This window comes from Onychomys torridus, chromosome 1 (assembly GCF_903995425.1).
Source record: "Onychomys torridus chromosome 1, mOncTor1.1, whole genome shotgun sequence".
Taxonomy (NCBI): Eukaryota; Metazoa; Chordata; class Mammalia; order Rodentia; family Cricetidae; genus Onychomys; species Onychomys torridus.
Window position 1 is genome coordinate 157464094 of NC_050443.1, and position 63232 is coordinate 157527325.

The 63232-nt window shown below is 40.0% G+C and overlaps 2 protein-coding genes across 5 annotated transcripts in view; both read left to right on the plus strand.

Annotated features, from left to right (window-relative positions):
- The first annotated feature begins 8463 nt into the window (after positions 1-8463).
- On the plus strand, positions 8464-29682 carry LOC118586859 (cytochrome P450 2C11). Of its 4 annotated transcripts, none has more exons than XM_036192237.1 (9): positions 8464-8697; positions 9644-9806; positions 9954-10103; positions 13540-13700; positions 16784-16960; positions 21928-22069; positions 23843-24030; positions 27316-27457; positions 29229-29682. In XM_036192237.1, exons 1-9 carry the CDS (start codon positions 8530-8532, stop codon positions 29408-29410), a joined length of 1473 nt encoding a protein of 490 aa, XP_036048130.1. In that variant the 5' UTR covers positions 8464-8529; the 3' UTR covers positions 29411-29682. The 4 variants fall into 4 exon arrangements, with proteins under 4 accessions (XP_036048130.1, XP_036048138.1, XP_036048148.1 ...); XM_036192245.1 differs by having other exon boundaries at positions 21934-22069; XM_036192255.1 differs by having other exon boundaries at positions 9644-9800.
- A 17473-nt stretch (positions 29683-47155) lies between these two features.
- The window catches only part of LOC118587248 (cytochrome P450 2C55), an 18972-nt gene continuing 2895 nt past the window's right edge, over positions 47156-63232 (plus strand). Inside the window, exons 1-7 of the mRNA XM_036193059.1 lie at positions 47156-47323; positions 48408-48570; positions 48746-48895; positions 52819-52979; positions 56206-56382; positions 59205-59346; positions 61058-61245. Coding sequence (XP_036048952.1) covers positions 47156-47323; positions 48408-48570; positions 48746-48895; positions 52819-52979; positions 56206-56382; positions 59205-59346; positions 61058-61245 — 1149 coding nt within the window. The remainder of the gene's footprint in view (positions 47324-48407; positions 48571-48745; positions 48896-52818; positions 52980-56205; positions 56383-59204; positions 59347-61057; positions 61246-63232) is intronic.

Genomic DNA, 63232 nt, shown 5'->3' on the forward strand with positions numbered 1-63232 from the left:
AAAATTTCAGGGAACACAATACCACCACACACTACCCTTGAAGGGACATATTTAAATTACCATTTGATAGGATGCAATGAGAAACTAGAGTGCCTTCTCTAATATTCCTGCCAAAACTGCAATATTCTGCCATAACCAGAATTTAACCACAAGGAAATACTGGGTAATCTCAAATTCAGAGACATGTCATAAACTCCTAGCCTCTGCAATGCCAAAGTGACAAGGTCAAGGAAAGACAGGAAACTATAGTAGGCTTCAGTCGGCTAAGGAGAAATGATACTTAGCTGAAAAATGTGACCCACATTGTAAACTGCATATTAAGATTTATCAATGGGCACAGTGGTGGTGCATGCCTTTAATTCCAGCACTTGGGAGGCAGAGGCAGGCACATCTCTTTGAGTTTGAGGTCAGCTGTTAACACAGAGAAACCATGTCTTGAAAACAAACAAACAGAAAACAACCCCCCACACACACACAAAAGATCTACCACTGACATAATAATGGGAATGAGGATTAGATGGCCCCAATACATTAATTTTAATTTCTTGATTCTGAGGGTTATGGTTATGTATGAAAATTGCCTTTCTAGAAAAGGAAATTTATGTTAAAATATTTCTGGTTGGTAAATGCAGACCGTTAACTTATTCTCAAATCTTTAAAAAATTGTATGTACTTCCAACTTTTCTCTATGTCAATGGTTAAAAATTATAGAAGTAAGCAAATAATAAATAGTATTACCTGTGCACTTGCATATGTACGTATAATCAAGAAAGGGCTTATATAAAACTATATAAATACTTCACAAAAAAAGTTCCAGTTTGTGTATAAATGTACATATATAGTTTGAATGAAAATTTCCCATCTGGGCTGCCAGTGATCCCCTCAAGGACCATATACTGTCTAACAGAAACCCCACACCAGGTATGACAGTTGATTGTCAGGGTTGTCCAAGAGACCCAGAAAGCATTGCTATTGCCCTTAGTTGCTTTCCCAGAGGTGAAGATAAGTTTTTACTGGAGAACACTTGAACTTTGGACACAGGATCTGAGAATCTGAGCTGGATATGACCTGAAAACCTCTTCTCTGAGGATTAGCTTTCATGGTACCAGAAGATATTATGGAAGCTATCAAGTAAGAGACACAACCAATAGTCCTATGAACTAAAACGATGATCAGAATGACACACTATCCCTAAAGATGCAATAGTAGTATGCATACCTTGGTAGTAATAGTTCTCTGATTGTACTTAAGGCCCACAATATGCCTGGTCATGGAAGCCTAGCAAACTTCTCTGGAGCTAATGAAGTCATGGATCTTGGAGGTGAACCTATAACCACCACTTTACTAATCCAGCACAGTTTAAAAAAAAAAAAATTTGAGGGGGCTGGAGAGATAGCTCAACAGTTAAGAGCACTGGCTGCTCTCCCAGAGGTCCCAGATTTGATTCCTGGCACCCACATGACAAGTTACAGCTCTCTGTAACTTCATTTCCAGGGGATCTGACACCCTCACACAGACATACATGCAGGCAAAAGTACCAGTGCATGTGAAATAAAATTAAATAAATTATTTGAGTTTTTGAGACAGGGTTTCTCTGTTTAACAGTCCTGGCTGTCCTGGAACTCGCTTTGTAGACCAGATTGGTCTCCAACTCACAGAGATTCACCTGCCTCTGCTTCCCAAGTGCTGGGATTAAAGGCATGTGCCACCATCACCCTGCTAGTCCAGCATAATTTTTTATTACATCCTAAATATTTATTGTTATACCTACAGGTAAGTGCAGGACTCACCTCAATCAAAGAAATGTCTCCTTTCAACAAATGGACATCATTCCAGAAAACCACAACTGATCAAAATGCAAAGAACAAGAGGTCATGTGGTGCCGAACCCCAACTGATAAGTCTACCACAAAATTCCTGCATCTAAGGCTTAGGGGTCTTAGTGGAAGTGGGGGAGGAAAGATTGTAAGAGCCGGAAAAATTAAGAAATTTGCAGTGAGGTTTTGTTTCTTAGAAATGGTGGAGAAGCTACACCCACAAAGTCTCACCAACATTGCTGGCTAACCAAGACCCAAACAAGGATGACACTGATAGACAGGCTAACATGGCAGGGGAAATCTCATGGGGCCTCAACCCTAGAACGACAGGCAGCTAAGGACTGCTGAGAGCGGGAGAGATCGTCTTCCCCAGGGAGGACGCACCATTTAATCATCCAATACTGAGTGGTCAGCCCTGAAAATACAGACAAGTAACATTAGATGAACTGAGCAGGTTGTGTTTATATATTTAGGAATTACGTATTTGTGTGTGTGTGTGTGTGTGTAAAGAAATCGAGGCCATAAATTTGAGAGTTAAGGGAGATAAATGGGAAGGGTCAGAGGGTCAGAGGGAGGAAAAGAAAGAGGGAATGATGTAATTATATTTTAATTTAAAGAATATGTTAAAATGGCAATATTTCAGAAAGTGCTCAGCATTCTCAAGATTCAAAGAAATGTAAATTAAAACTGGTGAGGTGTTGCATACTCATCAGAGTGGTTAAAATGAGAAAAAGCAATGTGCAGTGGTACATACTCATGAAAACAAATACCAGGAAGCCCATTATAGCTTATGTTAACTAAAAGAATTAATAAGGGTTGGGGATTTAGCTCAGTGGTAGAGCGCTTGCCTAGCAAGCACAAGGCCCTAGGTTCGATCCTCAGCTCAAAAAAATAAAAAATAAAATATTATATAAAATAGACCAGTCACAATGGCACACACCTTTAATCCAAGCACTCTCCAGGCAGAGGCAGGTAGATTTCTGTGAGTTCAAGGTTAGCCTGATCTGCATGAGTTCCAGACCAGCCAGGGCTACATAGTGAGACCTGTCTCAACAAAATAAAACACCAAAAACAAACAAAATAGTAATTAAAAGTAAACAAAGAAAAAGGCTGAATATACAGTGTTTTAGGATGAAACTGAAACAGCTAACACCATGATAATAAAAGTATGAGAAAATTAAATCATTTGGAAAAGAAGAACAAGACTGACTTTACCCAGCCCCTGGCTTCCTATCTAGAGACGAGCTTTGTTGTTCTTGACACCAAAGCTGTGTGACCTGCTGTTGGGACTCCTCTAACTTTTAAAACTATGAACTAAACAAACCTGTTTTTCTTTTCTTTTCTTTCTTTCTTTCTTTCTTTCTTTCTTTCTTTCTTTCTTTCTTTCTTTCTTTTTTCTTTCCTTCCTTCCTTCTTTTCCTTCCTTTTCTTCCTTCCTTCTTTCTTTCCTTCCTTCCTTCCTTCCTCTCTCTCTCTCTCTCTCTCTCTCTCTCTCTCTCTCTCTCTCTCTCTCTCTCTCTCCCTGTTTTTTGAGACAGGGTTTCTCTGTATAACACCTCTGGCTGTCCTGGAACTAGGTCTGTAGACTAGGCTGGCCTCAAATTCAGAGATCTACCTGCTTCTGCCTCCCAACTACTGTACCACCACCACTGAGCCTATTTTTTCTTAGTAAGTAACCTTTCTCACCAGTTTTGTTATGGCCATGACTGTTGGACAAATGCACTGATCTAAAGCATCAAAGCAGATGATTTAAGTAAGCCAGAAAGGTAGTGAGCAGGAGGTGGCATAAGGAACTTATGTGGCCTGGAAAAATGATCTTTCTTGATCTGTGTGTTGGTTTCACAGACATGTTCACTTTGTGAGAACTCACTAATGGATGTTTGCAACCATCCTTCTGTATGTATTTTAGATCTCAGTAAAAAGCTCTTCCTAAAAGACAATTGTAACTGTGTCCCACCTGGTCCGCAGCTGCTCAGACCTAAGTAAATACACAGAGGCTTATATTAATTATAACTGCTCAGCCATTAGCTCAGGCTTACTACTGACTGGCTCTTACACTTAAACTCAGCCCATTTCTGTTAATCTATATGTTGCCACATGTTCCATGGCTTTACCTGTGTGCCATTACATGTTGCTCCTTGGGTGGCTCACTGGCGGCTCTTTCTGCATTTTACCTATCTCTCTCTTTGAATTTCCCACCTGCCACTAAGGTGCCTTGTCATAGGCCAATTTATCAACCAACCAGAGCAACACATATTTGCAGCATACAGAAAGACATTCCCCCATCAGACAATTTTAGGTTAAGCTTGGTGGCACATGACTGTAGTCTCATTCCTACTTGATGAGAAGCTGAGGTAGCAGTATTGCTTGAGCACCCAAGTTCTTGATGAGCCTGGATGATAGAGCCTCAATAAAGGACAGTTATAGTTCACTTAATTCATGATTCTATCCAAGTTGCAGTTCATATTTCTTGCCACTATGTAGGGCTTCATTGAAATGACTTGGACACTAGAGTCACACACTTGGGAATTGAAACATGGGTTCTAAAACAAAGTCTGATATTGATGGATTCACCAAGTCACCCATTTCTTCCTTGTTCCTAAAAACTAAAGCAGGCTTGTACTATACCCTGACATCCCTTCTGCCTCTACTCAACCATAGCACTTGGAATCCTACAGAGAGACAGGATTTATCAGAAGCCTCAGCAGGATAGAGGTGCAGATTAGAGATGTTAATCTCTCAATAAATTAATAATATTGAAAAGAATAAGTTGTTGTTTTTACTCTTTGGCTCTTTTGGGGAGCTCACCACCCAGCTCCCAAATAAATCACATGGAGGCTTTTTCTTACTTATGAATGCTCAGTCTCGGCTTGGCTTGTTTCTAGCCAGTTTTTCTTTTTTTTTAATTTAATTTTATTTAATTAATATTTTTTCATTTATTTTACATACTGGTCACATTTTCCTCCCCCTCCTCTCCTCCCATTCCCTCCCCCAACTACCATCTACCTGCCTCCTCATCCATTCCTCCTCTGTCTCCATTCAGAAAGGGGCAGACCTCCCATGGGCTTGAACAAAGCATGCTAGTCAGCTTTTCTTAAATTATCCCAACAACCTTTTGTTTTGGGGATTTTATCTTTCTCTATTTCTGTATATCTTTTCTTTCTTTCTTATTCCATGTCTGGCTGTGTGGCTGGGTAGCTGGACCCTTCTTTTCTTGTTCCTCGATCTTCCCAGATTTCTCCTCCTATTTATTCTCTCTGCCTCCCAGCCCCACCTATCTTCCTGCCTGGCTAGTGGCCATTCAGCTCTTTATTAGACCAATCAGGTATTTTAGACAGGCAAAGTAACACAACTTCACAGAGTTAAAGAAATGCATCATGCAATACATCTTTGCATCATTAAACAAATGTTCCACAGCATAAACAAATGCAACATATCTTTAATATTCTATAACAATAACTAAATTAATGTAGTCCAATATAATATGTGAGTCAAGCAATAACTCACTTTGTTTGTCCTGGTTAAAGCACTAAGATTTGTGATTGGGGCTGGCAAGAGGGTTCGACTGGTCACCAAGCTTAATGAATTAAATGAAATTCCAGGGATCTGTATGGTGGAGGGAGAGAAATGGACTCCTATATGTTGTTTTCTGATCTCTACTTTAGTGTTATGGCACATGTAGACCCCCAAGCAGATGCACACAAACACACCCATTAAATAAATAAAATGTAATAAAAATAAAAAGATGAGATCACTCAAATTCCAAGATTATAAAACCAAACTTTCCTGACCTCCATTTAAATTAACTGGGTGTGTTAATTATTTACTCAGGTAATGTGTACTTTGAAAGTCATTGATTAGGTTGGATCAACATTGAATCGTGTCAGACAATGAGTAAATGTCGGTGTACATCTTTCCTGATGAAAAGGATGTGAAGCAGAAGGGACATGGGTTATAGCCCTGGCTCTACCACCTGCTTGTGTGTCTTTCTTTGGCCAAAGCTTCCAAGGTTCAGCTTCCTCCAACCTTAAAATGGGTAAGAGAGCTTGAAAGAATCCCAAGAGTTTTGATGGGTGTGAAATTTCCCTATAAATTGTTAGGTATTCCAGTAAAAGGGGTAATAAAACATTGTATGTTTGGGTTCTTTGCAAAACTTAATTTTCCTGTACTGTAACTCAAAATTATGACGCCAATTCATTATTACTCACAACAGCCAAGATATAGAAATGGGATGGAGAGAGGTCTCGGTGATTGAGTGCATACTGTTCTTGCATAGGCCTGGAATTTGGTTCCCACTACCCATGTCAGGTGGCTCAGCACCCCCTGGAAATTCTAGTGCCAAGGAATCTGACACCTCCTTCTAGGCTGCACAGGCATCTGCATTTGTGTGCATGTACCAACACACACACACACACACACACAGAGGCAGAAAAATAAATCCTAAAAAAATAAATTAACTTAAATGTCCATCAACAGATAAATGGATAAAGATATTGTATGCATAGAATGTGGCATTCAGTCTTATTTGGCACAATATGGATGCGCCTGAAAGACCTATTGAGTGAAAGGAGCCAATCAAAAGAACAAAAGTACTGTATGACCTCATATGGCTAAGAAAAAGCTAGTCAAGCAAACAAAAGTGGAGTAGAACCAATTGTCCCCAGGAGAGAAGGGGAAGAGGAAATAGGAGGAGCTAGATTGTATGTTTCTATTGGCAGTTAGATAAAATGTACAGTGATTTCATGTAACACATAAGGAAAGCAGCCAATAATTACTAATACGGTAATATATAAATTGAAAACTTTCTACCAAGTAGACTTTAGGGGTGTGTGTGTGTGTGTGTGTGTGTGTGTGTGTGTGTGTGTTTGTGTTGTGAGTAGAATGAACCCAAGGCCTTGCACATACTGGACAAACAATCACTGAGCTGTATGCCTGTTCCGTAGACTTTAGCATCTGGGTATGGCATAATAATAAAACTCATTGCAAAGGGGGAGAATGGACAGATTTAGGTTCTCCCTTCCAGAACCCCAAGAAGCACAACCTTGCCTGAAAGAAAAAGTAACTGGTGTAAGGTGGTGGGTTATATCCCTTTGTTTGACTAAAGTAATCCCTTAAATATGTATACTAGAGTATCATATTGCATACTTTAAATATCGTCAATAAAAATAAAAATTCAAGGGGGCTGGAGAGATGGCTCAGCAGTTAAGAGCACTGGCTGCTCTTCCAGAGGACTTGGGCTCAATTCCCAGTACCCACATGGCAGCTTACCCATGGCTTCTGACACCCTCACATAGACATATATGCAAGCAAAACACCCATAAACATAAAATAAAAATAAATTTAAAAGATTTAAAAACAACTCCCCATAGTGGTTGATTTAGGACAGATAGAGCGATAACTTTGCGTGCCATGCCTGTGTGAAAGCTCTGCTCTAGCCGTGGTGGTCCGCATCCTTCCGGTCCAGCTCACTGTGTGGTCCTCAGGGCAGTAGGTCTGTATGCTGAAGTCCCTGTTCCATCCCTCCCAGCAGCACATGCCTGAACTCTGGCTAGCTAACTCTGAAAATCCCCTGTCTGCTCTGGGTTATTGTATTTCTTCATCCCAAATGGTAACAAGCCAAATCTCGATGGAAGCAGCTGTTGTTTCTGGACTGCCAGCTGCTGAGGAATGAGGACGATTACTCAGAGACGTGGCTCTTCTGCAGAGACTGAGCAAGATGGTGGAATAGTCAGCCATCACCACTCTTTCCCCGAGAGAATCATCAATCTCAACAAGTACCCACACAAGATAACACGGCCACAGGAGCTTAAGAAATCAGGTGAGAGACCATAGCGCCTGGGCATAGCGTAATAGTCAGAAAAGTCACACAGAAAGCGGGGAGAGAGCACAGATTGGTGTTATCCTTCCGTAAACCCCAGATGGCACAGCATGGGAGGAAATGAGGATAATGTGCATGGGGCTTTGCCTCGGACCCTCAGTTAGCTGAGAGAGTTTCCCCCCCTGAGGGGATGAAAAGGAGAAAATTGTATTATTGATTTACTCTCTAGAGAACACGGGCCTCATTTTGTCAATGTCAGTGTGGTGTACATCCTGAGTGATGTCCACGAGCTGTGCCAATACCAGTCTGTTATCTGGCACTCTCTGAGGGGTGAAAAGAGTATCCTCTGCCGGAAGGGGCTTTGTAGGCTATCAAATGGAAAAAAAAAATTGTTTACTGAGTTAATTATGGGGCTTAACTGGTGATGAATCAACTCTAGTGTTACTACAGCACACTTAAAGGGTGTTTAAAAAGAGCTTCATTTTCAAGGCATGTATTGCAATCACTGGAAAACTTTACTGAACAAACATTATATATAAGTATAGGATTTGCCTTCAGTGTTTGAACAATCTTTTGACCAAATGATTACTTCATTACCCTCCAGTTTAGATTGCATGTTGGAATCACCTGTAGTGAAGAAAAAAAAAAAAAGAACGGTAAATGGGTTCCACCCTGGGCCAGTTATGACAGGCTTCCAGGTGGAACAGTAGTAAGAGTGAGGAACAGCTTCCGTTTGTATTTTTCAACCGGCCAGAGTACACTAAGAAGAGAGATAAAAGTGCACCTCGCTGATTGGTCACTTATGCCTCAGAGGTACATGTTGAGTTAGCAGCTAGCATTATAAAAGCTCTGGACTGCAAGCTCACAGGTGTCTCCCCAAGAAGAGAAGGCTGCCATGGAGCCAGTCCTGGTGCTGGTGTTCACTGTCTCCTGTCTGCTTCTCCTCTCACTCTGGAGACAGAGCTCTGGGAGAGGGAAGCTCCCTCCTGGCCCCACCCCTCTCCCGGTTATTGGAAACATCCTGCAGATGGATGTGAAGGACATCAGCAAATCTTTAAACAAAGTAAGTGCTTTTCAAGATCCTCTACTAGGTTACAAAAACAAATTTAATCTCAGCTATCATTTAACTATTTTATTGTAAAGCAAATATTTCCATAGGTTCTTTAAATTAGAGTGCCATTGTCAGGAATAGTGGAATGCTATAATGCATATAAATTCTCTCTGAGCTTGTGTGTGTGTAAGTTTTTTTTGTGTGTGTGTGGGTGAAGAGGCCAGAGGTTGAAGTTGAATGTCTTCAATTGCTTCTCCATCTTATTTTTCGAGGCAAAGTAGGTCACTGAACCTAGATCTCAGTGATTGGCTCGTCTGACTGACCATCAAGTCTCAAGCCCCCAGATCCTCCTGTCTCTGCCTTCCCAGGGCTGGGATTATTGCCCTGAGAAGAGCAAGGTTTTTATGTGTGTGCTGAGTTCTGGGCCAGTTCTCATGTCTGCAGAGCAAGCATTTACGGGACCATCTCCTCAGTCCCAAGGGACGGGAAAAATTGTAGATTTCTAATTATTAGTCACAGAATGCCTGGAAAAGTGCTCAGTAGTTGATCCTGAAGCAAGTTCAATACCAGTGTGGACTTTGGCACTGCACAGGAAACAGATTCACTAAACAGGGCTCAAATTTGGATCTTTTATTTATGTAAGACTGAGATGAATTTGAAATTCTTTGAGCCTCAGTCTCTTTAGCTGTAAAATTAATAAATGTAGCTCAAGGTATTGGTTAGCTGGGATGATCTAAATAGGATTTCCCTCATAAATTCTTGGCAAATGGGGGACAGTCTGCCTGTGACATCTGTAACAAGCAGCATTGTTTTTATGTCTAAAATCCAGCAACATTTGAACCTGTTTCATAGGAACAACAACAACAAAAATCATCAACAGTATGATGACATCAGCAGATCATGTACAATATGTAGGCTATATCCTGATTTTATTTTTGCTGTTATATGAATTTTCCAGTTCTCAAAAATCTATGGCCCTGTGTTCACTGTGTACTTGGGCAGGAAGCCCACTGTGGTGTTGCATGGGTATGAAGCAGTGAAGGAAGCTCTGATTGATCATGGGGAGGAGTTTGCTGGAAGAGGAAGCTTCCCAGTAGCTGAAAAAGTAAACAAAGGCCTTGGTAAGTGTGAGTACAAATGTATGCATGTGTGAGATGGGCCTTGGTCACACAGATGAGGCAGGATGAGCTCTTCTGGGCCATCCAGATAGTTTCATGTGCCAGTTCCTTGTCTGCTTCCTGACTGATTCTTGTTACCCATTCTTGTAGGAATCATTTTCAGCAATGGGTTGAAATGGAAGGAGATCCGGAGATTCTCCATCATGACCCTGCGGAATTTTGGGATGGGGAAAAGGAGCATTGAGGACCGTGTTCAAGAGGAAGCACGGTGCCTTGTGGAGGAGCTGAGGAAAACCAAAGGTAGGTGTGTGTCACTTTGTGTCACTGACCAGATTGCTCCCTTCTTTAATTGTCTCCATCACAACACTGCTGGGGCAGCCAAGTCTTGCATTGAGGAAAATGCTTGGCAACTCTATGCAAATGAGATGGTTTGGTACAGAGCCAAGGAAGATTTTGTAGCTTGCTCAGTGCCTTCCGTGTTTGTAAACAATTTTTGTACATATGGGGTGGGGATAAAATCTCATTAAATTCTATTTTGCACCAAGCTTTACTTTCAAATAATACCATACAGATAGAAGGATTGAATATCACTTTTCAAATTTGGCAGTGTTTCCCCATAGCATAATTGTGGGCTAACTATTCTAGAACATTTCACTAGGAAATGTTTGTGAGAGGACATTACTGAAGTGACCTGCTGCTCCATGGAAAGTGAAACCATGTATGCTTTTGCTTAATTGGTCTGGTTGGTAGCATAAGCCTCCCTGACAGACATGTCTGGGGTTCTTCAAAGGCCCATGTCTGCATTGTTCAACAACAATGGTGTCTATGCCTGGTTTCTAGTTCCTAGGAATCATTAATGCTCCCTTCGCACTTGTGACTTGCTTCTCCATTTTTCACTATTTAAAGATGTCAATGGAAGTTACTTAATGTTACTCACTGTGGACTTTATTATTTACATATTTTAAGAGTCATCTACATTACTAAAGATAATTTTAAATTGATTTATTGGACTAAATCTGAATTACTATTAATGCTTAATCTCAACTTCCCTAAGTATAATTTGCCTCTATTTCAGTTCTCCTTGTTATCCTCTATTTTGATTTTTGTACTAATTGTGAATTTTATTTTCTATATTTTATGAGGCTCTGACATCTTGGGCTGTTCCTCCCAAGGCTAGATAATTGATAACAAAAGCAAATACTTTACCCAAAGCATGCTTTTGGCATACAAATCAGCCTTTCTATGGCCATCGACCACCTCTTTTAGTAAATTCCCACATACCAAGTCCATGTTCTTGCTGTAGATCCACCTAGGGCCAGGTGTGTGAACAGTTAGTGACCCAGAGATCTCTGCAGTTTGTCAAACTTTCCCATCCTAAGCTCACAAAATCTGCCTTTCCTGTCCTAGTTAACCCTTTGCATAAAACTCCAGCAAAGGCCTGGCTCTCTGCTTTTCCTTTTCCATCAGTGTCCTGGACTGTGGTGGCACTGTGAGCTGCCATCCTGTCATGTTATGGATGGCCTCTCCTGTGTCCTTTTTTGGAGTTTGTTGAATGACAACCTGATCTGTGAAATTCACTGTATCTAAATGAAAAAAAAATTATGGCTGAATTTGAAACAATTGGATTTTGAGTTAGAATATTGATGGTAACTTCTACCTACCCTGCAATCTTGGTTTCACTCATCTGTGATGTAGTTGTCGTAGTAGATATGATTCTCAGCTTGGTTTCCACGTGCCCTTGATATTTACATGTCTCTTCAAAATGAAGCGGAAGGCAAAACTGATAGTCAGACTTTCACTGTGACCCTCTCTTGCCCCAAATCTCAAACTAATAATTCCCAATGATTATCTCTTTCTCTCCTAGGCTAAAACAAAATTCTAAACATTCAGTGTAATGGTGTGTTACAACAGAAAAGGGGTGTGACTTAGCCAAAGTTAACTACCAAATAGGCTCCCTCTGTTGAATTCCTCACCACTTGTGCACAGATATCTTTTAAAACTAACAAACAATAATTGTATGCACTTCTGGAGTCCAGTAAGGAATGTGCCACGTGCCTGTGATTTGTAATGATTATGTTTAGCTACTAGCATCTCATCTCACACATCAGTTCTTTTTCTTGGGAGAATTAGAACCGCTGTCTTCTAGTTCTTTAGAAACATGTCATGGATGGATGTCAACTGCTACTGTGCTGTGGATAACTAGAGTTGATTTCTCCTTTGTAGCTGTATTTGTCTCTTTTTATCTGGCCTCTCTATTCTTCCTACACACCCCTTTTCATCTCTAGTAAACACCATTCCACTTTGTTTTTTGTAACATCAACTTGTTTTTTAAGTTTCCACTATGAAAGAGAACATGAAGTATTGGTTTTCTGTGTCTGGCTTATTTCGCTTAATATGAAGTCCCCCAAATATGTCTGCTGCAGTACAAAGTATAGTATTTCATTCTTTTTAAAGACAGTAATATTTGATTGTGGGTATAGATCTCAGAAACTTTACTTGTGGACACTTCCGTTGCTTCTATTTCCTCACTATTGTGAGTAGTATGCATGTTTTTGGTTTATCATCCTTAACTGTAGCTGATGTGCCCTTGTAGACTTTTCACATTAAAATTTGTTAATAATTTTATTAGAACAATTTTGATGAAAATTGCCCACAAAATATTCCCTCTGAATTAATTTGCTTTTCTGTCAAGTAACTGAATCGAATAAAGTGATGTTCAAATAAAAAAATGTATAGAGGCTGGAGAGAAGGCCCTGTAGTTAAGAGCATTGTCTATTCTTGCAGGGGACCCACCCAAGTTTGGTTCCCAGCACACACACATGGTGGTTTACAACCCTCTGTAACTACAGTTCTAGGGTCTGATGCCCCTTTTTTACCTCTAAGGGCACCAGACATGCACATGGTGCACACACATACATGCAGGCAAAACACTTATACACACAAAATAAATAAGTTAAAAAAAAAAAAGAATTGCAGTATTCTGTTATTCTATGTCACACGATAGCAAGACGTGCACCAGAGGGCGAGCTTTGCCAAGCAAATGTGGTATGATAGTAAACATTTCCAGAACAGGAAATTTTTGTTACTTTTCAACACTGAAATAAGAAGTAAAGGATATTATTTATCAATTTAATCTTTATGTTTGTCCTGTATTTGATTTAAATTAGAAGTGGAATTTTTAAAAAATTTAACTTATTTTAGGCAAACAGATCTATCTTCTAATAATGTGTGTTCCTTTTTACTTTTTAAAAAACGGTATTGAGGATAGAACTTAGGGTCTTGCATCTGCCTAGAAAGTCCCAACCACTGAGTAATATCAAAATCTTTGATTTCACGTTTTATTTTGAGATAGGGCCTCTCTAACACACCCAGGATCACCTCAAATTCACTGTAGCCCAGGCAGGCTGAAAACTTACAATAGATAGTCCTGCTTCAACTTCCTGAGTAGGTAGGATTACTGGCTTGCATCACCAGGCCAGGGAGTGTTTATTTTTATTAATTAAAATATGTTATTTTTATTATTATTATTATTATTATTATTATTTTATTGTATGTGAGTGTTTTGTCTGCAGTATGTCTGCACACCAGATAGGGAATTGAGAGTACTCAAGTTCTGCCTGATAGAGAATTTCTAGGAACTCATTCATTTAGGGTTTCTAAAATTACTTTAATATGATATCAAAGGGTCTTTTATGTACACATATTAACAGTTATTTTTATGTCTCCTCTTCTCCAGGCTCACCCTGTGATCCCACCTTCATCCTGGGCTGTGCTCCCTGCAATGTGATCTGCTCCATTATTTTCCAGAATCGTTTTGATTATAAAGATCAGGAATTTCTTAACTTGATGGAAAAATTTAATGAAAACCTCAGACTCTTGAGCACTCCATGGATACAGGTGAGGTCAAAAGGCTTCCTTCCTTCCTAAGGAGCCATTTGGGCACTTTCCTTTGAGAAGCCTTATAGGGACTGAGCTGTGGCATGAATGTTTCCAGACTGCATATTTATAGAGATGTGGTGTGCAGTTGTTGTTGTTGTTGTTGTTTTTAAACGTATTCTTCAGCTCTGTGTGTACATGAGGGTGAGTGGGGGTGGGGTGGGTGCGGGTGCTTGCAGAGCCCCGAACAGGGAGTTGGATCTTGGAGCTGGAGTTATGGGTGGTCATAAGCTGCTGGATGTAAGTTCTGGGAACCAAACTCCAGTCCTCCAGCATGAGCATGTTCTCTTAACTACTGAGCCATATCTCCAGTTGTTGGCTATAAGTTTTTAATTTTTCCTTTGTACTTTTTGTGTTCTGTAGGCAAAAAGCATTTGCTTAGTGACATTTCTAAGCTGTTCCTGTGAAGCTTGTGTTCTTTGTCATGCTTGGACTCCAAAGTCTCTGCTTTCTTTAGTTTCTGATAAAAATTGCTTTACTGTGAGAGTTATAGATGACAAAGAATATGGAGATAGAGATGGAGAAAAGATGGAAGGAAGGAGGCTGTAGGGTAGAGATACAAAATGAAGAAAGGAGAGAAAGACAACATGCAAAGTAGGAACAAAAAGTACAAGAGACAAGGGAGGAGGAGAAATCCCACCAGCCTGGCTCGGTGCCGGGCACTCAGGCCCAGGGCCCAGGAGCCAGCAGAAGGAAAAGCTTGTTTTAGTTTTTTTCCCCCCGCTGGGTGGGGGGGTTGGGTATTTTTTCCCCAGGACTTTTCCTAACTTGTGTTTGTCATGGGCATTCTCTGGCATTTTAAATACATCAGTATACGTGGATGCTTTTTTTGTTTATTTGTTTGTTTTTTGAGACAGGGTTTCTCTGTGTAGCTTTTGGAGTCTGTCCTGGATCTCACTCTGTAGACCAGGCTGGCCTTGAACTCACAGAGATCCGCCTGGCTTTGCTGGGATTAAAGGCGTGAGCCACCACCACCCAGCATGTGGATGCTTTTGAGTGGCCTGATTTTCCAAAGATTCTCTCTCTCCAGCTCTTCTTCGCATGGTCTCAGAGTTCTGCCAGGGGCTTTAATTAAATTCTTTTGCCCCAGGTGGCCCTGTGTTGCCTAGTGGCATTACAACTTTTCCATCCTGAGGAGTTCTGACTTAGGTGAAACAAAGACAAAGTCCTTCAGCTCCCCCTACCCTGTTAGGTAAAAACAGAGAAACAGTTCACTCCCCCCACATCCCCGCCGACTCCCCTGGAATCAAGAGCCATAGTTCTGCACACTGGGAACAGGACTCTCATTAAGGATGCCACTAAGACAGGGCAGAGGTGACATCAGGGAAAAACAATGGTATAATGCTTTTCTATCCCTGCCATTAAAAACCTCAACTTATCATTGGTTTATGTAAACATGACTATTTTCCACAATTATAACAAAGTTGTTTCAGACAGTTTTGATTGTGTATGTATGTGTGTGTGTGTGTGTGTGTGTGTGTGTGTGTGTGTGTGTGTGTGTGTTTGTGTAGAGGGATGGGGCCTGCCTACCCGCAAAGAGAATGTTTTCATATCACCTTCATCTTGGGATACCATGAGTGTCTCAGAAAGACAGCAGAGCACTTTATTCTTCAGAGCAGAAGACAGATGGCTGGACACAAGTTTTTTGCAAGCCAAAACCACAACCCACCAAACCACAGAGTCCAGGTAGCACTTTGGTACTGCCAGAGGCATGCTCAGGCTATCAGTGGCTATCTAGGGACTTGTTGAAAACCTTCCACCACTCACAGGCTTGTCTGCCAATCAAAAATTAGAGTCATTTTCATCCCATTACTTAACAGTTATTTCCTAATTGGGGATATCAAAGACAGAGAATGGGAGCACAGATTGATGCCAGGAACCTCTGAGTACTGGGGGTTTCAGACCAAAGACTCAGAGGCCATCTAAAGCTGGGTGTCTACCTAAGAAAGTAATGAGAGTCAGGATATTAAGATGATTGGCATTTGGAGTGTATAAAACACAACTCTCTGTTGGACTGTCATGGTCAATTACATCACCATCTATCAAGCTGGTATCACTCTGTATAGGAGATAGTTATGTGATTTTATAGGAGTCATTTGACCACTGCTGTGTGTAAGTATTTGTCCATAAAATTTGGAGTTGAGTTTCATATCTTTGAGCCCTTCCCAGTTATAAAACATGATTTTATTACTGAGGCCAACTGTTAATGGTAGAAATATCAGGGAGTAACTCTGCTCTGTTTCAGGTTGACTGAACTTCCTTGACCTCTTAGTTTACCTCATGCAGGTGAGACATGGTCTTCCTGTATTTCACAGTTGTAGGTAAAAAAGAGAGAGTGGGCATAACAATGCTTTAGGAATGTAAAAATTACTGACTTGGATGTTAGAGATCTTGTCATATTTGGTCATGTGATCAGTTTAATGGAGACTCTATTAGCACTTCCATTTATACAATCGTGTACACTGAAATGTTTCTCCTCAAGTTCACCCTAGTTCTTTCTTTATTATTCTCTTATACATTACATCCTGACCTCAGTTATCCTTCCCTCCACTCCTTCCAGTCCCTCTCCACTATTTGATCTCTCCCCCAGATCTACTCATCCTTTGTTTTCCTTCAGAAAACTGAATATGGCTTAACCAATTACAATAAGACTAGGCACAAACTCTTATATCAAGGCTGGATGAGGCAATCCAGTAGGAGGAAAGGGTCCCAAGGGCAGGCAAGAGAGTCAGAGTCACCTGTGCTCCCACTGTTGAGAGTCCCACAAGAATACCAAGCGACACAACCATAACATGTATGTAGAAGGTCTAGCTCAGATCTGTGTAGGCTCTGTGATTGTTACTTCAGTCTCTGTGAGCCCCTATGAGCTCTGCTGAGTTGATACTGTGGCCACATTCTCCTGGTGTCCTAGGCCTCAATCCTTCCTCCCCCACTTATGTGGGTTTTCCCTAGCTTCACCTGATGTTTGGTTGTATCACCCTAGTTTTTAACTGGGGATATGATATTCATGTCTTTAATTTTAATTAATATTTTTAATCTTCAAGGTCTGCAATACTTTCCCTGCTATAATTGATTATTTACCTGGAAGTCATAACCAAGTACTTAGAAATTTTTTCTATATAAAAAATTATGTTTTGGAGAAAGTAAAGGAACACCAAAAAACACTGGACAAGGACAATCCTCGGGACTTCATTGATTGTTTCTTGATCAAAATGGAACAGGTAAAATATTATTTGTTGGCTTGAATTTTATGATTTGTTGATCATTTCTGTAATTATTGGGAATGCATAGTTGCTCAGGCAAGATGCACTTGGTAAAAACTTTAGGTACCTGCTGTGTGCATGAAACTGAACTGACAACCATAGAAGATTTAAAACTAAATGGTTAAATAACTAGAACATGTGGGCACTGATTTTAGGGACTAACAATCTAGCTGAGGAAAGAGAGCATACCCATCAGGTGAAGTAGAAATACAAACGAGTCAGACAATAAAAATACCCAGCATTGAAATAAAAGTGGTTATACTGGAGTGTGTGGGACACTGAGGATAAAGAGCATATGCGAATGAGAAGAAGAAACTTGCTGGGCAGATTTTCCGAGTGACCTGAGGTTTGATACAGATTTTCAGTGAGGAACAGGGGAGAGGATTTCACATGGGCACAGTGAAGTGATAAGGTAGAGAGATGGGGCAGAGAACCATAGTTGAGTATAGCTGGAAATGATTCTCCCCAGATAAGGATGTGGAAATGTTTTCAAGCACTCTACAAGCCTACATATTGACACGGGAATCTTTGATACTGTATATATAAGCCTGAACTGGAGTCTAATGCAGATAACACTCAGGGTAAATTTCCTGTGAACTCCATAGAATGATCTATATACTGAGCATTGATACTGAAGAGGAGTATTGAGATTTATCATCTGTATTTTACCTTGATACATGTCTGGATTATAGAAGTGTAGATTCAAAAATAAATGCAAGGTGTCTATCTCATATTATCAGAGCCCCATAGGCTTCATTTTAGTTAATGGGATGGATGCTGCAAATAGCAGGAGCTATGTGGGAGAGTTCGGCAGCAAGACCTATTTTGTGCCATGGTAAGTTTAGCCAAGAGGAGAATATTGATATGCTTAATTAGAATTGTGGTAGGGAAGGTTAAGGAACCATTGAGCAAGGTGGAAAGATTCTAAAAGCCGGAGGATGGGACCAAAACAGTGTCTTCAGGACAGGAAGGATCTATGCACTCATGAGCTCATAGCTGCTGTGGCTGCAACCCAAAATCAATCCAGTACCCACCCTTAGCTGAGGACCTATTGACAATTGATGACTTTTAGGGGAGGGGGGAGTTGGTTTCTTTTAAGGATGTGGTCCTTGGTAAGTCTGCCATGCACTCATGTGTATGTGGGCAGCACAAATTGTACTCCATGGGTTATAAAAAAAAAAACAATAAAAAGAAGACAGGAAGTTGAGAGATGGGAGGCAGATCTGGGAGGAACTAGGAGGAGCAGAGAGGGTAAATAAGATCAAAGTGCATTGTATGACTGAATAAAATTCTCAAAGAATTAATAAAGTATCACATATATGAAAGAATAATGGTAGGGGCAGTTCAAAAACTGGGTGAGAAGCATAATATAGATCTAATAAAAGCAAGTGTAAGTACAAACATACTCCTTGAACTTAGGTGAGGCAAAGAGCAGAAAAAGCTAAAGAATTGGGAGAAACTGGTGGTGGGAAGGAACAAATTACTCTTGATCTGTGCCTCATCTGCTGGTAGGGGAGAATTATTATTACCACAGAGATGGACTTCCATATTGCTGTGAAGACTGCCCACTTAGCTGGATTAGGCTGGGCTCCAAGGTCTCTGTTACTCACTTACCAGTGGCCTTTGCCTCAGTGCTGTATTTATAAAGTGTGTTGCTCCTTGGACTTTAGTGAAGTATCAGAACCTAGCTGTTCATTGGCTATGGCTTAGCACCATCTGTGTGTAATTTTGTGAGTGTGCAGGTATACATGTAAGTACAGATGTGTGCATGTGTGTAGTTTAGAATCCAACCTCAGGCATTGCTCCTCATCATTGGTTACTCTGTCAATTGTCAGCCTGAGGAAATCAGACCATGCTTCCTGCAGCCCTGGGAACACATAGTCCCCCTCTCTGCAACATAAACATACATACCTCAAGAAAGATTTCTGATCCTGTCATGTACGTGCTCCAGGCATGAACTCATGTAGACTAAATCAGACTGAATCATGTGTGGAAATTCCTGCCAGCCCCTTCAATTTTATAAAAATCAGAATATTTAGTTTCTTCTAGAGTTTCTGAAGGTTCTCCTTCTCTCTGTTTGGGCACTTGTCATATTGTCATGAACATGTTTGTCTTGGGCAATCTGACAGGAGCCCGGAGGGAAAAAGAAACATGATATCTTCCATTTTTATTAGTTCTTTGAGAGTTCATACATGCTTTGACCTTTCTTCCATTTCCTGTGTATTTATTTCATTAATTGATTACTTATAATGAAGCTTCTTCCCATCTTTTAAGGGGGCACTTTCCTTCTAAGACCCTGCTGCCTGAAATGATACACTGTCTCTTCCAATGGTCTCCAACCTCAGAATCTGAATGATCATGGCTTCTGTTCTCACAAGGCCCTTTCAGTAAAGCTCACTTACGAATGGCAGTTTATCAGCTCCTTTCCCCAAACTGACACCCTGATTGCTTTTATCCCTCCAACATAATATTCTTGTTAATTATTTGGGAATTTCATACAATGCACCCAGATCACACTTGCTTCCCATTTCTCCCATGTCCATCCTCCTACCCTGTGCCTTTCCATCAGAAACAAAACAAAATAAAAAATCCACCAAGTCCAGTTTGTGTTGCTCATATATTCATTGGAGCATGGTTAAACTCCCAGACCCTGAGTCCTCCTTGCCCCACTAGAAGAGGGGCGAGGTGGAAGGTTGTCACAGAAGCCTTTAATATCTCTTATTCTCAGTTATGAGCTTGCAGTCATCGATACCACTGCGAAAGAAGCTTCCTTGCCCATAGCGGCAGGCAGCAGCGTGGACTGTGGACGTCAACATGGTTTACAATGGCTGCTTGGATCAGGGATATCAGTATGGTCTCTGGGGGCAGCATGGACTACAGACATCTTCTGAGGAGACTTAATCCAGAAAATGAACCATTCTTCATCTTGGATATCTTGTTGCTCAGAGTCAGGGTGATTGTGTGGTTGGGCAGTGTGTCTGAGGGCAGGACCTGAGCAATCTCCAGGCCCTGCACATCACCCTGCACTCAGTGCCCAAAGCAGCCATGGGGCACCTGGGGTTTGCAGCCATGGTCCCCCAAGCAGGGCAAGTAGCATGGTAGTGATGGGGTGAAGTGAGCCAGGTGGTGGTCTGATGTGGTGGTCCAAGCCTCCTGGTGGTCCTATTTGGCAACGTAATGTTCCTTTGTTCTTCGAGGCTGCTTTCCCATACCTGTCTCTAGTTCTGTCATTTCTTTTTCCAGTTCCATGACACTGCTTTTTAAAAGTATCTTCACGTAAGTCCTGGCATTTTTTAGTTGTTCTGGAGATTCTGCTCGCTCAGCAGGCTCGTCCTCTACCTCCTATCTCCACGAAGTCTCCATGGGTCTCTCAGGCTCCTTGGAACAGCCCTACAGCTCATCTTCTCCCCATCTCTCTGGCAGACATTCTGATTTCTAACAGTACTGTTAGTTTTACACATTTCAGAGTTTATAATAAGGAAGTCAATATTGTATCTAATTAAATTCTTTAACAGAATTAGTTACAATGTTTTTGTGAAAAAGTGTTTTCATTGTTATAGCTTGGATCTTAAATGTCTATCAAACGTCCATGTGCTAAAGACCTGCTTCCCAGTTGATGATACTTTAGGGAGGTGATAGAACCTTTTAAAGTGGTTCTCAACCTCCTAACACTGCGACCCTTTAATACGGTCCCTCCGCTTGCAGTGACCGCCAACCATAAAATTATTTTTATTGCTACTTCATAACTGTAAACATGCTACTGTTATGAATCTTTTTAGAATTTTATTTATTTCTATTTTATGTGCATTGGTGTTTTGCCATGGGTGTCAAGTTCCCTGGAACTGGAGTTACAGACAGTTGTGGGCTGCCTTGTGGGTGCTGGGAATTGAACCTAGGTCCTCTGGAAGAACAGTCAGTGCCCTTAACTACTGAGCTATTTCTCTAGCCCCACTGTTATGAATCTTAATATAAATATTTTTGGAGATAGAGCTTTGTCAAAGGAATCATGACCCACAGGTTGAGAACCATTGCTTTCAGAGTTGAAGACTAGCTGGGGGAAGTTATGTCATCGAACTGTTTCTTCAGTACAGTACCCTTGTCTCTTTCCTCTCTTGGCTTCCTAGCTATGAAAGGTGAGCAGCTCTGCCCTACTGCCTTTCTCTCTGCTATAATATTCTGTCTCCCAGTGTGCCCAGCATCCCAGGCCAAGCAGCCAAGCAGGACCAAACAACTGAACCATGAGCAGCAGTGAATCTTTCTCCTTATAAGTCAGTTTTCTTGGTGTGTTGTCAAAGTGATGAAAAACTGACTACATTGTTTTAAACACACACACACACACACACACACACACACACACACACACATATATGTTTGGGTACAGTGTAGTATCTTGATCCATATACATACATACATACATACATACATATATACATATAATGAAATCATTAAGTCAGGCCAATTGATATATCCATTACCTCACATAAGTATAATTTCTTTGTGATGAGAACATTGATAATCCACAATTTTTAAAAAAGATTTACTTATTTATTATGTATACATTTTTAAAAGATTTATTTATTTATCATGTATACAGAAGAGGGTGCCAGATCTCATTACAGATGGTTGTGAGCCATCATGTGGTTGCTGGGAACTGAACTCAGGACCTCTGGAAGAGCAGACGGTGCTCTTAACCTCTGAGGCATCTCTCCAGCCCCAATAATCCACAATTTTAACAATTTTCAGGAATGGGAAATAAAGCATGAGTAAACTAGTAACAATTTCTGCTATCCTGTTTAGGTATTATAGTTTTATTATTAGACTTGCCATTGTTTGTTTCTTATCTTTAAGAACAACCTGAATTAATTTTTATTCACTGTAATTAATTGTATGCCAGCAAACGAAAACAATATCCACATAAATCCTAGGAAAAGCACAATCCGAAGTCTGAGTTTACCACAGAAAGCTTGGTGGCGACTGTCACTGACATGTTTGGAGCTGGAACAGAAACAACAAGTACCACTCTGAGGTATGGACTCCTGCTGCTGCTGAAGCATGTGGACATCACAGGTATGAGGAGCCAGAGGAACTCAACAGAGATGCTGGAAAGACACGACCCATGTCCTTCACTGGGTCTCTTAGAGAAACCCTATTATTGAAATTGCTCTGTTGCTAGCTGTAACGTGTACATATGAGGAAGAAATAAGAATGAGACAAGTTTTCACAACAGAAGAGAGTGACTGAGAGAAACAAGACAGGGTGAACAGTAGCAGAAGCATCCAGCTCTGATTTTAGTGACCTTACTCTGATAAGGCATCTGCATTTGATGGGAGGTGTTTGTAGCAAGGCACGTGTGTCCCCAGCTGGTGTAGGTTGGTACATTAGTTTCCTGAAGGATAGAGGGGTATGCATGTGTCATAGTGTATTTTCTCTCAATATAACAAAATAATGGAGACTAGATATTGTACAGAGGAAATTATATTTAGCTCACAGTTCTGGAGGCTGGAGAGTGTCACACTGCCATCTGCTAGGGTCTGTTGAGCACCCCTGTTGGATGGGATCCTATCAGCTCCAGCACATGTGAGTGTGGTGAGTGTCATGTGTGGAAGAAAGATTCAGGGGCAGTGCCAGGATTTCTTGTCACAACACATTTCCCACTCTGGCTTCAGGATGGACAGGAGATAATGTGTGTATGAGGAGGCTTAGAGGAGAGGCATGGCTGACAATTGGATGAAGCCTAATAACTAAAAATTATTTCTAGGGTTTGAAGCATACTTGAGCATTTGTAATAATTCTAAGTTAGCATCCACTCTTAGGGATTTAAGTAGGCTCTTTGATGTCCAGGAATGTGTAAAACATGTAACACAACTGCAGCTCCCTGACCTGTGAGAAATGTTCGTGAAGTCACGTGGATACAAGAATGCATATATGTAAGATAAAAATTATAAGTGTACTGCAGGAGAGAGGTGTGTGTGTGTGTGTGTGTATGAGAGAGAGAGAGACGGAGAGACACAGAGAGAGACAGAGAGATACAGAGACAGAGACAGAGACAGAGACAGAGAGACAGAGAGTGTGTTTGGGGATGCTGTCTATTTTGTATGATGTGGTGGTAAATATATGATTGTAAATAGTGCAGTAAAACAATAGAAATGCCCATTACCTCTGAATGTGAATATAAATTTCCCAAGATACTTAAAGAATGTTTTGAATGGCTGGAAAGATGGCTCAGAGGTTAAGAGCACTGGCTTTTCTTCCAGAGGTCCTGAGTTCAATTCCTAGCAACTACATAATAGCAACTCATAATGAGATCTGGTACCATCTTATGGCATTCAGGCATACATGCAGGCAGAATACTGAATACATAATAAATAAATAAATAAATCTTTAAGAAAAAAAGAATGTTTTGAAGTGAGTGCCTTTGGCATATGAGGAAAATACAGAGAACAACTTGGAATTTACAGATAAGCAAGAACACACACACACACACACACACACACACTCATCTGCCAGGAGAATTCAATTACTACAATATGTTAATTTGATATGACACTAATTGTTATTTTCTTCTTTTTGTCCTTACAGGGGTAGGAATGTCTTAGTTCATATGTGTAAGATATCTGTATAGTAAAGCATTTAACCATTCTTATGTGCACTGATTATCCTGTAATGGTAATATGTAGAAGTATATCTACTTAGTGAATGCCCATGGCATTACAAGTCTAGATGTGCTTAGGGCTTGTGATGCTGTTGAGACATCTTCATCCTGCTCCGTGTAGCACTGACTTGCTGCGGCATTTGTGCCACTTTTCTCCTATTACATCATTTCCCACTTTGTCTTACTAGCCAAAGTCCAGGAAGAGATTGATCGTGTGGTTGGCAGAAACAGGAGCCCCTGCATGCAGGACAGGAGCCACATGCCCTACACAGATGCTGTAGTGCATGAGATTCAGAGGTACATTGACCTCATCCCCATGAACCTGCCTCACTCAGTGACCTGTGATGTTAAATTCAGAAACTACTTCATTCCCAAGGTAAGCTTGTTTCTCTCACTCTGCCACTTAGTGTTGGTGAAGTTCCTGAGTTCACATCTTAGTTTCTATTATAGTTGCGAATATGTAAGAGAATATTTAAAGTAGTAATATGCAAAAGTGTAGCTCTTAAATATCGTAAACTTAGAAACGTGGAGTTTCCAACTTTTTATGAAACATTACTAGCTTGATTTTTGTTGCTGTGCTAAGCACCATATCTAAAGGCAACTCAGAGAGGAAAGGGTTTGTTTAATCTTATAGGTCATAGTCCATCACTGAGGAAAGTCAGGTCAGGAACACTAGCAGGGCAGTCACTCTGGCAGGGCAGGGACTTGAAGCAGAAGCCATGGTGGAATGTTGCTTCCTGGCATGCTCTCCCTGGCTGTTGTCCAGAAAGCTTTATTATACATCCCAGGTTCACTTTTCTGGCACCACTAAGAGTGGGTTGGGGCATTTCATGTCAATCATCAATCAAGACAGTGCCCCACAGACATACCCGTAGGCCAATCTAGTCAAGGCAATTCTTCAGCTGAAGTTCCCTCCTATAACTCTGGGCTATGTCAAATTGATAGCTGAAGTAACTAGGAGACTATCCATACTCAGTTAGCACTTAAATGGACATATGAGTGTGTTCTTACATATCATGTGCCTATGAAGTATAAAGGTGTGTTTAGAACTATATATTAGTCTATTAAATCTATCATACTTAACACTTAAATATTTTGATGTGTATCTCCCAAGAATGAAGACTTTCTGCTACAAATTGATAATCACCCTCACACTAAAGAAATTAGCAATATACTAATATTATCCTTCACACAGTTTAAGATTACATTTTCTAGTTATACCAAGCTATCTCTTATAGGTTTGGGGGGAGAACTTTTCATAGTGCAATAAAGGAACAAATCTACAATATGGTTCTCCAAAATTGAGAGCATTTTCTTTAAATAATTTCTTGATACAACAGTTATTTTGAAGAGTCAAAGCCACTTGACCTGTGAAATGTTCCTCTGTCTGATTTTGTGTGGAGGTTTTCTTGGAGATTAGGGTTCAATTGTGTGTTTTAAACAAGGACATCTAAAAGATGATGTTCAGTCAATGGCCTGCTTCATCAGATTGTGGCCCTGGATACACGGTGGTCCCAGTGTAGATGATGCTAAGAATCATCTTTCCTAACAGAGTGTTTTTTCAGATCCTCTGTTAATGAGGTTCTGTATTCTGCATTAAAACAAAACAAACAAAACGAAACTCTACAGGGTGGAATTTAATTTTTGAATATCCTATTTTCCAAATAATTTATCAATAGTTTTAACATTAATTTATAATCCCTGCCTGAGCTCCCATTTTCTAAATAATTTGCCAACAGTTTATAAAATTAATTAGTAATTTTAAAGATAAATATAATCTTTGACTGTCTGTAATGCAGCCTGACCACACTTGCCCTCTCCTTCCTATCTGACTTTTCACAAAACCTCTTCATCCCATTAATCCCTCTCCCCCTCCCACACCTACTGGGTTAATAAGGACATCATTTCATGGGTGTGAATTATCTTCTGGAACATGGAGGACTTATCAGTGGCCACACCACTCTTAGTACAACTAATTGATAATCCTTACCTGAATTGATAATCCTGAATTGTGAAATGATGGAGATTCTCATTTTTTTTTTATATCTCTTGTACTTTCAAGGTAGGGTTCATCTATGATGAGGAGGTTCCCACATTTTTGAATGAGAAGCACATAATATATCCCAATGAAAAGTGCTCAATAATTGAAAGTATACCTGTTGGTAGTATATTTAAAGTTATCATTAATTAGATCAGATGTCCATTTAACAAAAGCTTAAGCAAAGGATTCTAAATTCTCATTGCTTTTCAAGAATGAACACAGACTTCCTCCTAAAAACTATAGCTAATATGAATTGAATGAGAATAGAAGTGATAAATATGGCAGTGGTGAGGGCAGACAGCAATGTCCAACCTTGGTAACAGCTAGAGTAGGTTCATAAGTTTTTGTACCAAAATCTCAAGTAATCAACCTTTCAATTGCTAATGGAGATCACAGTAGCAAAGCTGTTGCTACTAGTATTAAATTTATCTCATCAATTTTGTGTCTTCTTTAAAAAAACAATATTGAGTCTACTTTGTGCCACTCATACAATCATGGATTGTGTAGCCATTGGCTCAAGTGTAATTGACCTAACAGAGGTCACACCCTTAAAGAAAACTGGGGCTTATGCAGGGACACTTTGCTCAGCCTGGGAGGGACTGGACCTGCCTGAGCTGAATCCCCAGGGGAGTCTTTGCCCTGGAGGAGATGGGAATGGAGGGTGGGCTGGGGGGAAGGCAGGGGCGGGAGTGGGGAGGACAGGGGAACCCATGGCTGATGTGTAAAATTAAATTGAATTATATAAAAAAAAAGAAAACTGACTCCAGAGAAGCGTTGTTTGCAGTAAATGAATGGTGGTGAACACAGAGACCTACAACTTGATCCGGATACATAGAATATGAGATCTCAGAAGGCTAGGCCATAAATGGGGTATCTATATCACACTTCTTTCTTTCAAGGCTAAAGGATCATTGTGGAAGATCGGTCAGAAAGATTGTAAGAACCAGAGGTAGTAGATAATGTGGAGGTCCACAGAGCTTTCCTAGTGAGATCTTAAGGTTGCTTTACCCAGCAGGGCTCATAAGGGGATGGCTTGACCACGTGCATTGTTATCAGGTGTTTGGAAGGGTCTGCACTTGGGCTGTGCAGTATGCTTTGATCTAGCAAGGGGGAGGTCTTTTGCCCTGCCCATTGGCATTGTTATAAAAAGCCCTTTTGTAGAGACAGAAAGGGCCCATGGATTTTGATCCCAAAGCTATCCTGTGTTTCTGTCTGTCTCATCTCTGGTATCTTTCTATCTACAAATTCCTTATGCCTTTCTCCTCCTTATAGGAACTCTGTAAAAGGTGGGAGCAGGCCTCCCACAAGAAAATTACAAAGAAACAGTGTTTTCTGGACATAGGTAGGCAGGTTACACGTATGAACTCATAGGTGAAACCTATGGACTCACAGAGTTGTGGCAGCATGCATAAGACCTGTGCAAGCTTAAACCAGGACATGAAGGTGGACCCCTAGCTGAGGAGCTAGTACCAATTCCTCTCTTCTTCCTTTGTCTGTGTGTGAATGTCACTGCTCTGCTTTGGACCCAGTGTCTTCATCCATAAGCCAAACAGATGAGTCTAGGTGAATCCCTTCATTTCTTCCCTTTCAATTTTCATTATGTCTGTTGGCTGTTTTCAGGGTACCACTGTAATAACATCACTGACGTCCATGCTGCATGATGACAAAGAATTTCCTAATCCAGAGAAGTTTGACCCTGGCCACTTTCTGGATGAGAGTGGTCACTTTAAGAAGAGTGACTACTTTGTGCCCTTCTCAACAGGTAACAGAAATTCATTTCCATTTTTACCTTGGAGGACATAATAGATTTTTAGGATCAGGTGCAATGTGACTTTGCTAGGACTGGTAGAATTGCTCTTCGTATGTTATAAAGAGTATCACTTTAATGATTCTGTATTTTCTATGCATGCAATAATTCCTCTTTATTGGACTAGGTCAGCGAGCATTGCAGACTCTAGCACAGTTTTTTCAAGTTAAGAAAGCAGAGTATATTTATTGATTGAACTTGGGCACTGTATATAACCCCGAGCTTCTCTTGGGAGCTGACATCATTTAGACTTTTCCTCATCTGCCACAAGAGAGGTATCTAAGTCCACATGTTGAGTATCTCCTCTGTAGCATCCTTCACTCTGGGGATGCAAGTGCCCTAGAGAATAGAGCATGCTCATGCTCTGAAAGAGACGCACCCCTGAGTTGGGGAAGCAGGTGAGTCAACAGGGCACTGTAACCTAGTTGGATTAGTGCTGTGAGAGAGGGAGTCAGAGAGGAAGTTACTCAGATCTTGCTCTTTCACACCCAAACAGGATTACTTTAAAAGGTCAGAGGGAAGTTGGCTGGCTCATAGGGAGCAAGGAAGTAAGAAAAGAAGAGGAGGCAGGGTACTGTACAGAGGACATGAAGTACAGGAGGGGCTATTTTCTGTAGATTCAGGAAGTCAGAACCTGACAAGTAAATGCAGGTTGAGAAAGGCCCTGGGCATGTAGAAGGACAATCTCTGTGATTCCAGAGCTCCTAGAGTTTCCTTTACTTAGGATCCTCCACCTTGATGTTCAGTTTCAATGCTCCAATATGTGTGCTGAGTCTCTGAGCCTGGATTCAATTTTACCTTTTGCTGTAGGATTTGATTTTTATGTTGGTCCTGAAAGTGTACAAATTGAGATGTGTATACAGAGCCCTCCCCCTTTTTCTTAAGGAATTCATTTTGGCAGGGAGGCAAAAGATAAGAAAGCATAGCATTCAAGCAATCCCTGCTAAGTAGAATTATGCATATGATGAGGAAACCCACAGAAGGTAAGATCCTATTGAGATCACAAGGATCATAAAGAGGTGTAGCACGAATCTTAAAAGGTCTTATTAATAAAATGAAAGCCAGAACCAGATATTGGCTTAAAGCTGGAAGATCAGAGAAGCAGAACAAGCCACAGCTTGCTCACCTCGCCAATTCCTCAGCTGATCCTGTTTCCTCAGATTCGAAGCCTCTGAGTCCTCATCCAAATGAATCTCAGCTGAACTGCTGCTAAAAGTCTAAAAGCTTAACCAGGCTCTAGTTCTTGGTTTTCATGCCTTATATATATTTCTGCTTTCTGCCATCATTTCCTGGGATTAAAGGCATGAGTCACCATGCCTGGCTGTTTCCAGTGTGGCTTTGAACTCACAGAGATCCAGAGGGATCTCTGCCTCTGGAACGCTAGGATTAAAGGCATGTGCTACCACTGCCTAACCTCTATGTTAAATATTATGGCTGTTCTGTTCTCTGACCCCCAGGTAAGTTTTTTGGGGTGCACAATCTATCAGTCACAAAGAGGGAAGGTCATAGCTCCCGAGGGAAGCATCAGAGCGCTGCTGAGTCAAATGGGGCAGCTTGAAGTTTTCAACTTCCTGGTGTCAGAGATTGGTGGAGGGAGCTGTGTCTAGAGCCAAGAATGTGATGTGTGTCTTCTAGCCGCATACCTAACAACTCATGACTCTTTACTGCATACTCTGCATGGCAATTCACAGTACTTCAGGGCCAGCTCTGTTTTTGCTATCCTCAGGAAAGCGGATGTGTGCAGGAGAAGGCCTGGCCCGAATGGAGCTGTTTGTGTTCTTCACCACCATTTTACAGAACTTTAACCTGAAGACTCTGGTTGATGGAAAGGACATTGATACCACACCAGTTACCAATGGATTTGGCCACGTGCCCCCTTTGTACCAGGCTCGTTTTATTCCTGTGTAAAGGGCAGACTCTATATTCTCAATCTGCATCTTCTCTTCTTTGAGGGTACTGTTCGTTTCATTCCTGGTACTGTGGTTGCTTTCTCTCACATTTCCCCATTCCCTTGAAATCCAATGAACAGCAAACCTCATTAAAGAGTTCTCTGAGTCAGTACATAGTTTAACCCTTTTGTCCCCTGTATTTTGTGACACTCCCATGTAATACTTACATAGTAAGTGCTAATGTTTACATGATTCAGTTACTACTAACACTATGTTTTTACTGTTAAACAGCAAAATCTTTAGAATATGACAATTCAGAGCCATCTGTCTGCATGTGCTGAATAAAAACTAATTTCTGGGACATTTCTCAGACTCTCTTTCTTATGGGCATTATGCAAGGAAGAAGTAAAGAAAACAAAGTCTTCAGAGGCCATATTTGTAGATGTAACCATCTTGTTAAATAAGAAACACAGAGCCAGTTGCAGAGTTAAAAACCAAGAGGTCAGAGCAATAGCTGAGAGCCTTACCCTTCACTGCTTCTGCTGTCTTTCCTCTCCGCAAGAGAGCTACTTCTGTGTGTTTTCTTTTTATAGACTTTCTGTTCTGCTTTCTCATTGGTTGTAAACCTAGCCACATGACCTCCTTGTCACTGCCTGTCTGTACAGACCTCCAGGTCTTTTATGGTTGGTATTGAGATTAAAGGCGTGTGTCACCATGCTGGCTGTATCCTTGAACACACAGAGATCCACCTAGCTCTGCATCCCAAGTGCTGTGATTAAAGGCATGCACCACCACCACCACCTAGCTTCTGCTCTGTCTTGCTCTGACCCCAAGGCAACTTTATTAACATACAAATAAAATCACATTTTACAAATATAGTATCATCACACATATTTGCTCTCAAAAAGATTTATACATAAAGGGACCAAGAAAATAGGGTAGAAATGCTTTATTGACTGTTACTGTACATTTGCACTTGGACAAGAGAAACTGTATCCAAGAACAGTGTTAGGTATTTGGAATAATTCAGAGTATCAGTCATAGTGAGAGTGCATATTAGTTATTAGAGTTAATGCCCCTGCTTTGGTGTTTACTGTGAACACAAAGTAGGGATAGTGAATACTGTTTTTGCATTCTGTTTCCAACTTAAGAGTTAAACAGTAATTAATGTATCTGTCTTGTCAACTCAAAGTTTTACATATTTGACTAAGGAGATAGTTCAAGTGATAAAGGGTTTGCTGTGGAAGCAGGAGGAATCAAATTTGATGCCCAAAACCTATGTTAAAAAAGGCAGAGCTAGCTTCTCTGGAGCCCTGGATTGTAGTCTGGTTATCTTTTGCTTTACATCTAGGATCCACTGATATTTTCTAGTCCCATTCATTTGCCTGCAATCTTTATGATGCCATTGTTTTTTTTACTGCTGATCAGTACTCCATTGTGTATATGTATCCCATTTTCTTTATCCATTCTTCAGTTGAGGGGCATCTGGGTTGTTTCCACATTCTGGCTGTTACGAATAATGCTGCTATAAACATAGTTGAGCATGTGTCCTTGTGGGATGATTGAGCATTTCTTGAGTATATGCCCAAGAGTGGTATAGCTGGGTCTTGAGGTAGACTGATTCCCAATTTTCTGAGAAACTGCCATACTGATTTCCAAAGTGACTGTCCAGGTTTACAGTCCCTCCAGCAGTGGAGGAATGTTCTCCTTGCTCCACATCATCTCCAGCATAAGCTATCATCAGTGTTTTTGATCTTAGCCATTCTGACAGGTGTAAGATGGTATCTTAGAGTAATTTTGATTTGCATTTCCTTGATGACTATGGATGTTGAGCAATTTCTTAAATGTCTTTTGGCCATTAGAGAGTCTTCTGTTGAGAATTCTCTGTTTAGCTCTTATTGGAGCCCACTAAATTTCCTAGTGGCTGTTCCCAACAGGACTGCATAAGAGGTTAATTGGACCATGGGCCTGGGTACCAAGTGACTGTAACTAGCAAGGGGGAGGTCTTTTGTTCCACCCCTTAGCATTGTTATACATAGACCTTTGGAATAAAGTTCTGGGCCGGTGGATAAGAATCCAGGCCCACCTGAGTCTATCCTGCGTTTTCTCTCTGTTTTCTCTCCACTCTCTATTTTTAACTAACTCTTATTCTTCATTCCTCAAGAGTTTCTGGAGTAAATAAGTGTGGGGGCTGGTCTGCCACAGCTCTGTAGCCCATTTTTTAATTGGATTGTTTGGTATTTTGATTTCTAGTTTCTTGAATTCTTTATATATTTTGGAGTTCAGCCCTCTGTCAGATGTGGGGTTGAAGATCTTTTCCCATTCTCTAGACTGTCATTTAGTCTTATTGACCGTGTCCTTTGCTCTATCAAAGCTTCTCAGTTTTAGGAGGTCCTCTTTATTAATTGTTGTTCTCAGTGTATGTGCTACTGGTGTTATATTTAGGAAATGGTCTCCTGTGCCAGTGCGTTCAAGACTACTTCCTACTTTCTCTTCTATCAAGTTCAGTGTAACTGGATTTATGTTGAGGTCTTTGATCCATTTGTACTTGAGTTTTGTGCATAGTGACAGATATCAATCTATTTTCAGCCTTCTACATGTTGACATCCAGTTATGCCAGCAACATTTGTTGAAGATGCTTTCTTTTTTCCATTCTACAATTTTGGCTTCTTTGTCAAAAATCAGGTATTCATAGGTGTGTAGATTAATATCAGTGTCTTCAATTCAATTCCATTTATCCACATGTCAGTTTTTATGCCAGTACCAAGCTGTTTTTATTACTGTAGCTCTATAGTAGAGCTTGAGGTCCGGGATGGTGCTAGCTAACAAGGAGGACCCTAAGAGGGATACATGGATCACCCTGTAAAGGAGAAATAGATGACATCTTCATGAGCAAAATGGGGGTGGGGGGCAATGGAGGGTAGGGGATAGGGGATGAGAACATAAGGGAATGGGATATTTGAGCTGGAACAGGGACAGAATGGGATAGCAAGGAAAGAGTTACCATGATAGAGGGGGATGGGAATAGGGAGAAACAGGATGCTAGGGAAGTTCCCAGGAATCCACAAGGATGATCCCACCTTAGACTACTAGCAATAGTGGAGAGGTGCCCCGGCCAGCGGGGTGTCAACGGGGCCACCAATCCTGTGGGAGAGAATGGAAGGACAGGGCGACACAAAGAGACAGCAGCAAGACAGTATTCTGATCAAGCCGCCAATCTTTATTGTTCTCCACATGGCTTATATAGCATAAGGGGGGAAGGGGCAGGAAGGAGGGAAAGGGAAAGGGGGCGTGTAGAACATGGAAGGGGTGCAAGACGTGTGAGGCAGATAGTGCACCTGCAAGATATCGGCTAAGGTCACTGGTCAGGGGCAGTATATTCTGTTGCTAGGCTGCCTGACCCTGGAATGCTCTTTATCTTCGGTTGTCATGGCACCTGACTGTGGGATGTTCTCTTACCTTGGGAGGCCTCTGGTTACTGCTCTGGGAAGGGGCTTATGAGTTGTTCTCTGGTCTAGCTAGTACTTTCTATGGTTCATGTTTGGTTCCTGACATCTTGGTCCCTAACAGAGAGGGTACCTGAACTGGCCTACTCCAGTATCAGATTGGTGAATACTGTAACTGTCATCATAGAGCCTTCATCCAGTAACTGTTGAAAGCCCATGCAGAGATTCATGGCTGGATGCTAGGCCGAGCTCCAGGGGTCCAGCCAATGAGAGAGAGGAAGGATTCTATGAGCAAAGGACATCAAGATCGTGATGGGGAAATGTACAGAGATGACAAGGCCAAACTAGTGGGAACTCATCAACTTGGACCAATAGCTGTAGAGCCCCCATGGGACTAGACTAGGCCCTCTGTGTAGGCGAGACAGTTGTTTAGCTTGAACTGTTTAGGGGGCCCACTGACAATGGGATCAGGATCAGTCTCTGGTGCATGAGTGGGCTTTTTGGAGCCCAGTGCCTATGGTGGGACACTTTTCACAGCCTTGGTGCAGTGGGAGGGGCTTGGACATCAAACTGAATGTACCAGGTTCTGCTGACTCCCCATGGGAGGCCTTGCCTTGGAGGAGGTGGGAATGGTGGATGGGTTGGGGGGAATGCTGGGGAGCAGGAGGAGGGATAAGAGGAGGATCTGTGGTTGGTATATAAAATGAATAAAAGTTTTCTTAATTAAAAAAAAGGCAGGGCCTGGTGATGCATGCTTGTAATCACAGTGCTGAGAGGAAGAGACCAGAAGGTCCCTGGGCCTTGCTTGCTAGTTAGCCTAACTTACTTATAAGTTCCAAGACAGTCAGAGACCAGGTTTAAAAACAAAACAAAACATGGTTGATGATACTTGATGACGTCTGAGACTGCCCTCTGGCTTCTACATGCAAATGAACACACACAAAAAACTGCATGAACACATACTTAGAAATTCTCAGTGCTGGTGTGGTATGTAGTTCACTTGGCAGAGTGCTGTGTGTTATGCATCAGGATCTGGGTTTGAGTTCCAGTGTTGCATAAAACGGAGGTGGTGGCACATGCCTGCAATGTTAGCTCTTAGGAGGTAGAAAGGATCACAAGCTCAAGGTCATCCTCGGCTACATAGCATAGAGGCCAGCCTGAGACTTTGTCTCAAAAAAAGTTCTGAATTTTATCCTTTTGTTCCCAAACAAGAACAAAATTCCTAGAAACCTTCACCACATTCTATTTTTTTAACTTCTACATTATTTTGCATTCAGCGTAGATCTGATGGCACTAAAATCATTAGCATCACTCCATTGCTAGTCCATAGACATCTAAATTCCTTATGCATGTTGTACTCTAGTGGTGCTTTCCTTTCCTTTTTCTTGAGACTTACGATATGAAAATGACATCACTTATTAAGATCTTTCCTAATATCTTCCAGAGAAAGAAATTTCTTGGCACACACTTGCAGGATAACATGTGTGTGTAGATGTACACATGAATATCTATTCATTTCTCAGTTCTCATCAGAGGAGTTTCTGTGTCCAGTGGATGGTGGTTAACACAGAAACCCACAATTGGTCAAAATAGTAAGTGACTCCTGCACAAATGGGACATCTGTATCACCTGTGACCATTCACTGGGTCACACCTTTAAAGAAAGTAACTCTCCCTCTCCCAGTAGCTATCAGTTGCCAATAGCTCCTTGGCTAGTGGCGAGACTTGAGCGCCACCTCCCCACTTCATAATGGGAATTTGTCAGGCTTGAGCTTGCACAGGTCTTGTGCTTGCTGCCACAACTGCTGTGAGTTAATATGAGCAGCTGCCCTGCTATGTCTGAAAAACACTGTTTTCCTGTCATTATCCACAGCCTTTGGCTCTTACAGTCTTTCCATAATCATCCCTGAATCTTGGGAGGAGGTGGGTGTGACACAAACGTCCAATTTGGTCTTTGTGTTAATCACCTTCTAACGAGAAAAGGAGCTTCTCTGATGAGGGTTGACAGATGCACTAACTTACAGATACAAAGATAAATCTCTAGGAGTCAGTTTAAGAGGCTGAAATTGATAAAATAGAAATAGAGAGCAATACAAGTATCAGTGAAACAAAGAGTTGGTTCTTTGACAAAATCAGTAAACTAGAGAAGCCTTTATCCAAACTAACTAAAAGGCAGAGAGAGAATATTCAAATTATCAAAATCAGAAGTGAAAAGGGAGACATATCAACAGACACTGAGGAAATCTAGAGAATCATTAGGTCTACTTAAAAAAAACCTATACTTCACAAAATTGAAAAAAATCTAAAAGAAATGGACAATTCTCTTGATATATACCACTTACCAAAGTTAAATCAAGATCAGATAAAACAACTGAAATAGACCTATAAACCTTAAGCAAATAGAAGCAGTCATTAAAAGTCTCCCAACCAGGGCTGGAACAATGGTTCAGAGGTTAAGAGCACTGACTGTTCTTCCAGAGGTCCTGAGTTCAATTCCCAGCAACCACATGGTGGCTCACAACCATCCGTGATGAGATATGTTGCCCTCTTATGACCTGCAGACATACATACAGACAGAACACTGTATACATAATAAATAAATCTTTAAAAAAAGTCTCCCAACCAAAAAAAAGCCCAGGTCCAGATGGGTTCAGTGCAGAATTCTATCAGACTTTCAAAGAAGGGGTACTACCAATACTCCTCAAAATACTGTACCAAATATGAACATTGCCAAATTCATTTCATGAAGCTACAGTTACCCTGATACCGAAACCACATGAAGACTCAACAAAGAACATGAATTACAGATCAATTTCACTCATGAACATTGATACAAAAATACTCAATACACAAACCAAATCCAAGAACACATTAAAACGATCATCCACCATGATCAAATAGGCTTTATCTCAGAGATACAGGGATGGTTCAACATGAAAAACTGTCAATGTAACCCACCACATAAACAAACTGAAAGGAAAAAACCCACATGATCATCTCATTAGATGCTGAAAAAGCCTTTGCCAAAATCAAACACCTCTTCATGATAAAAGTCTTGGAGCGATTAGGGAAACAAGGAACATATCTAACCATAATAAAGGCAATATACAGCAAGCCAATAGCTAACATCAAATTAAATGGAGAGAAATTTAAAGAAATTCCACTAAAATCAGAGACAAAACAAGGCTGTCCATTCTCTCCATACCTCTTCAATATAGTACTTGAAGTTTTAGCTAGAGCAATAAGACAATTAAAGGAGCTCAAGGAGATACAAATTGGAAAGAAAGAAGTCAAAGTGTCACTATTTGCAGATGATATGATAAGAGACCCCAAAAATTCTACCAGGGACCTCCTACAGCTGATAAACACCTTCAGTGAAGTGGCTGGATACAAAATAATAATAAAAAATAGCCCTCCTTTATACAAATGACAAATGGACTGAGAAATAAATTAGGAAAACAATACCCTTCAGAAGAGCCACAAATATTATAAAATATCTTGGTGTAACTCTAACCAAGCAATTGAAAGACCTGTATTGCAAGAACTTCAAGTCTTTGAAAAAAGAAATTGAAGAAGATATCAAAAGATGCAGAGATCTCCCATGCTCGTGGATCAGTAGGATTAACATAGTAAAAATGGACATCTTACCAAAAACAATCTATAGTTTCAGCACAATTCCCATCAAAATTCTAACACAATTCTTGACAGAACTTGAAAGAACAATACTCATTTTCATATGGAAATCAAACAAACAAACAAACAAACAAACCAGGATAGCTAAAACAATCCTGTACAATAAAAGAACTTCTGGAGGTATCACCAACCCTGATTTCAAGTTGTACTACAAAGCTGTAGTAATAGAAACCACACGGTATTGGCATAAAAATAGACAGGTTAAGGAAAGGCACAAAGCTACACAGAGAAACCCTGTCTTGAAAACAACAACAACAACAACAACAACAAAATAGACAGGTTGATCAATAGAACTAAATCAAAGATCCAGATTTAAATCTACTTACCTATGGACACCCAATTTTTGATAAAGAAGCCAGAAATATACAATGAAAAAAAAAAAACATCTTCAACAAATGGTGATAGTCTAACTAGATGTCAGCATGTAGAAGAATATAGATCCATATCTATCACTCTGCACAAAATTCAAGTCCAAGTGGGTCAAAAACCTCAACATAAAGCCCGATACACTGAACCTGATAGAAGAGGAAGTGGGGAATATCCTTTAACACATTGGCACAAGAGACAACGTCCTGAATAGAACTCCAATCATACAGGCACTAAGATCAATAATTAATAAATGGGACCTTATGAAATTTAAACCTTCTGTAAGGCAAAGGACACTGTCAATAGGACAAAATGGCAGCCTACAGAATGGGAAAAGATCTTCACCAACCCCATGTCTGACAGAGGGCTGATTTCCAAAATATGTAAAGAACTCAAGAAACAAGACATAAAAAGACCAAATAATCCAATTAAAAAAATGTGGTACAGATCTAAACAGAGAATTATCAACAAAGGAATCTCAAATGGCTGAGAAACAACTAAAGAATTTCAACATTTTTAGCCATCAGAGAAATGCAAATCAAAATGACTCAGAGATTCCATCTTACACCTGTCAGAATGGCTAAGATTGATAACACAACTAACAGCTCATGCTGAAAAGGATGTAGAACAAGGGGAACCCTCCTCCTTTGCTGGTGGGAGTGCAAACTTTGTTTTTTTTTTTTTTTTTTTAGATTTATTTATTTATTATGTATACGTTATTCTGCCTGTACGTGTCCCTGCAGGCCAGAAGAGGGTGCCAGATCTCATTATAGATGGTTGTGAGCCACCATGTGGGTGCTGGGAATTGAACTCAGGACCTCTGGAAGAGCAGTCAATGCTCTTAACCACTGAGCCATCTCTCCAGCCTGGGAGTGCAAACTTATACAGCCACTCTGGAAAAAAAATATGATGGTTTCTCAGAAAATTGGCAATCAGTCTACCTCAACACCCAGCTATAACACTCTTGGGCATATACTTAAGAAATGCTCAATCATACCACAAGGACTCTTGCTTAACTTAGCAGTTTTATTCATAATAGCCAGAAACTGGAAACAACCTAGATGCCCCTCAATTGAAGAATGGATAAAGAAAATGTATACATTTGCACAATGGGGTATTACTCACCTATTGAAAACAATGCCATCGTGGAATTTGCCAGCAAATGGATAGAACTAGAAAAGATTATCCTGAGTAAGGTAACCCAGACCCAAGAGAAATATGTACTCACTTATGGGTGGATATTAGGTGTAATGTAAAGGATAATCTTGCTATAATCCACAGACCCAAGGAAGCTAAGTAATAAGGAAGGCTTGAGGGAGGACACATGAATCTCATGTAAAAGGGAAATAGAACAGACATCACAGATGGATGGGGGTAAGGTTCTGGATGATGGTGTGGGCATGGGTACAGGAGGGGTCAGGTCAGGGGAGGATGGAGGGAGAGAGTACTGGAAAAGACAACTGGAATCAGGGGCATTTCTGGGATGAGCTAGAAACCTAGAGCAATGAAAACTCCCAAGATTCTATAAGGATGACCCTAGCTAAGACTTCTAGCAATAGGAGATACAGAGCATGAACTGGCCATCTCCTGTAACCAGGCAAGACTTCCAGTGGAGGGATCAGGACCCCAACCCAGCCACAAAACCTCAGACCTGCAATTTGTCTTGCCTACAAGATATGCTGGGACAAAGGTGGAGAATAAATTATGGGAGTGGCCAACCAATGACTGGTCCAGCTTGAGACACATACCATGAGAGGGAGCCCACCCCTGACGATGCCTGGAGGTCAAGGACCCAGACAGAGGTTTGATAGCATAGAGACCTAGGATAGAACCAAGCATGCAAGCATGACTGGCAAAAAAAAAAAAAAAAAAAATTAATGAAATGATTCCTAATGATATTCTGCTATACTCATAGATCATTGCCTAGCCCAATTGTTATTAGAGAGGCTTCACCCAGCAACTGGTAGAAACAGATGCAAAGACCTACATGCAAACATTAGGCAGACCTTAGGGGAATCCTGTGCAAGAGAGGGGAGGAAGGATTATAGGAGCCAGAGAGGCCAAGGACACCTTGGGAAAACACACAGAGTCAACTGATTTGGGCTGATCGGGGCTCATGGAGACTGAACTGCTGTGGGATGTTCTGTATGTCAAATGTGTTGTTCTGATTGGTTAAAATAAATAAAGTGTTGATTGGCCAGTAGCCAGGCAGGAAGCATAGGGTAGGCGGGACAAGGAAGAGGAGAAGGCAGGGAAGTGAAGGCTGAGGGGAGATGCTGCCAGCCACCGCCATGAGAGAAAAGACACAAGGTACTGGTAAGCCATGAGCCACGTGGCAAAGTATAGATTAATAGAAATGGGCTAAATATAAGACTAAGAGCTAGACAATGGTAGGCCTGAGCTAATGGCCAAGCAGTTTAAATAATATAAATGTCTGTGTGTTTATTTTATAAGTGGGTTGTTGGACTAATAGGGCTTGGCGGGGGGCTGGAGAGAAGCTCTCCAACTACACTGAACCAACAATCAGAGAATTTTCCCTAGAGATCTAGGCCCTCTGCAAATGTGTTGCAGTTGTGTGGCTTGGTCTTCTTGTGGGACTCCTGGCAGAGGGAGTGGGAGCTATCTCTGATTCTGTTGCATGCTCTTGGGACCCTTTCCTCTTCCTGGATTGCCTTGTCCAGCCTTAATAGGAGAGGAGGTGTCTAGTCTTGCTGCAATTTGATATCCCATGGCTGGCTAATGTGCATGGGAGGCCTGCAGTTTTCTGAAGGGAAGGGAGAGGGAGTGGATGAGAGTGAAGGGTGGGAGCTTGAAGGGAGAGACTAGGAGGAGAGGAAAGAGGGAGGGGAAACTGTAATCAGGCTGAGAAAATAATATTGATTGATTAATTACTAAAAAAAGAGAATATAAAAAAGAGTCAGTTTAATTCTATACCTATTTATCATAATAATAGTAGTGGGTTCTCCCCTGTATCTATGTTCTAACTACAGGTTCTTGTCCAAATAATAGTACCAGATACAAGGTTTTAGGTTGTGGATCTGAACAGAAAGTGGTTATTCTCATGATATTTGTGCCATTATTTACCCACTGGATATATCTTGCCAGAATGATTAACACTGTATCTTTCAGGGGTCCCAGCTGGGTAAGACTGATGATTCCTTTTCTCCTTTAGAAGTGTACATAGCACTTTCCAGTACCTTGGAAGTCACTATTTATTATGAAATAGGTCTAAATGGCTTGTCGTCTAGAAAAACAAAGAACACATTTTGTGACCTTTCTACCAGAAACACTTAAAATCAATCTGAAACATCAAATAAGCTCAAATCAAAGGGCATTTTATAAACTTTGGGAATATTCTGTCAGTGAGTATCAAAGTCACAGAAGTTAGGGAAGGATTGATTTAACTCTTGTGGTATGATAACCTTTGTAACATGATGATGGATTCTGAACTGAGTTTTCAGTGGGATGTGGTAAATATCTTTGGGACTTACTGGTAGAACACCATTAAGAAGGAAGAATTACCAATGTTATTTCCTATCCATGATGATTTGACTAATGTTGCTTAGAAAAATCTCCTTGGTTTTAGGAAATATATACTACAGTATTACAGATCTTTAGAAATAATTTGGTAATTTATTTTCCATGGTTCTGAATGTAACAATTGTCTTTATAAACTAAGCATATATTCGTATGCTTATGATTGTTAAAAATGGAGCTTATATTTATATACAAAATAGTCTTTCATAAGAAGGGTTGATATTGGCAAAGGACATTTGAAAATGTGTTTAGCACCAATATTCTTTATGGTAATTTATTTATTTATTTTATTTCTTTATTATTATTATTATTATTATTATTATTATTATATTTGTGTTTTAATTTTATACATTAGCCATGGGTTCCCCTGTCCTCCCCGCTCCTGCCCCCACCCCAACCTTCCCCCATCCACCCCCTCCATTCCCATGTCCTGCAGGGCCAAGACTCCCCTGGGGATTCATTTAAACCTGGTGGAATCAGTACAGGCAGGTCCAGTCCCCTCCTTCCAGGCTGAGCATGTGTCCCTGTGTAAGCCCAAGGTTCCAAACAGCCAGCTCATGCACTAAGGACAGATCCTGGTCCCACAGACTGGGTGCCTCCCAAACAGATCAAGCTATTCAATTGTCTCACTTATCCAGAGGGCCTGATCCAGCTGGGGGCTCCACAGCCTTTGGTTCATAATTCATGTGCTTCCATTCGTTTGGCTATTTGTCCATGTGCTTTTTGCAATCTTGGATTCAATAATTCATGCTCTTGCAGACCCTCCTCTTTCTTGACAGCTGGCCACCTGGAACTCCATCTGGGGCCTGGCTGAGGATCTCTGCATCCACTTCCATCAGTTATTGGATGAGAGTTCCAAGACAACTGTTAGGGTGTTTAGTCATCTGATCACCAGACGAGGTCATATCAGGCTTTCTCTTGACCATTGCCAGCAGTCTACAGAGGATATATCATTGTGGATTTCTGGGGACCTCTCGAGCACTCCGCCTATTCCTGTTCTCATGTGGTCTTCATTTATCATGGTCTGTTATTCCTCATTCTCCCTTTCTGTTCTTGATCCAGCTGGGATCTCCTGCTCCCCTAAGCTTTCTTTCCCTCAAATCTTGCCCTTCATTACTCCCACTGTCATCCAGGTTGTTCATGTAGATCTCATCCATTTCTCTGTCATTGGGTGATCCTTGGGTCTTTCCTAGGGTCCTGTTTTCTAGGTAGCCTCCCTGGAGTATAGTCATCTTTGTTTTACATATAGTATCCTCCTATGAGTGAGTACATACCGTGTTTGTCCTTCTGAGTCTGGGTTACCTCACTCAGGATGATTTTTTCTAGATCCATCCATTTGCCTGCAAACCTCATGATGTCATTGTTTGTCTCTGCTGAGTAGTACTCCATTGTGTATATGTACCATATTTTCTTTATCCATTCTTCAGTTGAAGGGCATCTAGGTTGTTTCCAGGTTCTGGCTATTACAAACAAAGCTGATACAAACATAGCTGAGCAAATGCCCTTCGGGTATGATTGAGTATTCCTTGGGTAAATGCCCAAGAGTGCTACAGCTGGGTCTTGGGGGAGATGGATACCCAATTTTCTAAGGAAGCACCGTATTGATTTCCAAAGTGGCTGTACAAGCTTGCATTCCCACCAGCAGTGGAGGAGAGTTCCCCTTGCTCCACATCCTCTCCAGCATAAACTGTCTTCAGTGTTTTTGATCTTAGCCATTCTGACAGGTGTAAGGTGGTATCTCAGGGTCGTTTTGATTTGCATTTCCCGATAATTAGAGCTGTTGAGCAATTCCTTAAATGTCTCTCAGCCATTTGTGCTTCCTCTGTTGAGAATTCTCTGTTTAGTTCTATAGCCCATTTCTTAATTGGACTGTTGGGCATTTTGATGTCTAATTTCTTGTGTTCTATATATTTTCTGGATATCAGCCCTCTGTCAGATGTGGGGTTGGTGAAGACCTTTTCCCATTCTGTAGGCTGTCACTTTGTCTTGTTGACCATGCCCTTTGCTCTACAAAACTTCTCAGTTTCAACAGGTCCTATTGATTGATTGTTTCTCTCAGTGTCTGTGCTACTGGTGTTATATTTAGAAAGTGATCTCCAGTGCCAATGCATTCAAGAGTACTACTTTCTCTTCTATCAGGTTCAGAGTAACTGGATTTATGTTGAGGTCTTTGATCCACTTGGACTTAAGTTTTGTGCATGGTGACAGATATGGATCTATTTGCAGCCTTCTACACATTGACATCCAGTTATGCCAGCACCATTTGTTGAAGATGCTTTCTTTTTTCCATTGCATATTTTTGGCTTCCTTGTCAAAAATTATCTGTTCATAGGTGTGTGGGTTAAGTCAGCGTCTTCAATTTGATTCCATTGGTCCACATGTCAGTTTTTATGTCAGTACCAAGCTGTTTTTATTATGGTAGCTCTATAGTAGAGCTTGAGGTTGGGGATCGTGATGCCTCCAGAGGTTGTTTTATTGTACAGGATTCTTTTGGCTATCCTGGGTTTTTTGTTTTTCCATATGAAGTTGAGTATTATTCTTTCCAGATCTGTGAAGAATTGTGTTGGCAATTTGATGGGGACTGTGTTGAATCTGTAGATTGCTTTTGGTAAGATCGCCATTTTTACTATGTTAATCCTGCCTATCCATGAGCATGGGAGGTCTTTCCATTTTCTGACATCTTCTTCAATTTCTTTTTTCAGGGACTTAAATTCTTGTCATATAGGTCCTTCACATGATTAGTTAGAGTAACCCCAAGGTATTTTATATCATTTGTGGCTATTGTAAAGGGTGATGTATCTCTGATTTCCTTCTCAGCCTGTTACCAGATAAACCATTTTAATAGTCCAATAACCCCTAAGGAAATAGAATCAGTCATTAAAAGTCTCCCAACCAAAAAAAGCCCAGTACCAGATGGTTTCACTGTAGAATTCTACCAGATCTTCAAAGAAGACTTAATACCAATACTCTTTAAATTGTTCCACACAATAGAAGCAGAAGGAATATTACCAAACTCCTTCTCTGTGGCTACAATTACCCTGATTCCTAAACCAAACAAAGATGCAACAAAGAAAGAGAACTACAGACTGATCTCCCTCATGAACATTGATGCAAAAATACTCAATAAAATACTGGCAAACAGACTCCAAGAACACATCAAAACAATTATTCACCATGATCAAGTAGGCTTTATCCCAGGGATGCAAGGGTGGTTCAATATACGAAAGTCCCTCAATGTAATACACCATATAAACAAACTCAAAGAAAAAAAACCACATGATCATCTCACTAGATGCAGAAAAGGCATTTGACAAAATCCAACACCCCTTCATGATAAAGTTCTTGGAGCGATCAGGAATACAGGGAACATACCTAAACATAATAAAGGCAATCTACAGCAAGCCAACTGCCAACATCAAATTAATTGGAGAGAAACTCAAAGCAATACCACTAAAATCAGGAACAAGGCAAGGCTGTGCCCTCTCCCCACACTTATTCAATATAGTACTTGAAGTTCTAGCCAGAGTTATAAGACAACATAAGGAGACTAAGGGGATACAAATTGGAAAGGAAGAAGTCAAGCTTTCCCTATTTGCAGATGACATGATAATATACATGAGTGACCCCCAAAATTCAACCAAGGAACTGATACAGCTAATAAAAACCTTCACCAACATAGCAGGATACAAGATCAAATAAAAAAAATCAGTAGCCCTCCTTTATGGTAATTTAAATGAAAACTTCATAGAAGGGCTGGAGAGATGGCTCAGATGTTAAGAGCAGTGGCTGCTTTTCCAGAGGATCTGGATTCAATTCCCAACACACACATGGCAGCTCACAACTGTCTGTAGCTCGAGTTCCAGGAGATCTGACAACATCACGTGGATATATATGTAAGCAAAACACAAAAGCCCATAAAATAAAAATAAATAAATCACTAAAAACTTCAGTGAGATATAATTTGTTAGAATAGTTAAAATAATGATTAAAAGATTTTACTACATATGTCAATAAATTGTAACAACTGGTATTCATAGTACAGTTGTAAATGAAGACAAACATTTGAATCATTCTTTGGAAAAATTTACTTAGAGTGAGTGCATACATACTTAAAAATTCTACTAATAGGTGCATGCTAAACACAAATGCTATTCATTGTAGTACCCCCAAAATGCACAGGAATGTATATATTAACAATATTCAAAATAGCTTTATACTATAAATGAGTGTCAGTAATAATATCATAGAAAAATTGTGAGTTAGTTATAAAGTGAATTAATATTACCTTTTCATTACTATAAAGAACTACCTGATATAGGCTACTGTGATGGTTAGCTTTGTTAACTTGCTACAATTTAGAATCATCTGGGAAGAGAGTCTCAGTGAGGAATTGTGTCCGTGGGGTTGGCCTGTGGACGTTTCTGTGGGGGACTGTTTAAAGTGAGTTAATTGATATGGGAAGATCCAGTCCACTGTGGGTAGGACCATCCTAAGGTAGGTGGAGAAATCAAGCTGAGTGCACACAAGCGAGTGTGTGCATCGTCTCTCTCTGCTCTTGACTGTGAACGTGGTTTGACTGCCTTGACTTACCCACTAGGGTGGACTGTAAACTGGAACTGTATGCTGAAATAAATCCCTTCTCTCCTAAAATGCTTTTGGTCAGGGTATATTACCACAGCAGCAGAAATGAAAACAGAGCAGCTACTTATGAAGGAAAGAGAATTTCTTTTAGCTCACAGTTAAAGAGGTTCAATGTCCAAACTACATAGTACAGGCTTGTGGTAAGGACTGCTGTAAGAAAAACATTATTTTTCTAAAGAGAACTGACTGTGGTCCACAGCCATTAGATTTTAGGGTGATGTGAGTCAGGCAGCATATGGCTGCTTCTCTTTTCCTTGGATAAAGAATTCATCAAGCCCTGCATTCACTCAAGCAATAAGTGTTATATACTCGTCTTAAAAAAAAAACAAAACTCATTTTAACACACAGGAGCTGTAATTGTTAACTAAATGAATGTTTATGTGAAAGTCTTGTAATGCTGAATCATGGTTCATGGTGAACCCAGCTGAATCAAAGCCTGGACAGATGAGTGCAAAGTTCAGGGGACATGGTTTCCTGTCTTAGCTCTGCCAGCCTTAGTTTGTGTGAATCTCTAAGGCCCAGCTTCATAAGCACCGGAAAAAAAAAAAAAAAAAAAAAAAAAGAATTTTTCCTTAGGCAAAGGTAATCGAGAGAATCCAAGGGGATACGGCTAGTGTGGAAACTCAGAACCGAACTGTCAAAATCCTTTCAAAGATACCTGGGAGGGCATTACAGAACTCTCCTTTCTTCATCTCTGCAGAGGTGAGACTTGTTCAGTTTTTGTTTTTTTCCCTGAGCGCACCTGAGTCAAACAAGAGCTTCTATTTAGTGTGAAGCCTGTTGTCTTAGGAACCAAATCAGGATAATTAGAGGTTGTGGGGTTGGTTTTATATTGCCCTCTGGATAGCCTCAGTGTAAGCCACAGGACACCACAATGTTTGACAGCTCTTATCTCAAAGCTCAGTTCTCCCATGTATGAGGAGCAAGATAGGTCTGCTATGTTCTCAGACTTCCTTTATCCATTAAAAAAACAATTAGAAATAAAAATCCCTGCTCTAAGTGTTTGTAAAAGGGCATTTAATGGTAAAATATGCATAATTTACTTAGTTAATTACTTGATACATGTTGGGTCAGTTAAAATGTGCACATTTTCCAGGTGGTGGCCCACACAGGAATCAGAGGCAGTAGGATATTGGATTTGTGGACAGCCTAAGACGATATTCTGGGGGGAAAAGGACTCCCCCAAATCAAAGACATCTATCTGAGTTATGATAGACATTTTCTCTTTAAGCAACTCTCATGTTGCCACAGAATGCTGAAATCTTGCATAAGATTTTCAGTCTCAAGGAGAGTATCCTAATGTATGAGAAGCATCCCTGGCTGAACATCCTAAATTCCCAACTGGTTCCCAGTCTAGAAGCTGGAATGATTTTTGCACAAATAATTTACTTCGGGTTCTGGAGAAACGACTCAGTAAAGTATCCACTGTGCAAGCATGAGGACTTGAATTCAGTTCCCTCAACACCCATTTAAATTTGGGCTCTGTAGTACATGGCTATAACTTCAGTGCTGGGTCGGGACAGAGACAAGAGGGTCCCCTGAAGCTCACTGGCCAAACTGATGATCTCCAGGTTCAGTGAGGAATCTGGTCTCAAAAAAAGAAAAAGAAAAAATATAATTGAAGAAGACACAAGAAGTCAACCTCTGGCCTCTATATACACATGCATATGCACACACATGCGTGCATACCCAGATGCATATGTGAATACACATATTTATTTCATTGCACCTCAATTCATGCTTCAGGCTGCAAATGGAACTACCTAGGGTATTGAAACATGCCCCTCCCCCCAACACAAAGCACAACAACAACAATAAAAAAACCCACAACAGCACCTGGACCAAGTTCAACTCCAGACTAGTTACAACAGCTTGGGCGAGGTGGGGAAGGGAGGGCAGTGAGATTGTAAAGAGCAACTTTTGTGTTTTTCAACAGGCCAGAGTCCACTAAGAAGAGAGATAAAAGTGCACCTCGCTGATTGGTCACTTACGCCTCAGAGGCACATGTTGAGTTAGCAGCTAGCATTATAAAAGCTCTGGACTGCAAGCTCACAGGTGTCTCCCCAAGAAGAGAAGGCTGCCATGGAGCCAGTCCTGGTGCTGGTGTTCACTGTCTCCTGTCTGCTTCTCCTCTCACTCTGGAGACAGAGCTCTGGGAGAGGGAAGCTCCCTCCTGGCCCCACCCCTCTCCCGGTTATTGGAAACATCCTGCAGGTGGATGTGAAGGACATCAGCAAATCCTTTACCAATGTAAGTATGCTTCCTGCTCCACAGTGTCTGGAGAGCAACAATTACTCTCCGCTGTTAAATAAATACATTGCTGGGGGCAGATGGTTAAACTATGTTACTATAAGGCAATTGAGCCCTGTGATTTATCGTATTTGGTTTGTCATTGTCAGAAATGATTAAATGAGATAATGTATTGTCCAGAATAGAAATTTTTACATTGTAAGATAAAGTCCATGTAACAGAGAAGAGGTACTTTTTCTCTGTTTCATGATCCTAAGCTATGACTTTTTGTATGAGATAAAAGGTAATGGAATTGTTTTGAGCATTTACTGGAGAAGCCATCTACGTATAATTTAATTTCTTCAAAGAAACGAGTTATGTCTGATACCAAAGAAATCCGAGTTAACACTAAACATACATGCATGACAGAACTAGTGAGGTCCAGTGGGGACATCAGCGTGTCTGGACTCTGTGCAAAGCTGCTGTGACCTATGAACGAGCAACATGGAAGAACTTGTCCTCTGGGATACCACATCTGCAGACACTATTGCTATTGGTCCCTCAGTCAGTAATACCAGGATTACAAACCTCCTGGCATCATACTTCTAGGGAGAGTTTTAAGATGGTAGGCTTCCAGTATTTATCACAGGGTGACTGAGTCAGACCCCGTGGGAAGAGCCCAGCAGAGTCCTGAAGTGATGTCCTTCATAGTTGAGCATTTGTTTCATTGTGGACACTGGGAACTGGTTAGTTTTGCTCAAGTATAAGAGATCCACTGAGCAGGGGTCAAATCTTGAGTCTTGAGTTTTTACCCATGGAAAACTAAAATGAATTTGAAATTTTTTCAGCGTCGCTCTCTTTATCTGTAAACCCACAGATAAACTTATTTCAAAGTGTCACACTTCTCATAATTGGCACATTATTTGCCTGATAAATTAGACTTGGTTATTCTTGAAAACGGTAACAAACAGCTTTTTACTTATTGAATCCAACTGAATTTGAAGTTGAGGTTGGCAAACTACAAATGTGGAGAGTAAGATGCTAATACCAGCCTAGATCTTCTAGATTCTTCTGCTGCTATATACATTTTCTTTTTTATTTCCAGTTCTCAAAAGTCTATGGCCCTGTGTTCACTCTGTATTTTGGCAAGAAGCCTTCTGTGGTTGTACATGGATATGAAGCAGTGAAGGAAGTTCTGGATGACCTTGGAGAGGAGTTTTCAGGAAGGGGTAGCTTCCCAGTTGTCGAAAGAATGAATAATGGCCTTGGTAAGTGTGCATGTGCACCTATGTGCATGCATGTTCATACATGTGTATGCTGGGCAGGGATGATGGCGATGGGATAGGAAAAGCTCCTTAGGCAGAGAGTCAAGTGGCAGTCAGAGGCCAGTTCCTCTTCCTCATCTGGGGTCTCCCTTCTAGTTTCCATTTCCTGTTCTGGTAGGAGTTGTTTTCAGTAATGGGACAACGTGGAAGGAGCTCCGGCGCTTCTCACTTATGACTTTGAGGAATTTTGGGATGGGGAAGAGGAGCATCGAGGATCGCATTCAAGAGGAAGCACGGTGCCTTGTGGAAGAGTTAAGAAAAACAAATGGTGCGTACCTGTTTACCTGGCGCTTGTTTATTGACGCTCCTTTCAACGCTGCTGCGGTAGCCAACTCCTCCTGGACAGTGGTTGTTAGCTCTCACGCTAATGCCCAAAGACAGAGCTTTGCTTATCTGTCCTTCTGTCTGTACACACTGACTGTGCATACAGCGTGGTCATAATACTCATCTAATCCCATTCTGCTCCAGGTTGTTTTCAAACTTGAACATCATGAAGTCAGAAAGTTTTGAGCTTCATAAAAGAATTCACACGGGGTAATATTTTGCTATAAGTGTAATTATGACTTTATTATTTAGAATATTTTCTTGGAGACTATTTGTCAAGTGTACATGGTATGAATGAGCCCATCATATTTTCATGAAATATGAGGAAGTGACATGTTTTGTCATTGAGGCGGTTCATAACTGATTGGTCAGCATTAGTGACACAGATTTGCCTCAAGACCCATGCCTGCAACTTCTATCAATAATGATATTTATGGCATTTTAAATTTTTTTTTACTTAGGCATCTTTGAGTGCTACTTTCATCATTTGCATTTACTCTGTAAACAAAGGGCTGTTTAAAAACTATTTAAAAACTATCAGTGGTTACTTGATGTTAATCAATGTTTGCTATGCTATTTCATATCTCTTGTGTAAATGTGTGCTGTGATGGAATTCTGCTAATATGTAACATGCATGAAATTATTTATTTAACCTATTTCAACTACTGTCAACTCTACCCTACTTTCCCCTAATTGTAAGTTAGTTTAAAGTCTATCCTTTGTTATTTGCTTGTTAGCCATGTTTTATTTTTCTATATTTTACAACCTTTGATTCACAGATGCCTTCCAGATCTAGAGAGGGACCTCTACTCCCAGGCTTAGCTATTTCCTAGTCATAGAAAACATGCCTTTGACTTTTAAAGGAGTCTAATCATAGCCCACTCTCCAAATGTTTCCTTTATCAAATTCTCAAATGACAATACTGAGTTTTCTTTGCCCCAGGTGACCCCAAAGCACAGTATGGGATCCCTAAGAGCATCCTTATGGTTCAGATGCCTCTGGGACTACTCTATCAATGAGGCTCACTCAGTGTTCCCACCCTGCTCCATGCCTTCCTCCTGTGGATGTCCTAATGCCCTGCAGGCTTTACAGGGGGCAGGAAAAAAACAAAACAAACAAACAAACAAAACCAATCCACTAGAGCGAAATTTGGCTCAGTCCAATTTTATTGTAACTAGCTCTAGACCAAGACTTCTAGAGTCTGGCCTAGATCAGTTTATATTAGCCATATTTAAGCACAGCACAATTTTGGAAATAAGTATTCGAATAACAATTAACTCAGTCCCAAGTGCACAACAACTTACATTGAGATTCCTTACAAAGTACTTCTAGCTTCTTTCACAAGAATGGATACTGTTGACTCAGAGACAGAGCCCAAGATTTAGGGTCTAGGGAGATTGATTGAGGTAAACATAATGCTGTTCGTGTCAGGATTGGCCTGGCCTTAAGATAACATAGAAGTCACTTAGGCTGTTGTAAAGCACATATGGTATCACTCAATTGAGAGTGGGTTTTATGGTCTGAAAACAATGCTCAAGATTTAGGGGAAAAGGTCTGGGATAAGTAAAAACATAAATTCTGGGAGAACAGAGCCTGTCTCATCAGACAGAAAAGGATCTCCAGGTTGTAAAACTACATTCTTCCTGGCATCCCAGGAAGAGCAGCTATACACCTCATTCCAATGAAAAGGTAAGCTGTGTGTTGAACTTTCCTGGTTTCCCCAGTGCTTATCTGTGTGCACAAGGCCTTTTTGCCCTCTACAATAATGTGGTTTTCTGACCTCTCTGACCTCTTCTGCAGACCAACCCCGATGCTGTCCCTGAGTGACCCTGTGTGAGGTGGTTTGTCTGCTCTTGGGCACTGTAACCACCAGTCTATCTTATGGCTCTCATCTGATTTGCTGTCCTCACTATATCTGAATAAAAAGGAAGTTATGGGTGCATCTTAAACCACTAGAATTTTGGCATGGAACTTTTATGATAACTATTTAACCCTGATGCTAGCTAGCTCTACTCATGAAATGCTTGTCAAGGTGAATTTGGTTTTTCAGCTTGTATTCCAAGTTACTTGGAATTTTAATTATCTTTCCTAAATGTAAGAAGAGATTAGAAATCAGCTCAAAAATTTATTGAGATTTATTTATTTTCAGTTTTACTTTATGTATATGGGTGTCTTGCCTATATGAATGTCTGTGTACCACATGCGTGCCATGCCCCAGAGGCCAGAAGAGGACATGGATCCTCTGGAACTAGAGTTGCTTATGGTTGTGAGCCTCCATGTCCTCTGGAAGAGTAGTCAGTGCTCTTAACTGCTGAGGCCACTCTCCAGCACCAGAAATTAGATTTTTTTTTTCAGTCTAAAATGTCACACACAAATCTTTTTTTTTTTTTTTTTCAAGAAAGGGTCTCATCCTATATCTACCTGTCCTAGAACTCAGTATGTAAACCAGGCTGGCCTCAAACTCATAGAGATCTGCCTGCTTTGTCTCTGGAGTGCAGGGAATAAAGGTGTATGCCATCATGCTTGACTTAAATTAATAATTTAAATTTAAATTATTTCTTATCTTCCAAGACAAAGTAAGAGTTTTCCCCTTTTCTTCTCTTTCCTTCCTTTCTTCCCTCCTTCTCTCCTTTATTTAATTTATTTATTTTTAGTAAAAAGCTGAATATCTTGGTGTTTTACCTGAAAGGGAGTCTGACTTTACATCTGTTAATTATACAGGTTTCTATAGTTTTGAATTCCATCTCCTTTCTTTACATATTTTTCATTCATTATGTACATTTCATGACCTCTATGGTGCGAATTTGAGGACTCTTACACATAAAGCTTATTGGTGATTCAATTAAAAACTGATTTTGAGATGGCATCTCACTCTGCAGTCCAGGTTGTCCTCAAGCTTGCCGTTCTCTTGTTTTGAGGGGCAGGGATTACAGATTGCTACATGACACTGACTGAATGGTCAGCATTGTATTTAAATATGCCAGTGTAAAATCAATATTTCTTCTGCCCAAACTGACTTAAATGATTAACAAGTTTTAAAAAAGCATACACTCTGTTGATGGCTATATAGGGTAATAGTCCAGGATTCCAGTAGATGGTAAACTTTATCTAAATAAATTAAACTGATATACCTGGTGACTAGGAACACTATTTCCAAAAACAAAAACAAAAACAAAACTATATATTTTCTTTTTCAATATTGAAACAAAGAAATAAAAGGGTTTCATTTAATAATGTAAACTCTGTGTTTGACCCATTTGGATTTACATTTGAAATTTACTTTTTAATTTCACTTTTATTTTAGGCAAACAAATCTCTGAGAATCGGTGGTTGGCTTTTGTTTGATATGAGTATTTCTGCTTATTTAAATTTGTTCTGATGAACACATGAACTTCCGGTAATCTTTTTCTCCTTGGCCTTCTTCTCTGCTTGCTGGCTGTGGACACAACTTCCTTGGATAGAAAATGTTTCTGGATTGGTGTTTCCTTCCTTAATTGTGTAGGAACTTCAAAGAGAGATGAAATTCTACACTGAAAACTTGAATTTTTATGTGTTTTTAAAAGTAGTCATGTGTTTTCTTAGAACTTAATTTAGAATGTGTACTCAAAGAGTGATGTTTCCACAGGGAGCAGATGTTAAAGATTTAGCTAATGATTGTTAAGCAAGCTAGGATTTAACAAAAGAAGTAATATGCTAATTGGAAGTGTATGGAAGTTCTTGCAAATATGCTAACTTTTGTGTCAATACTTCCTTAGAGATTCTAAAATTATTCTTGTTTTTTTGTTTTGTTTTGTTTTTTTTTAGTCCAAAAGTAAAGACTTTACATGTATGTTTCAATGGTATTTTAAAATGTTTCCAACTCTCCAGGCTCACCCTGTGATCCCACCTTCATCCTGAGCTGTGCTCCCTCCAATGTGATCTGCTCAGTTATTTTCCACAATCGTTTTGATTATAAAGATGAGAATTTTCTTAACTTGATGGAGAAATTAAATGAAAACTTTAAAATTTTTAACTCCCCGTGGATGCAGGTGAGACAAAGATGTTTTCTTCACAACAAATCATTTATCTTTATTTCTCTAACAAATTACAACTTTCATTTTAGTTCAATGTGTCTAATTTCTAGGCATTCACCTCAAAGCTTAGTATAAAGAATTTTGTTGGGAAGCAGAATCAGTTTCTGTTACCCTTCCCCCACCTCACCTCCTCCCCCCACCTTAGTTATTCAGGAGGGCTAAAGTAGGTGAAGGAGAAATAAAGGGAGAGGCTGAAGAGAAATCCTAGTGTAGGAAGCTTGTGTAGTGTGCACAAGGCTCTAGATTTGATCCTCAACACAACAATAACAAAAGGAAGCCACAAAGGCTACTTTTTACTTTTTTTTTTAGATCTGAGGACATAACCCAGGGCCTTGCGCTTGCTAGGCAAGTGCTCTACCACTGAGCTAAATCCTCACCCTCCACTTTTTATTTTTTTCTGCTACTTACAAGGTGCCATTGTCAAGGCCTCTGTCAAGCCAAGGAGAGAGGTGGGACAAGGGCAGACAAAATACCACAAAGCCTTTATACGCTCCTTTTTTTCTTCTTTTTTTAAATGTATATGGATTGTGCCCACATACCTTTCTATGCATCACATACTTGCCTGGTCCCCACAGAGGCCAGAAGAGGGCATCAGATCCCCCCAAACTAGTGTTAACAGAACTTTATGAATCACCATGTGGGTACTAGGAATCGAACCTGCATGGGTATCTAAGCTGGTCCCATTTCTTAGTTCTTGTGAATAGCTCAACATTAAGAAACCCAACTCAGCATTTTATGAGTAAATGTTTATACTCTCTGTGTTGAGCTGTTTGTGTGCAGCCATGCAGTTATCTTCCAGGCAGGATTTAGGACTTTCTGGCACTGACTCTCCAACTCTCAAGAAGACAAAGTCTCAAAAGGGTGAGAGAGCCAACAGAGATCGCAGACTGTATGGCTAACTGCAGTCAGCAGAGGCCTCTGCCGTGCAAAAAAAAAAAAAAGAAAGGAAGCTATTGAAGTAAAGAAGGCTCTTGTGGGCTTAGCTTCGTGTTCAACATAGGCTCCATATCAGCACAAACTGTGGGAAAGATAACAGTCCACGTGTTCATTTGACCTGTGGCTCCTGACACACTCTATCTCCAAGCTTCAAGAATTCAGAAAGAAGTCACTTTAGTGTGTCATTCTTCTTCCTCCATCTCCTGTGCTGCTCTTTTTCTTTATGGCCACGCCTTTAATCCCAGCACTCAGGAGGCAGAGGCAGGCAGATCTCTGTGAGTTTGAGGCCAGCCTGGTCTCCAAAGCGAGTTCCAGGAAAGGCGCAAAGCTACACAGAGAAACCCTGTCTTGAAAAAAACCAAAAAAAGAAAGAAAAAGAAATAGAGAAATAGTTTTGCTTTATCATATTTTATTTCATTTTACTTTGGTTTCTTGAGACAGGGTTTCTCTATGTAGCCTGGGTTCTCCTGGAACTAGTTCTGTAGACCAGGCTGGCCTCAATCTCACAGAGATCTGCTAGTCTCTGCTTCCTGACTGCAGGGATTAAAAGAGTGCCCCACCCCTGGCACTTTATCATATTTTATTTTTTATTTATTTTATTTATTATATATACAGTGTTCTGCCTGCATGTGTCCCTGCAGGCCAGAAGGGGGAACCAGATCTCACTACAAATGCTTGTGCACCATCATGTGGTTGCTGGGAATTGAACTCAGGACCTCTGGAAGAGTAGTCGGTGATCTTAACCTCTGAGCCATCTCTCCAGCCCGACTTTGTCAAATTTTAAAGTTATTTTGTTTTTGTGTTTTTGTGTACATGTATGTGGTACATATACATACGTGTATGTATGCATGGATATGGAGTTTGGAGGACAAGCTTCCTTAGGATCTCTACCTTGTTTTAGGGACAGAGTCTACCCCTGGCCTGAAGCTCACCTACAGGGTAGACCAGCTGGCCACTGAGCTCCAAAGATCTGCCTGTTTCTGCCTCCCTGTCTCTGGGATTACAAGCATGGGCAATCCCGGCTTCTTCACATGAATTCTGAGAACTGACTTAGACCCTCAATTTGTGCAGCAAGTGTTTACTGATTGGACTCTCTTGTCATCACCCTGGACTGATGCTTTTTTTGTTTGCTTTTCTGCTGTAATTTTTAAAAGATTCTTTTTAATAGCAGTCTTAGGTGCATAGCAAAATCCAGTGGAAGGAACAGAGGTATTCCAACAGCTTCCAGTGAGCTCTGTGACATTTGATTGTTCTTTCTTCTCAGTCCTCAAGGATATCTCAGTTTTTAAAAAATATTTATTTTATTATTATTACTATTATTTTGAGAATTTAATTTCATAGATGAGTACTGTTTTCATAATTTCCCACACACTCTGTCTCCAGCTCTTTCCATGTCCCCCCACTTCCTCTCAACTTTATGAATAACCTCTTCTTCTTTAATTATTATATATATTTTTATTTATATAATTTTATTTATTTATAATTATTTTAATTATATAAATACATGTAACTCTCATATCTGTATATGTTTAAAGATGACCTTTTGGAACTGGATAGCCTGTCAGGGGTCTCATCTCTGGACAAGACTGATTCTCCCACTTTTAGCATCCATTAATTGCCTCTGGTTCTTCATCTAGGGGTGGGACTTTGTGAGACTTCTCACATCCATGTTGGTCAACTGGAGTTGTCACTGTGCAGGTTTTATATAGTTGGCCGTATTGTAAAGATCCCATGAGTTTAAGTCCCTATCATATATCAAAGACACTCTCTTATATATAACCTGGAGTAACCACAGAAATAAAAAGAATATCTCAGTTTTAAATAGCCGTAATGTCTGTCTTAAGACTGTGCCTGGCATGTGTCCTTCAAGATCTATCTGCAGAAGAGTCACTCTCATGAAATGTCACAGCTGAGTCTGACCACTGTGTGGTCAGTTTTCACCTTTGGTAATCTTGGTCAACATAGTGGACTCTTTCATATTTAGTTAAATGTTCTTCGCCAAATGACCACCATCTTTTTTTATTCATTCTACCTTTTAACTATTGCTTGGCATATGATGAATATGACTTTAATACATGTTTATAATTTAGGGCTTTTTTTGAGATGGCATCTCATTATGTTACCTAGATTATTCTCAAACTCATAGACTCTGGTGATTCACTCACATAAGCCTCCTGAGTAACTGGTCTACAGATCTGAGTGACTACATTCAGCCTAATGAACATATATTTTATTAATTTTTAAGGTCTGCAATGCTTTCCCTGTCTTACTTGATTATCTCCCAGGAAGCCACAAGAAAGCACTTAAAAATTTTGCTGAAATAAAAAGTTATGTTTTGAAACGTGTAAAAGAACACCATGAAACACTGGATATTAATAATCCCCGGGACTTCATTGACTGTTTCCTGATCAAAATGGAACAGGTAAAATGTTATTTGTTGGCTTGCATTTTGCATTTCATCAAACATTTCTATTCTTACTGTAGGAAATCTAAGTTTTAGGCAAGAAACACTTGGTAAGCACTTTAGGTTCCTATTGTGGGCATGGATTGGACTAGCATCATTTAAGATTTAAAACTGAATTGTTAAATAATCAAAATACATGAGCATCATTTAATAAGTTTTTTGAGGAAAGGGAATATACATTACAGGTAAATTAGACGTATAAATGACTTAGAAAATACAAAATATCAAATATTAAACTAAAAAGTGGACTTGGTCATATAGGAGAATGATAAACGAGCATAACCTGGCAGTCTTCATTGGTGACTTGGGTTTGTTATTAATCTTTGAGTATTTACAGTCAGGTAGCAGGAGCGAGATTTTAAGGTATGTACAGTGAGGTGATGAGAGGTTCAGATGTGTGTGGTGACAAGGAGGGAAGGTAAGAACTTTAGCTGAGTATATCCAGAAATGATTCAGCACAGACAAGCAGGTAAAGATGTCCTTGTGGTACTCTGCACACATAGGTGTCAGAATGAAGAGATTTGATTCAGTCAGGTATTTGTTTAAAACAAGAGTACAATGATTATGTTACCAGGGGGAACTCACTGAGTTCAGTAGAATGATAGCTGAGATGAGAATGGAGTTCAAAGACCAGCTACAAGGCCTTTCCCTTCTTTGGACTGGCTGAATGGTAGTCTGGATTATGGAAAAATAGATTCTGAAATAATATTGTCATTAATTTTGGCTTATTCTCAGCCATCTTGAATTTTAATCTATCTCATATTTTAAAAACCCACCAGTTTATTGATGGGCACCTTGATTGTTTCCAATGGGTACTGCTGGAAATAACAGGAAAGCAAGCATCTCTTTGACTTATTAATTTCAATTAATTTTTGAATGTATAATGAAGAGTGGGATGGCTGAGTCATGTTCATTTCATTTTTACTCCTTTGAGGAAATGCCTTACTATTTGCCAAGATGACTGTAATAATTTATATTAGAATAGCAATGTGCAGTCTGCACATTGTCTGCACCTTCACCTGCACTTACCATCTTTAAAATATTCTTCCCTGTGATTAGCACCTTTAGGGGTACTTGCCTAAATCTACAAAGCAGCCAGTTCCCCCTATGGTTTAGAGAACCACAAGATGTTTATTTTCATTTGCTCCAGAGTCACTTGAAAGAGTCAACTTATTGGGAACCTTTGAGATAGAGTTCTTTCAATTATGGCCATGTCCTTCCTTCACTCAGAAAATTCTGTGTTTGGACTTTCAAAGAATTTTATGATGCTGGGCATGGTGGTGCATGCTTTTAATCCCAGCACTCATGAGGCAGAGGCAGGTGGATTTCTGAGTTTGAGACCAGCCTGGTCTGCAAGTGAGTTCCAGAACAGCCAAAATGACACAGAGAAAAACCTTGTCTCAAAAAACCAGAAAAAAAAAGAAAGAAAAAAAGGAAGAAAAGAAGGAAGGAAAGAAGGAAAGAAGGAAGGAAAGAAGGAAGAAAGAAAGGAAGGAAGAAAGAAAGAAAGAAAGAAGAAGAAAGAAAGAAAGAAAGAAAGAAAGAAAGAAAGAAAGAAAGAAAAAAAGAAAGAAAGGATTTTATGGTAGTGTCTTTGGATTGTCATTACTGACCCAATATACTTTCAATCTTCTCACTTGGTATGAATATAAATAATTTCTCAGTTGACAAGTGCTGTGGGATATTTGATCACACTGTAACACCCCAAGACTGTGTTTAATAAAGTTAACCTTGAAGCAGAGGGCGGAGCCAGCAACTAGTTGACAAGAATTAGCCATAGAAAGAATGGAGGACCCAGAATACAGATAGAAAGGCACAGGAAAGAGTAGGAAGGGACTTGGAGACTCATGGATTTTTTTTTCCTTCCTCTTTTGGTTTGGGAAGTATGGAGAGAAGGTCAACTGGTCACTTCTCTGCTGCTTCTTTGATTGATCAGGTTTTCATCCCAATATCTGACTCTCAAGTCTTTATTGGTAACAGAACAACATGGATAAAAAGAGACAAGTGTGTTAGGTTCTAAACCCATTCTGTCTTTCCTTCAGAGAGATAGGTGGAGGGAGACTTGGCAGTCTCTTATTCAATTTTGTATCACTTGAAAAACTCTTGCTGGGCTCAGTGGTGCATGCCTGGCATTTGCCCTGCTTATACTTAATATATGAGTATTCATGTTGATGTTAAAGATTTATTATTATTATTTTTAAAATTATGCATAGGTGTATGTATTTGTATATGGGTTTGTATACATGCGCACAGGTGACCTTGGAGGCCAGAAGTGTTGGATCCTTTGGTGCTGGAATTGCAGATGGATTTACAGAGCAGCCTGATGTGGGTACTAGGAACTGAGCTTAGGTTCTCTGGAAGAGCAGCAAGTGCTTTTAACTGCTGAGCCATCTCTCTAGCCCTCATACAGATGTTAAAATACTCATGTTCCAGGTGTACCACCTCCATTGCCATAATATATTTTAAGTAAGAAGGAATGAGAAATGTGTTTATCAGTGGGTTCTTTTCTTATGTTATTAGTGTGACATGTTTTGTATGGCTTAACATAGCTATAAGAAGGTCTGAGAAATTGGATTTTGATGCAAGGAAGAAATAAGGGCATAGAAATGAGGACTGGATCAGATAATTTACATTCTCTGCCATATTATGCACTTGCTGTAATATTTTTACTACACCCTTCACTTTCTAAATTTGCTTATCTGTAGAACAACTTGTATTATTTGTACTTGTTGCAATTTAATATAATGGTCACTATCTAAATATCAAATAAAAATTCCTAGGAAAAGAAGAAGCCACACTCTGAGTTTACTACTGAAAGCTTGCTGGCTACGGTGACTGATTTGTTTGTAGCTGGGTCAGAAACCACAAGTACCACCCTGAGATATGGGCTCTTGCTCCTCCTGAAGCATACAGAGGTCACAGGTATGACTCTGACACGTGTGAGGCAAAGCTAGTCTTCTTTAGACATCTCTGAAAGAAGTTTTAATATTGATGCTTTTGTGTCATTAGATGTCATTTGTACACATGTGGTAAGATAAAGTTGAGGCTAATTTTGATAACAGAGAAAATGAGAGAGGAAAGTACAGTTACTGTGAGCAGTAGTCACACACCAAAGCTCCAAATCCAATGAAAAGATCTCTGGGTACTGTCTGGAGTGTATATGCTTCTCTGTGTATATGTTGTGTTGTGTGTGTCTGCATGTGTATGTGTGTGTGAACATATATGTATGTGTGTATGTTATGCATGTATATGTGTGTGAGTTTGTATCTTTTTTATGAAGTGGTCATAGGAGTGTAATTCATCTCTATTGTAAACTGTTCATAAATAGTATAATCAAATAACAGAAATAGTTATTATTTACAAGTGTGAACAGAAACTACAGACAAAACTTTTAGAATGTCTCAAAGTGAATGATTTTGGAAAATGTAAGGATTAAAAAAGGATGCTAAATTTCACATATGCAGAAATATACATTCAGATATTAGTATTCAATTAAAAATTTTTTATTTATTGATTTTATGTGTATGGATTATGGATGTTTGTCTTTGTTTAAGTTGTTAATTACAAATTTTTATTGGTCATAATCAATATCTTTCTAAAAGAAGAAAGGGGGATATGATATGATATAAAAATATAGGATATAGATAGAATATTTTCTTTAATTTTGCCAAATACAAATAGATTAGATATTGTAACTGTAATTCTTACTTGATAACTGTTTGTTAAATGTATTTTTACTATGTTAAAGTTAAAACCTTCCTTTTTAATTAAACAGAAAAGGGGAAATGCTATGGGATAATGCTTTTGTACACTGGTTTAAGAAAACACTGATTGGCTAATAGCAAGGCAGGAAGTATAGGCAGGATAAGCAAAGAGAATGCTGGGAAGAGGAAGGCTGAGTCAGGAGACACCAGCCTGTGTTCAGGGAGCAGCATGTAATGGCACACAGGTAAAGCCATGGAAAATGTGGCGACATATAGACTAACAGAAATGGGCTGAGTTTAAGTGTCAGAGCTAGTTAGTAGTAGGCTTGAGCTAATGGCTGAGCAGTTTTAATTAATATAAGCTTCTATGTGTTTACTTGGGTCTGAGTGACTGTGGACTGAGTGGGACACAGGAAAACTTCAGCTATAGTCTACAAATGCATCTATGGACTGTGTGCATGCTTGGTGCCTACAGGGACCAGAAGAGGGCATCAGATCTCCTGGTACTGGAGTTACAGTTGTGGGCCACCTGTGGGTACTAGGAATTAAATGTGGGTTCTCTGGAGGACAGGCCAGTGCTTTTAACCACCAAAACATCCGTCCAGCTCCAGGATTCCATTTTAAAGCATCATTGTTATTTTTATATAAAATTAATTTTTGTTTTGTGTTTTTTTCTATAAGACATTAATTATTAGAATTCATGTGTACAAGACATTTACATATTGAAACATCTCATCATTTCTGTGTATTAATTACGTTGTACCATAGTGTACCTGTCTGCACAGATAATGCCTACATAGTGGGAGAGTTTTCTGTATGATAACAATTCTCTGTTTCTAAGTGTGAATATGGCCTGATACCTTTATCACGCTTCATATAGACTTGAGTTGTTATGACAAATGTACCATTTCTCAATTGTGTCCTATCAGCTAAAGTCCAGGAAGAGATTGATCATGTAATTGGCAGACACAGGAGTCCCTGCATGCAGGACAGGACCCGAATGCCTTACACAGATGCAATGGTGCACGAGATCCAGAGATATGTTAACCTCATCCCCAACAATGTGCCCCATGCAGCTACCTGTGATGTTAGATACAGAAATTATGTAATTCCCAAGGTAAGCTTGTTCCTTTGACCCTACACTTCAGTTATCTTGTAGTTTCTGAATTCAAAATATGGTTTCAATCCTCCACTAACACAAAACAAGAGAAGTTCAGGACTCCTGTAAGAATAATAACTTTCATGACTTCCTCCTCCTTCTCCTCTTCCTCTTCCTCCTCTTTTGATGGGATCTCACTGTGTAGCTCTGGCTAACCTCAAACTCACAGATCTGCTTACTCCTTTATGAAATATCTTATTAGCCCGTGTCTTCCAAATATAGCCTTCTTTAATATTTTTGGGACTCTGTTTATATTTCTAAGTAAGTGTTAAATACTCAGTTTGTAGATTTTCCAAAATGCTTATCTGAGACTTTTTTATTGGGGTGATTTTAAATGCAATAATTTATAAATTATTGATGCTTCAATGTGCCAAAACTTTCAATTTGTGGATTTGATTATGGTCCCAACTTATCTGACCTTTCCTTAATTTTCTCAATATTGTTTTGTTTTCAGAACAATGGCTTCCACATAGGTTTTCCCTTTCCAGAATGAAAGAGATTTCTGAATTTATGAATAAAGTGTAAACTCTTTAAAATTGCTATTTTTGTTAACTAGCTGTGTGAGGTGTACACCGCTGAAAGGGTGTATATGCTGAAGTCCCCTGCTTTTACTATATTAGAGTCTATGTTTTCCTCTAATCTTAATAAGTTAAACTTTTATATTTGGCTGCTCTAGGTTGTACCATGCATCATGTTGGAGATACATATTACATATAATAGCATACAATATATAACTAGAGTTATATGATATCATCTAGGTGTATGCTTATATATTATAATATATAATATAATTGTATATATTCCTCTGACTGAATTAACCACTTTACTATTATATTATATAATGACCTTCTGTACCTAGAATTTTTCTGCCTGGCCCATAGTCAGGACAAATCTTTCTCACCCACCAGTTCCACAGCCGCTCAGACTCAACCAAGTAAACACACAGAGACTTATATTGCTTACAAACTGTATGACCACAGCAGGCTTCTTGTTATCTACTTCTTCTATCTTAAATTAACCCATTTCTATTAGTCTATAAGTTACCACGTGGCTCATGGCTTACCGGTACCTTACATCTCCCTTGTCATTGTGGTTGCTGGCAGGGTCTCTCTGCCTCAGCCTTCCACCTCCCAGAATTCTCTTCTCTGCTTGTCCTGCCTATACTTCCTGCCTGGCTACTGGCCAATCAGTGTTTTATTTATTAACCAATCAGAGCAACACATTTGACATACAGAACATCCCACAGCAACCTTCTTTGTCTCATTTTTTTTGGTTTTGTCTTAAAATATATTTTATTTAATTATGGCTACTGCTGCTTTATTTGGATTCCACTGCCTGTACCATCTTATTGCATCTCTTTCAGTTTATATATATCACTCTAAGTGAAGTAAGCTAACAATATGGTTTTTTTTTTTAACATTAAGTTTCTTATGGTGTGGTATTTAAATTTGAGAATTCATCTACAATTAGGGTAATCATTGACAAGCAATGTCTTCCAATTATCATTTATTTTCTGGTCTAATTATAGCTTTTTATTTCTTCTCTCTTTTAAAATCCTCTTTATTTCAATGTGGTTAACTCAAAAAGTGTGTGTGTGTGTGTTTTGATTTCTTGCTTATTGAGTGTGTGCGTCTACTATAGATTGTGTCTTGTTTAAGAAAACATATTTCGATTTCATCATGCTATATTGAAATGGCAACTTAACATGCTGCTAAAGTTTAAAAAGAGATAAACAAACAAACAATCAAACAAACATAAAGGAAACAGAAAATAGCTCAATAGAAACTCTGTATCTATAGTCTCTTCCTTCCTACATTTTGTGCATTTTAAAACTTTTGAGTCAGTGTCTCACTGTTTGGCTGACACTGTTTCCAGTTTTTCTGAGTTCGAACGATTCTCCTGTTTCTGTCTCTCGGTGTGAGGCTATGGGCATGTGCTCATGTAT

Excerpts from the sequence above, each read along its gene's own strand:
- LOC118586859 (XM_036192237.1), top strand. The coding sequence starts at position 8,530 with ATGGAGCCAGTCCTGGTGCTGGTGTTCACTGTCTCCTGTCTGCTTCTC. Across the intron at positions 16,961-21,927 it reads TCTTGATCAAAATGGAACAG|GAAAAGCACAATCCGAAGTC; the intron begins GTAAAATATTAT and ends CATAAATCCTAG. Across the intron at positions 22,070-23,842 it reads GAAGCATGTGGACATCACAG|CCAAAGTCCAGGAAGAGATT; the intron begins GTATGAGGAGCC and ends TTGTCTTACTAG.